The sequence below is a fragment of the Schistocerca gregaria genome, chromosome 6, assembly GCF_023897955.1.
Source record: "Schistocerca gregaria isolate iqSchGreg1 chromosome 6, iqSchGreg1.2, whole genome shotgun sequence".
Taxonomy (NCBI): domain Eukaryota; kingdom Metazoa; phylum Arthropoda; class Insecta; order Orthoptera; family Acrididae; genus Schistocerca; species Schistocerca gregaria.
The window spans coordinates 153,417,850-153,489,938 of NC_064925.1; positions in this window are offsets into that span (position 1 = coordinate 153,417,850).

Consider the following 72,089-nt stretch of genomic DNA (forward strand, 5'->3'; position numbering starts at 1 on the left):
GTTTTGCTTTTGTTAATGTTCATCTTACATTCGCCTATCAAGACGCTGTCCACTCCGTTCAGCTGCTCTTCCAGGTCCTTTGCTGTCTTTGACAGAATTACAACCACATCGGCGAACCTCAAAGTTTTTATTTCTTCCCCATTGATTTTAATACCTACTCCAAATTTTTCTTTTGTTTCCAATTTTCTAATATGGTAGAAAAATATTTCATTTCTTTCACTTCATCCACAATATACTTCGCCACCCTTTCGAAAAGAATTGGTATATAATCTTCGCAATGTTTGGAAAAAAGTATATGATGTTTTCCATTTTCCTCTGTCCACATGAGGTTGTATATACACTCCTGGAAATGGGAAAAAGAACACATTGACACCTGTGTGTCAGACCCACATTACTTGCTACGGACACTGCGAGAGGGCTGTACAAGCAATGATCACACGCACGGCACAGTGGACAGACCAGGAACCGCGGTGTTGCCCGTCAACTGGCGCTAGCTGCGCAGCATTTGTGCACCGCCGCCGTCAGTGTCAGCCAGTTTGCCGTGGCATACGGAGCTCCATCGCAGTCTTTAACAGTGGTAGCATGCCGCGACAGCGTGGACGTGGACCGTATGTGCAGTTGACGGACTTTGAGCGAGGGCGTATAGTGGGCATGCGGGAGGCCGGGTGGACGTACCGCCGAATTGCTCAACACGTGGGGCGTGAGGTCTCCACAGTACATCGATGTTGTCGCCAGTGGTCGGCGGAAGGTGCACGTGCCCGTCGACCTGGGACCGGACCGCAGCGACGCACGGATGCACGCCAAGACCGCAGGATCCTACGCAGTGCCGTAGGGGACCGCACCGCCACTTCCCAGCAAATTAGGGACACTGTTGCTCCTGGGGTATCGGCGAGAACCATTCGCAACCGTCCCCATGAAGCTGGGCTACGGTCCCGCACACCGTTAGGCCGTCTTCCGCTCACGCCCCAACATCGTGCAGCCCGCCTCCAGTGGTGTCGCGACAGGCGTGAATGGAGGGACGAATGGAGACGTGTCGTCTTCAGCGATGAGAGTCGCTTCTGCCTTGGTGCCAATGGTGGTCGTGTGCGTGTTTGGCGCCGTGCAGGTGAGCGCCACAATCAGGACTGCATACGACCGAGGCACACAGGGCCAACACCCGGCATCATGGTGTGGGGAGCGATCTCCTACACTGGCCGTACACCTCTGGTGATCGTCGAGGGGACACTGAATAGTGAACAGTACATCCAAACCGTCATCGAACCCATCGTTCTACCATTCCTAGACCGACAAGGGAACTTGCTGTTCCAACAGGACAATGTACGTCCGCATGTATCCCGTGCCACCCAACGTGCTCTAGAAGGTGTAAGTCAACTACCCTGGCCAGCAAGATCTCCAGATCTGTCCCCCATTGAGCATGTTTGGGACTGGATGCAGTGTCGTCTCACGCGGTCTGCACGTCCAGCACGAACGCTGGTCCAACTGAGACGCCAGGTGGAAATGGCATAGCAAGCCGTTCCACAGGACTACATCCAGGTTCTCTACGATCGTCTCCATGGGAGAATAGCAGCCTGCATTGTTGCGAAATGTGGATATACACTGTATTAGTGCCGACATTGTGCATGCTCTGTTGCCTGTGTCTATGTGCCTGTGGTTCTGTCTGTGTGATCATGTGATGTATCTGACCCCAGGAATGTGTCAATAAAGTTTCCCCTTCCTGGGACAATGAATTCAAGGTGTTCTTATTTCAATTTCCAGGAGTGTATTTATGTAGAAAAGAACAGAATTCTGCTACTAGCTATAGTGCTATCTCGAAATTTCCTTAATGTGTTGCCGGAACCCATAGTTGTGACACTTGAAAGATAGGCCTGCATGTGAAAATTTTTGACCACTGCAACAACTCGCGAATATTTTATTTCTGTTTGAAGCTGAGATGTTAATTTATTATCTGTTCTCCCTGTGATTTGTCTGCTAGCTTGTTAGGCTACCACATGCTACCAATGGGGGCTGAATATCCATGGCCAATTAATCGGTACTGACCGTTTTTCCAGTCATTAAATTCCTCCTTAGCTTTTTCACACTGTCATGTTCCTTTAAACAATAAACATGGAACACAAAATACACTACCATGGCATCCTGGAAATACTAATTGTAGTCTTCATTGTTTCTAGTCATTCCTCTTGATAGTGAAGAACAAACCTTTATTTAATTACCTGTTGAAGTCAGTATATTGCCTGCATGAATTACCGAAATCACAGTCCATATTCTTTGCCTCATTAGCTTGTTTAGCGATATCGTAGCGAACGAATTCATTTATAATCCGGTTCGCAGGATCTTCCGAAACTCAGTACTATCATTCGCTTTATATGCGTCACTTGGGTCCATTGAAATTATCGTTCTCACACCAGTATTACTGTTTCTAAAATCGGAAACGTCCGCTCAGATAAACCACATGCTGCACTGTTTCCAATATTGTTCATCACATTATTACGCGCTGCATTATTACACCCTAATATTTCTAAACTCGAGTTCCAGCTGAAACTAACTGGTCGTGTTTGATTTTTAAATAGGACATAATTTTTTGCACCCTTTCTCACAATTACCTTTTTCTTAATTGCCTTAAGATTTTCGAGTTTCTGGTGTTCGTGAAATTTTTTTGACAAAGATCTATGACGTGGCGCTAAATGGGGTATTACGCAGTCATCATATTTTTCATTAAAGATGAAGATGACGGACAATAACAAGTTGTTATTATGCTATGCAGTTACATGCACCATAATTGCATTGATTGTGCACTTGGGAGAGAAGCGGAGGAAGAAAAGCTGCGAAGCCGTGTTTGACGCCAAGAAAATAAATGGATTCAGCAAGTGTACGCCGCCAAGTCTTACATAAATTACTTACGAATGGATGAGAGTGGGTTTCCGTGCTTGCTCAGTGGCCCCTCATATTACAAAGCAGAATACGAACCTGAGAAAAGCTATATGTGCAGAAGACAGGATCAGCATAACATTGCGATTTCTTGCTAGTGTAAGGAGTTACTCGAGCAATCAATACCGCACTCGAATATCACAGTACACATTAAGCAAATTAATTCTATACATGTGTGAAGCGATTTGAAAAGTACTGAAGGAGAGATATCTGAAGGTAAATAAATATATGGCACACCATAATAGAATTTATAACTATTTTTATTTTCGAATAATTATGTAATTAATAAATATTTGGTACACTATAATGGAATTAAGAACTATTTTTATTTTCGAATAATTATGTAATTAATAGAATTAGCGTTCCAAGAACTAAAAAATTAATAAAAAGTGCGAAACAGATGAGGCAGTTTTTAACTTGTGGCATACAGATCGCAGTTCGTAGTAATATACGGCAAATCATCGAGTAAAACTGAAGTGATATCAGGTGTTCCCCAGGGAAGCGTCCTGGTACCTCTGCTGTTCCTGATCTATATAAATGACCTGGGTGACAATCTGAGCAGTTCTCTTAGATTGTTCGCAGATAATGCTGTAATTTACCGTCTAGTAAGGTCATCCGAAGACCAGTATCAGTTGCAAAGCGATTTAGAAAATATTGCTGTATGATGTGTCAGGTGACAGTTGACGCTAAATAACGAAAAGTGTGAGATGATCCACGTGAGTTCCAAAAGAAATCCGTTGGAATTCGATTACTCGATAAATAGTACAATTCTCAAGGCTGTCAATTCAGCTAAGTACCTGGGTGTTAAAATTACGAACAACTTCAGTTGGAAGGACCACATAGATAATACTGTGGGGAAGGCGAGTCAAAGGTTGCGTTTCGTTGGCAGGACACTTAGAAGATGCAACAAGTCCACTAAAGAGACAGCTTACACTACACTCGTTCGTCCTCTGTTAGAATATTGCTGCGCGGTGTGGGATCCTTACCAGGTGGGATTGACGGAGGACATCGAAAGGGTGCAAAAAAGGGCAGCTCGTTTTGTATTATCACGTAATAGGGGAGAGAGTGTGGGAGATATGATACACGAGTTGGGATGGAAGTCATTACAGCAAAGACGTTTTTCGTCGCGGCGAGACCTTTTTACGAAATTTAAGTCACCAACTTTCTCTTCCGAATGCGAAAATATTTTGTTGAGCCCAAGCTACATAGGTAGGAATGATCATCAAAATAAAATAAGAGAAATCAGAGCTCGAACAGAAAGGTTGAGGTGTTCGTTTTTCCCGCGCGCTGTTCGGAAGTGGAATAGTAGAGAGATAGTATGATTGTGGTTCGATGAACCCTCTGCCAAGCACGTAAATGTGAATTGCAGAGTAGTCATGTAGATGTAGATGTAGACTTTGAAATTGGACAAACTAGAATAGAGAGCTATAAATTATTTTTATTTTAGAGTTTGCTCCCGCTCCTCTATTCTGGCTTGCTGAAAAGCTTCCTGGATGTTTCCAGATGAACACGTGGATGGCGGTAGCTGTGATTGTGGATCTGAAGTCACCTGCAGCAAATTCCAAGCGTCTGCCAACACACGCATAACAGCATGCACTGTGCCCTTTGCTCATCTCCCACCCCAGTCGAAGCAAGGTTGCTAAAAAGAGTCGAAGGAACACACCAACTAAAGTTTTCAGCCATGTTTGCAAACACATTGCAGACGTCAGATAGCTATAGCGATGAGAGGTTTATATTTCACACCTCAATGGGCAGAAGATGAACGACATTTACGATCAAATCTGCGGTGTGGCCATAGATTTGATGACGTTTCCTTGGCGAAATACGATATATGGCGAAATTCCCTCTTACACTGTCAAATTTCTTTGATATAAATATTTGACTTTTGAACTTTGGCAAATAAATATGGTAGTGTAATACTGGCCTGATCCTTCTCCGATTGTTACTTATTTTAATTAATACTAGAAGAGAGACTGCATACTAGAGATTAAACAAATGCACTGTTTATAGTTTCAAATTAATCATCACTGCAAGGCAAGCTGACGGTTGTTCGAATGATTAGCGGTATTTTCTTTGAATTTGTATTGTTGATTTGTTGACATAGGCTACTCCTATGATTGTGTTAGCGGCGTCTCTCATCACAAAGGTTAGTAATTAGCCTTGTGGAAATTATGTTCACATTTCCTTTCAAGAATCTCTTTTTTTTTTTTTAATTTATGGATTTGGCCAGCTATGGACCGTATACAACTTAAGACATCCATTCCTGCCAGTACTTGTTCATTTTCTCGCCAACTGCTCGTCTCTGCTCATCTGTCCACACTCTCTTGGGTCGGGGTTTTGGCTCATCTTCTTCATAGTTTGCGTTTTCTATCAGTAGCCTGAAGTGATTCTTGTCATGTATTATTTCTGCTGTAACTCCTACCTTGTTGGCGTCTTTATTTACTGCTTTTATCCATCCTACAGTTTTTCCCTCAGCTTACTAATTAAAAACTTTCTTCGTAATCCGTGTTTCTTCCATTCTTTTTAAATGTCCATAAAATTTTAGTCGTCTCTTCCTCATTTTATCTGTGATCTTTTCTGTATTTTTGTATTAGTCTTCATTTCTCCTTTTAATCCATCTATTATCCTTGTTTTCTTTTCAGCACCTAGAATTTTTCTTAGTATTTTTCTCTCTCTTTTTTCTAGTTCTCTTAATTCGCCTTTCTTATTCAGTGTTGGGCACACTGAGCCAAACGTTGCTTGTGACTTAATAACTGAATTATAATGTCTAATCTTCGCTTGTATGGATATCGATTCCTTATTGTAGTTGTTTTATGTTAATTTATATGCAAATTCTAACTTTTTTATTCTTTCTTTATTTGTTGGAGTTATCCAGTCCATTGGCTTGGATCCACTCCCCCAGGTATCTAAATCCATCAACTCTTTTAATTTTTCCATACTTTGTTTTCATAAATTTTCCTGTAGTATGTTTGTATTCTATACACTCGGTTTTTTCATAGGATATTATTATCCCAGTCTTTTCAGCAATCTCGTGTAACAGATCAAGCATAACTGTTGCGTCTGTTCGGTTCTCAGTTATCAATGCCATATCATCCGCAAATGCTAAACATTTCACTTCAAATTTGTTCTTTCATTTGCCCATGCTTATACCGTTTGTGCCTCTGTATTTTAATGTGCTTTCCCATGTTTTAAATATTTTATCTAAAACCAAGTTAAAGGGAATTGGGGACAGTCCATCTCCTTGTAGAACGCCTGTTTTGATATTGAATGGCTCAGAAATTTCGTCTTGAAACTTAATTCTAGATGTTGTTTGTGTGAGCGTTTGTTAAATAAGTCTTCTGGTGTTTTCATCTATCCCTGATTCATAAAGTATCTGGAATAGTGTTTGTCTGTCAACTGAGTCGTAGGTCTTCTTGAAGTCTACGAAAGTAACTAATGTGTTTTTATTTTGTATAGCTCTCACTCTCAAAATTGTTTTTTTTTAATTAAGAATCTGTTCTACATATGATCTTCCTTTTCTAAATTCTGCTTGATAATTTCCTAAATTAGGTCCTGCTTGTTCCTCTATTCCATTTAAAAGTGCTGTAGAAAGTATTTTGTATGTCACTGGTAACAAGGTTATCCCCCCTGTAACTGTTGGTGTCTGTTTTATTTCCTTTTTTATGGGCAGAATGGACCAATGCTAGTATTCATTCGCTGGGAATGATTCATTTTGTCCAAATGTTTTTAATTACTTTGTGAATTTTCTGCCATGCGGATAAGCCCCCTAGTTTCCACATTTCTGCTACTATCCCATCCTCTCTTGTTGCCTTGTTATTCTTCAATGCTTTAATAATCTTTTCTATTTCTTATACTGAAGGTGGTTCCGATGGTGGATTTTAATGTTGTGGTTTTTGAAATTGTAATCCGTCGTTACGCTCTTCACAATTCAACAGTTTTGAATGAAACGTTTTCAGAAGACAGTACTCCCTTAAAATCCGCCACCGCAGACACCTCCTCAGTCTGACCACGCCTAAATACTCCTCTGACATCATGTTCTTTCCACATATGTCCCCAGCCCCACCGCGGCGTCGTTCGCATCCGTGACATAACTCACTCCGTTGTCCCTCTCGCGGCTCGTACACGACACACCACCTGAAAATAATCTGTGGAGAAGTCGACTGTGCCGTTCGACGTGGCACACTACGTGTGTCCACGACTCGACAGAGGGCGTGGATTAAACGTCATTGTTACGTATGTGCCTCCTTGCCACAGAGGGCACTAAAATCGCCAGAAGGCGCTAATGCAGCGGTAACTTGTGCGCATCTGTCTCCACGTCATTCGTAGGAATAAAGTCATTGACGTGCACCGGCAAACTCCAGTGAGAACTCAGCGGAAGATATCGTGGCGAGATGGTGACATCATTCAGCCCCACGCACAAAACATGGATCGGTCACTATGCCATGTGAATGTTAAGTGTCATTACAAAAGCAATTGTGGCAAATTACTATTATTGAAGAAGTTCCGGATAACGGAAAACAATTATTGTATTTTCTTCCACTGGTGCAAGTTGATAGGGTCTTCAGCAGAAATCCCTAATCATCCCCGTACGATTGTCGTGCTCAGGTGGATGTAAATTGTGACAGATAGGGCAAAGAGGAACAGACTTCCACTGAGTAGACTAGTGTGGTGAAATGCATCAAATTAGTCTTTGGGTTACACTCCACAGCCACAAGCACTGCAAAAGGAGATCTGCAATAGAAGATTTTCCTGTGTTTCTTATTAAGTTCCGCAGTATGCCAAAGTCGGTATATTACTGACACATGAGGTCCTTAGTTTGTTACCCGAATACTGAGCAGGGTATTCCGTGTTTTACATACTTTCTTATGTATAGCACTGCCAAACAATAAGTTATTTTTGTGTACGTTTGTTCTTCGCGCTTGAAAATAACATTTCTTTCTTTCAGCCTCAAGTGCTAAAACTGAATTCTTTTCATCTGGTTTTGTGTATACCAGACAGAAAGTAATAATATCTCCATATATACAACATAACAGAGTTTTCCTTTTGAAGTAAGCATTATTATTATAGGTTGTTTTGAAGGGACCTTATAATCTGAGTTCTCCAGAAACCTGTGAAGCTGAAGCACTCTCGCACAGTCGGATAACTATTGTTCATCTGAGTAAAGTTGTCGGTTAACCAATTGCAACTTTTCCGTCTCATGTTGGAGAAAAGCTTCCAGTTTGATCTCAGTATATGCGTAACTTTTATTTCTTGATGCCAGTGCAATTTTCCTCTTCGTCCAGTACAAGAGCCATTTGGGCTCCTGCTGTTAAAAGGTTATGTCCTCAGGATTGTCAGCTAACTCTGCATGAGGTGCAGTCGATATTTCTTGTCAGGTGTAGGGAGTACCAAATAGCCTACACATTTGTGGGGACCAGACGATATCGATGTTTCTTCCAGACGTCGGTGTAAGTTTTCTGTAGCTGATTACCGTGCATATGACGTTGTGGAGCATTCCGTGTAGACTCTACACCTGGTAAATCTGTACCGCTGTTGGCGTTAAAACAGTCTTGATCAATGTTACTTCATTCCAGATGAAAGAAATCCCCGCTGTTGGACGATACACTCATCGAGGTAACGTCGATCAGCGCTTTGGGTTACAGTAGTCAGCATAAATGCCAAAGTTATGATGGTAGTTCTGCGTTCTCTACAAAGATCTTGAAGGTTTGTCTGTGTGCCTTGGGACAACGGAGTCATATTCACCTACATGACAACGCATCGTTGTTGAACGACCCGAGAAGCCATAGGTAGGATCCGTTCAGTTATGTTGTCAACACATGAAACATTCCGCAGTCGTAATATTTTCAAGAGCAAGTTGTTTTTTAATTTGAACGTAGAATTGCTTGGCACTGCTGCAGTGGCCCTCCATTTACTGAGAATATAATTTCTTAATCTAAAACGTTTCGTACAACTCAAAAACATGTGTGTTCCCAATAATCTCCTGAGGAGGCCTTATATGTGTTATCTCAGCATTGAGAAGCGATATCTCATTTTTAAATCATGTATATACGTTACTAGTAATATCAAATAACGTGACTCTTACCTACAACCTGATTTTCGTACAAATTCAGTGCAATAATGCGATCATTGTGAGTAAGTATTGTAAAACGATTTCTCTATTTGATAATGCATGGCCATAATAACCTAAGAATTATCATACGCCCCTCGGTGTACAGAAAATACAATTTTTTGTGAAAAGTTCGTTATTCCCTTTTAAATGATTATATGATTTAAATTATTTAACTTTTTCCACACAAAGTGGGCCATTTCATTTGATTCTAGAGGATTTCATACTATGGCTCTATTGAAACGAAAGGTACATCTAATCTAATCTACTCTAATCTCACTATACTGTGCGAAATACATTAGAAGCATCTAACACTCTCCGATCAGCCCTTCTAGGCAATACTGGCAGATCCTTCGAATACGTTTCCCTTTGGTAATAATCTAGGTAGGACCGAGAATTTATTTACCCAAAGCCCCTTTCTTGGCGGGTGCTTCGACATTAATTTCTACTTTTAGTTTCGCTCCGGATGAAGAAAGTAGCGACAAGACAGAAAAAGCCTTTTTACGCCATAAAACAGTGAACATTAATAAGCAATTCTTAAGAAGCTGTGGAATAAGTGACAATCGTGGACAACTGTAATAAAGGATGACAGTAACGTAAGGGTGTCTGATGTGATGGCCTGTTGCTTCCTCTTTGTGGTCCACACAAAATTAGGTATGGTGTAGTTGTGAGATCAAAAATGTCTGCCGTGTAACTCAAATCACTGCCTCCTTCAATTACTTTTAGAAGTACTTGTTGGATCCAAGTAACTGTGAATGAAACATTCAACCAACTGTAAATTAAAGAAAAAATAACTGTAATTGTGAAACTCATTAGAAACTGATATATGCACGAGGAAATTGCAGTTCCCTGTAGTAAAGGAGCAGGGGCTTATAAAAACAGTCCAAAGGGGTATATGGAAGGGAAGAAGGAACGAGGTAGGAAGAGAGTTTAGATCCTGGATGATGAGATGGACCGCAACACATTCATTCAAAAGGAAGCAATGAATAGCCTGAACTGTTGAGTAGAAGTACTGGCTAACTTAGCAAAAAACTAGTGACGATGATATTGATGATGTACTTCTAACTGGATTGATGCAGCCCGCCACGAATATTTGTCCTGTGCTAATCTCTTTATTTCAGAGTAGAGCCTGCGACCAGCGTCCTCAATTACTTGCTGAACATACACTCATATCTGCCTTCTATACATGTTTAGTACGTTGGTAGTTATTCCTTTTTGCCTTAACACATATTAAAACATCCTGCTACATCTCTTTGTCAATGCTTTCCGGCTTTCTGCTTGTTTCTTTTCTGAAGGATTCTGGGAGAACTTCCTCATTTTCTATCACATCAGGAAACTTTATGTTCTTCATCCTTATACAGTACCACATTTCAAACATTTCGATTCTCTTCTTACGGGTTTTACGCTACGCCTGTCATTCAGAAGTCATCAATGCCAATACCAATGAATGTCATGTTTATGTCCGTATGTCATGCCCCTTTTTGTGCAAGTTAGGCATTAGTTTGATTTAAGTGAGATAGAACTAATATTAACATTTTTATTGTTATTATTTTTCTGTTATTTAAGAAAAACTTCCGAAAAACTGATAATAAAAAAATAAACGTCACTACAGTTCATTTTCAATTTCCTTTCTAGCCGCGATACACAGATACGAATTAAAGAAAACTGAGGAATCTAGAAAAGTGTATGTTTTCTTTCGTTCAGTTACACAGACTGTCGTGTCGCTTGCGTTGTCTTATAGTCTCCACCAGAAAATAACAATACACGCAGATTGTGCAGGATTGCTGCTCTTTCTTACTGGGTTATGCAACAGCAAAGAAACTGTAACACCACCTTTAACATTTGTCGATTTTATGGAAGTCTGGTGGACTGATATTTGTCGCCAGATTCAAACTACATGTCGGTCCGAGACTCGAACTAAGCTTCCACGGGAAATGTTTTTACGCACTATGTTATTGAGACACAAGAGCTGTCCTCATAGCCTCTCTTCGTAACTTCCCATCTAAAGGTGGAGTTTCATGTTTTTACATAGGGACGAGGAAAATTTTTTGTTCGTTGTACACCGTACATCATACTGTTCCCCTCACTTATGATTCACCCCCAAATGTATTCATATAACGTAGTGAGGAATTGTAAATCTATAGTTTATAACACAGAGACACAAGAGTCTCTATGTGACAAGTGCTCCCAAGTAAATTAGTCGTTATTTATGGTAGATCTTAGCAATCCCGATCAGTAACATAGAAAGCTGAAAATTTTCCAGTAAAAGCTAATACATGGTAGAATATTTATTATGAAAGTAATTTTCATTAATTTTAACGGTGAGTTTGGTGTTTTCCAATTGCATTATACCTATAGAAAATTAGGTTCCTCAAAATCATTACACATAAAATTTGTTGTGATCTGCTTCCCGTAAAAGATAAAAATTTTAGTCCAAATTATTGTTGAGCATGTACAGGAACTGTGTAACATTTTTGCGAATATTCTGCATCGGGAAACACAAAGCATTATTAACAACAACAGGGGTTCTGTGGGCCATTACTGTTGATCTGTCGCCAGCCATGAGTTGTTTTATTGCGCTGAAATGTGCTTACGTCGGCCATAAACTGGATTAGGACGACTAATATTGCATTCATTGGTGCATGCATTAAAACTGCAGTAATATGTTAGTCATTTCTGTAGAGCCATATTAACTCCACTGTATGACGTTTCCGTACACATGTGTAATATTTTAGTTCAGATGATCGCATTTCATTCAGTTAATCGACAGTGCATATACGATTGTGAAACATTGTAGAACACTAACACATACAAAAGCTTTTTCTTTATTTTAATAGAAGAGCAAATACGACTTCTTCATCACTGATATCACCAGTCTAGTACGTTTGAGATACTGAAGGTCTGGTCTGCCCCTTTAGGTGAGAGGTCAGGGCGTCTGTCTGCCGTGCAGAGTGTGTTGGTTTGTTTCACGGCCGGGTCGTAAATTTTCTCCGCTTGGAAACGGGGTGTTGCATTGTCTTCATCATCATTGACACGCAAGTCGCCTAATGTGACTTCAACTGAAAAGTCTTGCAGCTCGGCGGCCAAACTTTCCCGGGAGGGGACTCCCGACTATCAAGGCTATACGATCATTTCATTTCTTTCAGTGCCTGAGCATTTTTATCTCCGTTACGTTTCTGTTCTAGATGACAAAAAATCTACACACTAGATGATCTGGGAGATCTATCCCTACAAAGATGCTGATATTACGGCCTTCAGTTGGATAACTGGTCTGATGGATATCTCCTAACTAATCTTTCCTGGACAAGCCTCTTTACATCTGTATAAAGGTTGTGACGTATATACTCTTGATACTTCTTACTGTACATAAGAACTGGGTACCTCTATGATAGTTACCCATTACCCTTACCTCCATTACCAAACTGGACCGAATATTTAAGAGGCATAATTCATCATTTGGCTGATTTTATGTTTTTTCCCGTTTCGGAAACTCTTTACATGGACCAGCCTATTAGCTGGCGTTTGTAATATCTCTAGTTGAACGACAAACTCAGGCCAACGATTTTAGTCGTTTTTAAACGGCGTATGGACTTTCGCTATTTGAAAAACATCTTTTGGTAGAGCTGTAAACAGCTATATCAGTTGCTGCTTGTTTTATAACCTGTGATGTACTGACTTTGTTTTATCAGTTTTCATTTCATAATTAGTTCAGACCGACTGAAAAAAAGTGATGTTGATAGCATGTTTAATTATGATAACCAGGATAAATCACACGAAAGAAAATGGTGTGGACCACCTTCATTATATAAAGTAAACAAAGTAATATCAGAAATGCTCAGAGATGAAGATCATGTTAACTACAAACATAAAATTTTTGAGGAATAAAAATATGAATTTTCGTTCCTTTTATTAACGATTTACCAATACATTATTTGCTTCAAAGCCATACTTTTATAACCAAAATAATTCATATAGCATTACCGATTGCTGAAGAGACATGTTTAAAATCCAGAGAAATAGGAAGTAATATTTAGGTTTACTGAGGCAATAGCTCTTGACATCTTTTTTTTTTTTTTTTTTTTTTTTTTTTTCGAGATGTGCAAGAAAGTGCTTGGACAATCTGGAAGACGAAAACTGTTTTGAAGTGTTTTCAATATTTTACAATATCTCTAGAAAGCATGTCCAGGATTTCTATATGCAAGCCTTGATTGGTGTATGTGGGGTTAAACTGAGAAAACTAGTGAGTAGAATGAATCCCGAAGAAGGGAAAAGTGTTATTTTCTCACGTCACATACTTACAGGAAATGAACGAAGAAAGGTGTGCATGAAAGCTTTTCTTTCAGTTATTTCTGTGAATGAGAGACTAGTCAGAAGGATAAGAGATGTTTGGATTTATTTCAGAATATGAAAGAGGTAGGTGTGTTAGTTGATCTCTTCCACCTTAAAGTCTTGAGGCTATCCACGACCACATTAGATCTTTTCCATTGTATGACTCGCTTTATTCAAGGGAACAGATTAACGGCTAGATACCTCAAAAACTCATAAAATCAGTGTAGAAACTGTTCAGAGGTAAATATCCTGAAATCACAACTGCTTCGTACTATACGTACTTGAATGATTTTAACAAGCATTTTCGTTACAAATCTGGTAAGAAGGAATATGTTGTACCAGCTTTTAACTAAACCTCATAAGAAAATACCCACATGTTAATGAGGTCACTAAATGGACAGCTGCAGCTGAACTGTTAATACATAAGTGCAGAAGTAAAAAGTTTTATACTGAACTGAAACATGAATTATGTGCTGAGTGGCTGAGAGAAAGGACTGTTTCGCTCATCGGAGTTCGCTACTCGCAGAACATAATCGTAAGGAAGATTACAGTTCTGGAGCTTTCCTGTTTAAGACAACTTAGTATTACTATGTTCAGTATCAGTACAATTAAAAAGAAGAAAAGTAGTTTATATGTTTACTATGAACATAATGGCAGAAAATCCACAAATGAGGTGTCTTCTATGTGGGTCTGGTCTGCCGTGCCGTCTTAATGGGTCTTAGATTAGAGATACCTGCACCATAATCATTACCATCATACCCTTCTGCAAATATTGCCATTAAAAGACTTGATTAAAATTGAAACCTTCCTACAAAAAAATTACCTCTTGTCTAACTATAGATGAAAATGACACAGAATAAGTAGAATGGAAACATTTAAAAGAGCTGGTAACAGTATAGGTGTCATATTATTTACTAATTAGTGTGATTTCAATAACAAAGTTCTGCTCTCTTTAATATTTTTCACACCTTTGAAAAATCACTATACGAAATTCAGGAAACGAAGCACTTTTCAGTTCAGTCTGACATTAGGTCTTATATAGTGGTCTATTTTTTAAAAGGGCGTGAACCAATGAATTTTACAGTTCAATAAAGCATATTACAGCAACTTGCGTTGACGATCCATTTCATAGATTCTCAAATTCTAATATATCAATCATGTATAACCACCGAAACGCATATACGTTTTTTACTTTAGTATTGACACAGTTTGTAGTGTATCCTGAAAAAGATACTCACCATGAAATACGCCATTTAAAATATCGATTCAGTATATGTGTGAATACACAATCATGTGGATTCAAGGCTGGCAATTTAACTGGCCATTTTAAAGGAGAATAAGTAATGTTATTCAATCTGTATATTGAGCAAGCAGTAAAGGAAACAAAAGAAAAATGTGGAGTAGGTATTAAAATCCACGGAGAAGAAATAAAAACTTTGAGGTTCGTCGATGACATAGTAATTCTGTCAGAGACAACAAAGGACTTGTAAGAGCAGTTGAACGCAATGGACAGTGTCTTGAAAGGAGGATATAAGATGAACTTCAACAAAAGCATAACGAGAATAATGGAATGTAGTCGAATTAAGTAGCGTGATGCTGAGGGAATTAGATTAAGAAATGAGAAACTTAAAGTAGTAAAAGAGTTTTACTATTTGGGGAGCAAGATAACTGATGATGGTCGAAGTAGATAGGATATAAAATGTAGACTGGTAATGGCAAGTAAAGCGTTTCTAATGAAGAGAAATTTGTTAGCATCGCCGGCCGGAGTGGCCGTGTGGTTCTAGGCGCTACAGTCTGGAACCGAGCGACCGCTATAGTCGCAGGTTCGAAACCTGCCTCGGGCAAGGATGTGTGTGATGTCCTTAGGTTAGTTAGGTTTAATTAGTTGTAAGTTCTAGGTGACTGATGACCTCAGAAGTTAAGTCGCATAGTGCTCAAAGCCATTTGAACCATTTTCTTAATATCGAGTGTAGACTTAAGTGTCAGGAACTCGTTTCTGAAAGTATTTGTATGGAGTGTAGCCATGTATGAAAGTGAAACATGGACGATAAATAGTGTGGAAAAGAAGAGAATAGAAGCTTTCGAAATGTGGTGCTACAGAAGAATGCTGAAGATTAGATGGGGTAGATCACATAACTAATAATGAAGTATTGATTAGAATTGGGGAGAAGAGGAGTTTGTGTCACAACTTGACAAAAAGAAGGGACCGGTTAGTAGGACATGTTCTGAGGCATCAAGGGGTCACAAATTTAGCATTGTAGGGCAGCGTGGAGGGCAAAAATCGTAGAGGGAGACCAAGAGATTAATGCTCAAAGCAGATTGAGAAGGATGTAGGCTGCAGTAGGTACTGGGAGATGAAGAAGCTTGCACAGGATAGGGTAGCATGGAGAGCTGAAGACCACGACAACAACAACAAGGAAAATGACATTCAAGTGGTGTCGTAAGTCAGCGAAGCGTTATGCAGGAGGTATATCGTCTAGCTCCAGATTTTATACGTTACGCTACACTACCGTATTTCAAAAATTCCGGTAAAGAAACATCGGCGAAACGCAAAAATCGATTTCATGTGTGCCTTGCTGATAATAAATGTTGCCATATGAAATAATGATCGGTATTGCAACAACATGTAGGCAACATACTACTTCCTCTGGTATGCTGCATGCTGAGAGACGTCTCTCTAGGACGACAATTTCCTGGATCGCTGGGCACTTATTTGTGACCATGTCACAAGTTGCAAGTTTAAGATATTTAATTTAGTGGCCTATCTTAGCATATCGTTTTCACCAACAATATCGCAGTATCGTAGGTCGTTTTTCTTCAGATTTCTTTATGCTTTTGATATATGTCGACCTCTTGGTGTGTTGTATGCAATGACGTAATAAAAAAAAGTCCAGTTCGAAGTGTGCAGCACTCGTCTGATCTCCCGCGACGTCCAGGTAACAAGTAAAAACAAACAAAATAACTTGTAGTTTACATTAAAAACATCATTAAAAAACCTCATCATATTAATTACATACATAACATTCAGTGTAGAAGTAAAAGTTCTTTGTGGTGCTGTGGAAGTTCTATATCACTAAAATTCGTAAAAGTACTTTACCTGCTCTCTGCAAAAACGCTTGCTCCATCCTTTTGTAAAGATAACGGAACAGTTACTGTGTAACCCTCACAGATCTGGGCTTCATGACATGCCTAATGTAGTGCAGGGATATCTAGTGCTTATTCTTCGATTCTTCTATTCTCCGCAACCCCCTAACAATTTTTTCCTCGTTCATAAAGGAAGTCCAGTATCGGTCTCGACCACAAAATCTACGTGTTGCCATACGCCCTATATTTCCTCTATTGTCTACCGTTTCTGGCCGATGGGAGACTTCCGTTAGGAATTTTTCTTTATACGATACTTGACTCTTGTTCTTCCATTTGCAAGACCGTAATTCATTCATTGATCGGCGTATTCTTAATGAGTAAAAGATACCACTGACGTTGCACTTCTGTACGTTCGTTAACACCAGGTGGTGAGGTTAGCATCTGCTTTATTCAGCAGCACAGTGTAGATATAAACTGGACATTTAAGCCGCTACTTGAGACATTGACTGCTGTTTTTACAGACAGTTCAAAACATACATACGACTTAAGGGAGGTAGGACGTCAAATAGGCTGACTTGTGCAGGAGAGGCACCACAGGACATTTTAATTTCTGCTGTCTATACTTTTACAAGTAAATTCATAGTACTTTGTCAGCATGACCAGGAAGGATTCGAGGTTCACACTCATAGCAGTAAAGTTCAAAAACGTAACAGAATAAATTTTTTACGTGTGAAATTTCATCGTTTCTTCGCTTAATATTGGCAGCATTTGTTGCTACAGGTACATTTTTTTAACAAGTAAGAGACATTCTTTGATGAATTTTGCGCAGCATATAAACAATACTTACAGGTGTATGTAATACTAGAATTTTCTAAATCTATTAAAAACTGTGGTAAAAATTGAAACAATTAACTACAAAATTTGATTTTTTTTTCCAAACATAAAGTTTAAAATGTAAGAGCTCATTAATTTTTTCATAAATTAAATCTATACTAGAGTTTCAGACACCTGTAAGTATGGATTCTATGCTGTGCAAAATTCATCGAACAGTCTCTCTTACTTATAAAGAAAACTGTATCTACAGTGATAAATGCAGCCAATAGAAAGTGAAAAAATGATGAAATTTCACACGAAAAAAATTTATTTTGTTACGTTTTTGATATTTCGGTGCTATGAGTGTTAGTCCTCAATTCTCCATGGACATGGTGACAAAGTTTTATGAATTTATTTGTAAAAGTATAGACAGTGGAAATTAAAATGTCTTGTGGTGCCTCTCCTGCTCTAAGTCAGCCCGTTTGACGTCCTACACACCTTAACACTGTTAGTAAGGTGTGATACACAAAAAATCACCCCTGAAGTGTGTCGTGTCACGCATGTGTTGGAGAATATCAAGTCCAGATTAGTTTCCTCAACGTCTCATCAAATGATTAATATTTTTCTTTATTCTCGAAACGGTTCCGGGAAATAAATGATAGGTACATAAGCGCATCTTGTCCTCTGGATAATTGATCTCGTGTATGACTCACTTGCTGATTTAATACTGCGAATATATATAGTTGCTATTCTCTTTTGTAGGGAATGGCCAAATATCTATAATGAAAAAACTTTATTATGATTACTGAAATAGATGGAAAGACCATTTGAGTAAATACATTCATATGTTAATATCAATCACACTTGTTACATTCTTGTTGCTTTACACCTCTTCACGGGGTATTTATGTAGCTCTCATAATGAACTGCAACAGATTAGCCAGGGCGACCACGAAATTCTTAGTTAAAAAAACTATCCCTCATTAGTCCAGGCAAGGACACCACTTGGTAGTACTGCAGAATTTTCTGTGAATTGCTGTTCGCATTCATAAAGAAATATTCGTTGTGCCACAGTATTGTACAACTGTTTATCGACAATGACCAATGTATTTGCCACCTTGCAAATCGCAAAATTTCTTGTGCACTGAAACCAATGAATTTAGATTTCATGAGACTTCATTGTATTTTAACAGCTGATTTAGGTCAGTTTTAAGACCATAAAGTCATCTTTACCAAAGAACATGCAATTACAAGAAGTGTACACGTTTGTACTCTAATACAAGACGGTATCGAAATAATGCTCTGGTTGTACGTAAGCAACAAGTAATTACCGTTATTTACGTGAAATATTTTTAAAAATGTACGAACCAATTAAAGATTTGTACAGAAAGAGAACTGAGGAAGATCACTTACAGCATATAATACTGTCAATTCAAGCAATGTTCTGAGCATTACCTCAAGAACGTGGCGGAGTAACACACGCGCTGTACAATCCCAGGATCTGAATACTATGAAACTGTTGTTTTTTATTCTACTTGCATCTACGATGAAAACAATACATTGATTTAACACCGCTCACAACATATTCATCACCTACTACTGAGGCTGAATACGTCTTCCAAGCAGATAATCAAATGAACATTTGGCGTATAGTTGATATTCAACCACATGAAATTGTCTGCAGGAATTGAAGTTAATTGAAACATCAGTCTAAGTGGGCCAAATATGATTTTATCGCTTTCGTAATAAAACAGATTAGACGATTAAGCAACTTCTACAGAAGCAATACAGATATTCCAAAAACGAAAATAGGTTGTGGAAATAAACGTGTTACCGATGGATACCTAATCTCCAAATGACTGTTGGTTCCATATAAGTTCAATTAATAACAACTGCTGTAAAATTTAGGCCTCATTTATTCTACACACTTCGGTACACTGTTCGTACCTATGCGAGAAGCATTTACGATTTTCATGCAGCTTTCTATCTCTGTCATGTTCTTTTTGTTTTATTTTTCTTGAGTCATCAGTCTTCTGTCTGGTTTGATGCGGCCATCCACGAATTCTCCTATACCAAACTCTTCATCACAGTGTAACACCTGCTACTTACGTCCTCGATAGTTTGTTGGATGTATTCCAAATCTGTCTTCTTCTTCAGTTTTTGACCTTACAGATCCCTCTCGTACCATGGAGGTCATTCCCTAATTTGATAAGAGATGTCATATCATCTCGTTCCTTCGCCTTGTCAGTGTTTCGCAAACATATTCCTATCCTCTCCGATTCTGAGCAAAACCTCCTCATTCCTCACCTTATAAGTCCGCTTAATATCCAACATTCGTCACATCTCAAACGCTTCGGCTGTCTTCTGTTCCGGTTTTCCCACAATCCATGTCTCACTACCATACAACACTGTGTTCCAAACGCACATTCGCAGAAAGTTCTTCCTCAAATTAAGACTTATGTTTTATAATACTAGCCTTCTCTTGGCTAGGAATGCTCTTTTTGCCAGTACTAGTCTGCTTTTGATGTCCTCCTTGCTCTGTCCGTCATTGGTTTCTCTACTGACTAGGTAGCAGAATTCCTTAATGCCATTGTGACCATCAGCCCTGATGTTAAGTTTCTCGCTGTTCTCATACCTGCTATTTCTTATAACTTTCGGCTTTCTTCGCTTTACTCTCAATCCATATTATGTACTCTTTCGCCTGTCCATTCATTTCAACAGAGTCTCTAATACTACTTCACTTTCACTCATCAGCAAATCGTGTCATTGATATCCTTTCACCTTGAATTTTAATTCCACTCCTGAACCTTTTTCTATATTTCCATCATTACTTCTTCGATGTGACATTGAACAGTAGATGCAAAAGAAACGTCTCTGTCTTACAGCCTTTTTACTAGGAGCATTTCGTACTTGGTCATCCATTCTTATTATTCACTCTTGGCTCTTGTACATACTGTATATTACCAATCTCTCTGTACAGCTTACCCCTATCCTTCTCAGACTTTCGAACAACTCTCACCATTTGACATTGTCGTACGCTTTTTCTCTGGTCTACAATTCCTATGAATGTGTTTTGATTTTTCTTTAGTCTTACTTCCATTGTCAACCGCAACGGCACAATAGGATCTCTGATACCTTTACCTTTCCTAAAGCAAAACTTATCGTCATCAAACGCATCCTCAATTTTTTTCCATTCTTGTGTTTTTCTTGTACCCTACTTCGATGCATACGCTGCTGACGTCACTGTCCGAGAATTCTTGCTGTTGTCAGCTACTGCAGTCTTTGGAATAGTTTGGATGATATTTTTCGAAAGTCAGATGCTGAGTAGTCTCTCTGCTGCAATTTCACCCAACAATATTAGCAATTCTGATAGGATTTTACCTATCCCTTCTGCTTTATTTGATTTTAAGTTCTCCAAAAATATCTTAAATTTTGATTCTAATACCGGACCCTACATCTTTTAAATCGAGTCCTGTTTCTTCCTCTATGACATCAAAGAAATTTGCCTCCTCATAGACACCTTCAATGTACTCTTTCCACCTATCCACTCTCTCCTCTGCATTTAACAGTGGAATTCCCGTTGCACTATTTTTATTACCACCCTTGCTTCTAATTGCACCGAAGGTGTTCTAACTGGGCCAGTCTTCCCGAAAGTCAAATACTTTCCGATCTCTTCACTTTACCCATGCAGCACTTCGTCTTAGCTTCCTGCAATTAGTATTTAATTCATTCCTCAGTGACTTGTATTTATGTATCCCTTAATTTCCTGAACATTTTCATACTTCCTTTCTTCATCGAGCCGGCTGCGGTGGTCTCGCGGTTCTAGGCGCGCAGTCCGGAATCGTGCGACTGCTACGGTCGCAGGTTCGAATCCTGCCTCGGGCATGGATGTGTGTGATGTCCTTAGGTTAGTTAGGTTTAAGTAGTTCTAAGTTCTAGGGGACTAATGACCACAGCAGTTGAGTCCCATAGTGCTCAGAGCCATTTGAACCCATTTCTTCATCGATCAACTGACGTATCTTTTCTGTTACTCATGATTTCTTAGCAGTTATCTTCTTTGTACCTCCATAGAGTTGTCCATTCCTCCTCAACTGTACTGCCTACTGAGCTATTCCTTATTGCTGTTTCTATGGGCTTAGAGGACTTCAAGCGTATCTCGTCGTTTCTGAGTATTTCTGTATCCCACTTCTTTGCGTATTGATCCTTCCCTAGTAATCTCTTAAACTTCAGCATATTCTTCATCACTACTGCATTGTAATCTGAGTCTATATCTGCTCCTGGGTACGCCTTACAATCCTGTATCTGATTTTGGAATCTTTGCCTGATCGTGATGTAATGTATCTGAAATCTTCCCGTATCAACCGTCCATTTCGAAGTATACCTTCACCTCTTCTGGTTCCTGGCTGATATTTATTATAGAACTCCTTGTTCCAAGCTCGTATTCTCCTGTAATCTTTCCCGAGCGGTTCTAGGCGCTTCAGTCCGGAACGGCGCGACTGCTATGGTCTCAGGCTCGAATCCTGTCTCGGGCATGGATGTGTGTGATGTCCTTAGGTTAGTTAGGTTTAAGTAGTTCTAAGTTCTAGGGACTGATGACCTAAGATGTTAACCCTAGCATTGCCAACGTATTTTTTGTTACATGTAATACCAACGGGGGGGGGGGGGGGGCTCAAAGGCCCATAAAGAATACCACAATTTATTTTATCATAAATCAAGTTTATTTACTTCTGATACCTCTAATAACAATTCAAAATGCTTAGACATTGTTTTTGTATACTGGATAATAAAAGATGTTATTATAATAGGAATAAAATGAACAAATCACGAGATTCAGTTTATATATTTTTTGGAGTAATGTTTAAAAATAGTGTTTTCTTATAAAAACGACTTTTTTAATTCGATACACTACATGAAGCAAACAAAATTTACTGTCTCATTCTGCAACGCATTTTTCACACAACACTGTCTTCCTGCAGTGTTTCCCACAGACGTGTTTGTGGCACTGAGAGCAGGTAACAGTTGACTTTCCCAGATTGTTGTACTTGATCTTTTTAGATGCAGCTTCTTGCCAGCATAGGTCGCACCGTCCACGTGTTCCTGGTTCTGCTGTTGAGGATGATGGTTCTACAGAGCAGCTGAGCTTCCGTTGTGTGATGGTTTCCATCGCCATTATTACTGGCTTCTGAAGTCCATACAAATTTTGTGCCCATTTATCTACTTGAGATCTTATTAGTTCGAGACCTAAGTTAGTGATAAAAACCCTTCTGCGGTTTAGCAAATTCTTTTTGCAATTCGGAAAGTTGAGGAGGAAGAGTGAATATGCATTTATTGCTGCTATGTCAATGAGTGTGTAGAAGAAGGAGAAAAGCCATCTTCTTGTTCCTCTCTTTGTGCTGTAGTGTCTTGCCATCAGGTCTATGGTGTCCACGCCTCCATTTGTAGAATTAGAAAAAAGATTTATGTTAGTCTTTTTTGAGTCTTCATTCAACACCGTTTCTGAGTGATAAGTTGAAAGCATCAACAGCAGTCGCTTTGGCTTCTCGCGGACTAGCGTTGATGCAAGAGTAACTGGTGGCCTCTGTGTCTGAGGGTCAGTATAAGCAAAAATGGAAGAGTGTAAACTGCGGCCAGTTGTAGTCTTCAGCTCTTCAGGTATGTGTCGTCTGTTAGACTGTAGGGTGCCAAAAAGTGTGAGGTGAAAATCATTCCATAGAGTCTCAGCAAGCTCCACTGAAGCATAGTACCGATCTGTGGTAACATTACGGCCTGATTTTTCAACAGGTTTTATTAGTCTCTTTACAATTTCCATCGGTCCATTTGAATGCTGTGTATTTCCTGACTTGCCTGTATAGATGTCTATGCTGATCACATATCTAGTCTCAGAATCAGACAGCATTCGAATTAGAATGCCGTATTTTCCAGGTTTTTCTTTTAGAAACACCTTGAATGGAAAGCAACCACGGAACAAAGACAACATCTCATACACTGTTGTATGTAGACCAGGAATGAAATGCAATGGGAGTGAAGAATTGAAGCTTTCAAAAATTTCCCTCATTGGAGCAAACTTGTCAGTCTGGCGACGAATTTCTCTTGTGTTCTTATCATAAAACCTCAATATTTTAGTCAATTCGAAAAATCGGGTCCGACTCATTGATCCATAGTACACTTGTCGGTCCTGAAGCAAACACCATAAATCTTGGACAGGTATCTTATTGTCATGATTTGAACCCATGATTAGCAAGAGTCCTATATAACAAAATAACTCATCTTCATCTGTGTGCTGAATACCTAGTCGAGAAGCCTCTTCATTTGAGTGTAGTTTTATTAGATTCATAATTTGAGGTGTAAAAAAGAGCTCTATAACCTCTTTCGGAGACGCAATTCTTCCTTGTTGTCCTAGCCCCATTCTTTCTCGCACTATATTTTGTACAGAACGCCGATATTGTCGAGATGGCTTCGTAATATACTCTCGTCCACTTTTTGCAATGAATTTATCACATTCCGTATCATTATCATCTGGTGGATTGGCTTCAACCTCATCTTCATTCTCAGACGATAAATCAGTTCTAATTTCTTCCACATCATCATCCACTTCACTTTCCTCTAAATCTGATTCGTTCAAAACTTCTTCTAGCACTCTTTCAATGGAACTATCACGTAAACGTTGTCTACTCATGTTGCTGGTTCAAAAGCAGCAGAAACACTGAAAATAACAATGGCCCGCTTCATAATAATATGTCTGAAGGCAACAATGCCAAAATTCATTTCATGGTAAGAATTTGAAACGAAAGACTCAACCTCGTATATCTTTTCTTGCTATTACCAACGGGTGGGCTTCTAAGGCCCACAGAGAATTAAATCAAGTAGATGAATTTTAATTACATTTTTATTCCGAAATTCTGTAATGACTCAATAACGAACAATTACCTTTGCTTTCAAGTTCATATATCAAAGGGATACAACATAGAGAAACTGAGTCAGTGGGCCTACGAGCCCCCCCCCCCCCCCCGGTTGGTAATGCTAGGGTTAAGTCCCATAGTGCTCAGAGCCATTTTGTAACATTTCCTTCCACCCCTTTCCCTCTAAAGTTTCAGAACGCTGTAGAAATAAAACTGGTCAGAAGGGCGTCAAATTGCAACGGAATGTTATAGGAGAAGGGGGAAAACGTATGGCAGAAGGAAAAAAATTGTGTGAAAATTTATCAATAGATGGTGCTGTATGTATCAGAATACTTAAATGAAAACACCTGTCATACGCACGACTCATTGAAGTTGGTATAAACACGCCGAGTACACGGATTTTCCTCCTTTCGCGTTTGCGATGTTCGCCATGACTGTCTCAACGCAGGGTCACGCTCTGCTTGTAAAGCTGTATTACAAGAATGTTGACTGTGCACACGTCGCTCTGCAGAAGTTCCGGACAATGAAAGGTTTGAAAAAAGGCGTTGGTCCGGAAATTCGAAAAGAGGGGTTCTTTTGGTGTGCAACCTGGTAGAGGGAGGAAACGAATTGATTCGTCGTCAGTGCTAGCAGTGGCCACAGCAATGCAAGAGGAGACGAGTGGTGGTGTGCAGACGTGTAGTGCGCGCAGAATTATCGGAGCATAGGACATATGCGTGAGCACGGTGCGTAAAATCCTACGAAACATCTATCCATTTAAAATTACACATTTTGATCTGCCCGCAAGAGACACCTTTCCTTAGAATTTCTTTCTCGCATGGAAGCGGTCAACGAATGGCCGCGGAAGATTTTCTACAGCCGAAGCCCACTTCCATCTGACATTATATGTCAATACGCAGTACTGTCGAATATGGGCAACGGAAAATACACATGCAAATCAACCAGTACCACTTCATCCTGAAAGCTCACTGTGTGGTGCGGTTTTACGGCATTATTTATCATAGGGCCATATTTTTTCGAAGAGAGAGGTGCTTCTGGTCCTGTTACCTGTACCGTCACTGGTAAGCGCTATGAGTGTCTTTTGCGCAACCACGTCATTCCAGCTCTCCAACAGCGTGCATCAGTTAATGGGATAATTTTTATACAAGATGGCGCTACTCCGTACATTGCAAATCCAGTTAAGTAGTTGCTGAAGAGCCACTTCGGAGATGCTAGAATTATCAGCCGCCATTTCCCTACAGCTAGCCGTCCCGATCACCTGATCTTAATCCGAGTGACTTCTGGCTATGGGGCTATCTGAAATATGTTGTGTTCAGTGTTCCGACTGGAAACATAGCTCCATTGAAGGCACGCATTTTGCAGCTCATTCTGAACGTGATCCACGAAACACTTCGATCAGTTGTCGAACATGCTGTTCCTCGATCTCAACTCGTTGCAGAAAACGGTGTACAGCATACTGAAAATATCTTGCGCCAGTCACACTGAAATTAATAATACGATTTGATTTTGATTGATGCTTCTCATGAAGTTTTCGGCCTCAGGACAGTTAAAAACAGATGTGATTGATGCTTTTTATGTGGTTTTTGGCCTCAGGACAGTTAGAAACCGATTTTTCCCATCCGATGTGATATGACCCTGTAGTGGCGGATGGGCTCACGTAGCTACCAGTATCACACCTGTACACCCATGTACACTGAGTAGTACAGTTTATTTAACACCAAACGTACACCTAAGGCATTGTTGTGTGATGCATTTGTCATTTGTAGTCTACCAATATTAAATTATAATGCTTACAGCTCTATCGATTGCTACAGTGTGTAACTATTTCTTTTTCTTCATTCATACGTTTTCCCCCTTCTCCGATAATATTCCGTTGCATTTTGACGTCATTCCGACCAGCACTGTATTGTCCTTTGTGTTTATTCTTCCTTTCGAGTTCATGTGATTATATTTCCATAAAATGCCATCACCTAACATTCACGTCTTAATTTCTAACCGAGAAGTCAACATCAAGTTATCAATTTCCAAAGATTTAATTTTAATAATGTTTTAATGTAACGAAATACTTTCATAAAAATTTTCACCTCTTATAAGCCGAATTTCCATAAATACTGAAACATGTTTTGTTATTTTTCTAGTTGAGAAGCCAAATATAAATGTTCATACACTAGCAGTTTCATAAAGAAATATTTCCGTAAAATCTTGCATCTCCTATTTCTTCCCATTATATGCTGTATTTCTATAAACACTGAAACACGTACTTTTTCATTTCTAACTGAGAAGTGAAATACCAGTTTTCGTAGATGTAGCTTTAAAAATGCTTTAATAGTTAATTATTTATGAGTTACTGAAAAAAACGAAAATTCTCTTACCCACAATTTCTCTCCGATAGGGGTTAAGCTTCGAAAAATACTGAAACACATATTTCTTAACTTCTAACCCTCAAACCAAATAGCAATTTTCATAGTTCTAGATTCAAAATTGCCTCAATAGTGACATTTTTCAAAAAACGTTTCGTCCCACATTTCACACCTTACTGGTTGAATTTTAAAAATTCATTCATTCGATGCTTGCAGTGTAAGATCAACAGCCTCACCAAATTTAAATTTAAAAGTATTTTAACATAAAAAATATTTTCATAAAAAATTTCGACAGTTATTTCAGCCGCTTAGGGGTAGAATTTCCAAAAACACTCAAAGTTTTATTTGTTTAATTTCTACCTGAGACGCCAAATACAAATTTTCAGGAATATGATTTCAGGATATGCTTTCATAATGAAATTTTATCAAAAAAACTTTTATCCTCGGTTTTAACCCGTTATGAGAGTACACCGAGAAACCAAATACAAATTTTCTTAAATTTAGGTCTAAGAATGGTTTCACAATGAAATATTTTCCTAAAAAATTTTGCTCTCTACTTCTCGACCTTGTGGGTTGAATTTCCAAAATCTATGATACACGTATACTTTGTTTTCCGACCGGGAAGCTAAACAACAATTTTCAGAGATGTAGTTTTAGAAATGCTTTAGTAGTTCTTTTTTAAGGATTTATTTGCAACAAAATTTTCAAATACTATATCGCTCCATTAGGAGTTAACTGTCAAAAAATGTTGAAACATGTTTTTCTTTAATTATGGCCGAGAAGCCAAATGCCAGTTTTCGTTGTTCTAACTTCAAAAGCGTCTTTATAGCGACATATTTTCAAAATACTTTACACTCCTTATTTCACTCCCTTACCGGCTGAATCTCGAAAAATATCTTCTTAAACGATGCCTACAAGATAAGGTCAACACTCTCTCCAAATTTCAGTTTGCTATGCTTAGTGGTTGGTGCTGGGCGATTACAGCCAGTCAGGACATTGTCTTTTATACAAATAGGTAATCAGTAATACAGGCCGAAGTATGGAATATATAAGATTCAGACTTGCAATAGCAAGTAATCGTTTCTCCTAAATAGGAATTTATTTGCCTCTAGTAAGTGTTAGGAAGATATTTGTCTGGAGTGTAAAATCGTACAGAAGATAAACTTGGGCGATAGCTAGTTCAGATAAGAATATAATAGAAAATATTGAAACCTCGTGCTGTAGAAGACTTTTGAAGATTAGATGGACTCATCGAAAGCCAAAGAGGAGGCGTCGAAACGAACTGGGTAAAAAGAATTTCATGACGCGACTTGACTAAAAGAATAGATTGTTTGACAGGACACGTCCTAAAGCATCGAGGTCCTGTCAGTTTGGTAAAGGAAGGACGTGCTGGAGGGAGGCCAATACTTGTGTACCATAAGGAGACTTATTTGGATACATGATGTCGCAGTTATGCAGAGATGGCTGCGTTTACACAGAACACAGGATAGAATAGCATGGAGAGCTGCATAAAATCAGTGTTCAGACTGAAGACGATATAACACAACTTAGTGTCTGACATAGGAAATTTTCTTAGTACTGATGTTGTAAGTTTGAGTACGTGAGCAATTTTTATGTAGTATACTTTGCCATTATTCATTAAATATTTTCTTATGAATAAATATGATCATGTAATATAAAGATTTTCTTATGAATGAATATGATTATCTAATTTAATGCAATATCTGAAAAAGTATTATGTAATAACACGTAATAAACACGCTGCTCCTGTCAAAGGGATTGCTATTGTGAACATTCAAGGAGTATGTCTGAAGTAGAAAACACTGTCGCGGGGTGCGCACGGGAACATTGTCGCACTGCGCGGACACGCAGTGCAATTGAATCTTTCACGAGATATTGTGCAGCTGAATCTGACAGAAGCGCTCATAGTGCACTACATTGTAAAGTAACAAATTGGAAGAAATGTATGTTCTGGCCTAGCACAATTGCGGTCTTAACTGGGCACACTGAAACTAGGCACAATGCAACTGGGCACAAGAGGAATTAATATGAAAAGAACAGCACTGTGATCCCAAAATTGTTTATTGGAAAGTGACGCTAAGAAGAGCCTGTTGCCATGCATTTTCAGCAATTATTATCGGCGATTATTACCTTAAACAGCACCAGCACCTACCCACAGAAACAAGAGCAGACGAGCTTTAAGATTTAGAAGCCTATTAAGGTTAGATAGCATAGTACTTTCATTTTGTGATTAATTACCAGCTTAACGTTAAAGCTGTGTTGCAAGTAATAAGCCTGAGCGATTACCAAGTTGGGTCCTCTCCTGTCATTATTAATTAAAATCGAGTGTCATTGTTGATGGCAAAAACACTGAAATTACTGAGCAAATTTAATTTCGATTATTTGTTTAAAAAAGAGAAAGTTATGAAAACTTAAAACATTTTCGAGACTAACTGTTAATGATAATAAACTTGTTGTCAGAGAAATCTTCACTTAAAAAGCCAGTATTAATTCTCAGTCATTATAAAAATGTAAAATCTGTGAGTTATTGAAGATTATTGTAGATCAGAATGTTTAGTTTCTCTGTATTTTCAAATAATTTCTGTTCTAATTGCCAAAATATGTCAGTGTTATGTCAAAGTTAATCAGCAGTTATTTAATGAAAATCACGTGCTAATAAGACATACTTTTGTTTAGCAGAAACTATTTAGTCAAGAAAAACAAATATTAAGTGTAGGCATTGTGGTAGGCTGCAAGGAAGCTTATTGCGCGAATTGAGTGCGAAACAGTTAGCTGTCAAGTGTATATGCCAAGCGCAATTTGCTTTACTGATTTTACAATTAGATTTATTTCATGTTGGTAACTGTGATTTTGAACCTGAGCTCCAGTCAGTGTTATTGTGCCCGTTCCTGCCTGATTGTTTTGCATTAACTATTACGTACATAGTTTTCCACATTGAGAAACAAGTATACAATATTGTTCATTGAAACCGTGAGCTGGCGGCCGTATTCTATAGCCTTTGTAATCTTAAATAAAAAACATTGAACTTCATTACTACTTTGCAGTTTTTAACATTTTTCTAAATTCTTTCGATCGTTATTGCTATTACGATTCGTTTATAACTGATCCTATATATTTTTTAATTTGTTCTTCATAAACGAAGCTTTTCCGAGACAACAGGGACACCAGGAAAACGTGTAAACGATTATTTCAATTATCAAAAAGTGTAAGTCCATTATGGCCATAACAACAACAATATGTCCCTATACCATATGCGTTTCGCATCCTTTTACTAACTAAGCACCCTTATTTGTTTATAATAAATTTTTATTACATTTACAACATAATGACTTTAAATAATATCATACTGCATTTCTCCACAGCTGACTCCTCCATAAAAACGGACAGAGAATCTCTATGTTAAAAACCGTCCCATTTTATCCCGGTCATGCCCCACCACCACACACTACAATTCATGAAATAATATAACAGATGGACATATAATTAAGAGGGCTATTCGGAGAGTAAAATCAAAACCATTTTATCTGCAACGGTTGGCTACACCTTCCAGCTACTTCTCTACACAGTTGTCGCTCATACTTATACACCTGTCGTACCGTTGTACCAACTTTTGAATTCCGTCGTTATAGAAGACAGCCGCCAGCGCTTTTCGACAAATTTCTACTCTGCACTGCAGCTCGTTGTCTGTGTCAAAATATTGTCTTCATCGGCAGTGGTTCACTTGAGCAGAGATGAACCTCAGGGGTAACCAATTACGGGCTGTATTGTTGGTGATCAAACAATTCCCATCGTAAACACTGCAGGAGCGTCTTCACTGCCCTTGCAGACTGCGGCCGAGAACCGTCGTGTAGAACGAACCGCATGACAGTTGACAGTTACGTTATGTGGATTGCATAGCTTCTGGCGAAATCTTTCGGAAGGCCCTCATACTTGGCGGGAGACGCTAATTTCTAGCCATCTTTACGTTGTCACTGTGAGCTTCGAACTGAAAAGAGCGACATGATGCGATGGACGGGTGTACTAGACACAGTGCCCATCGCATCTGTGCAAAGCTTCATCAGATTTTCACTGTATTTTCCATTTCGCGATCGATCGTTCCTTACTTTCCGAATAACACTCCTACATACAAAAACTCCGCAAACTGAAGACGATACAAAACACACAGCAATAGTTGACTACATTAGAAACAGTAAACATAGCTACTAACACCCATTTTAAAAAAATGAAATAAGGTGCTTACCGAAAGTGTGTACATGAAACGCTGAAAATTTTACATCGTACTTTACGCTCGACCACAAGGAACGATTCGCGGGTGACATATATGTGATACGAAGATCCAAAGAAATCGGAAGAGAATAAAAAAAATTAATCTTACGAATCCTGCGCTCCAGAAAGTAGTTTCATGCTCAGCAACGAAAATAATCTGTAATGTACTGGAACGAGTATATCAGGGAACACGTTTATTGTAAGCATAACAAGCTTACAAGAAAAATATGTTACAGGTTTGGTAAATGAGAGGGAGCAAAATGCGTATGGCACAAAACCAAATAGCATTTTGTTCAGTTACACCAAAAGACCAGATCGACAAGAAGTTAATAATAGATGATGAATATTCCAGCAATATAATTGTCAATTGTAATTAATTGAAACCCTCAGCTGCCGACAGGTGACGTTGATATACCTCTATGGGGACAGCTGAAAATGTGTGCCCCGACCGGGACTCGAACCCGGGATCTTCTGTTTACGTGGCAGACACTCTATCCATCAGAGCCACCGAGGACAGAGACGAACAGCGTGACAGCAGTTACTTAGCCCTTGCACGTTTGCCGTGAGACCCACGTTCCCAACTGTCCACAATCTACATGCGTAATGTACCAGATAGGTATTTGCCCATCCATTTATTACTCGCGCACACTAAGGTGTCGATTCCCGTAAGAGTTCGGGCAAATTGTGCGCATTCGCACAGACGAAGGTCAATGACTGGGTAGCCTTTAACTATATTTATATGAAGATAGTAACTGTTCTCGAAGAAATAGATACCATTGATTACTGAGCAGCTTCTCTAGAACAAATGATAATTAATTGAAATCCTCAGCTGCCGACAGGTGTTGGTGATATACCTCGATGAAGACAGCTGAAAATATGTGACCCGACCCGGAGTCGAACCCGTGTTCTCCTGCTTACATTGCAGACGCTCTATCCATCTCAGCTACCGAGGATACATATGGATAGAGCAGCCATGTAAGCAGGAGTTCCAGGGTTCGAGTCCCAGTCGGGGCACACATATACATCTGTCCCCATCGACGTACATCAACAACACCTTGTAAGTAGGCTGTTTCGTTTTTATATTTGTAACGCCACGTATCGCTCTGTATGAAAATCACTGGCTGTGCTGTGTGCAGTCTGTGGCTGGTTTGCACTGTTGTTTGCCATTGTAGTGTTGGGCAGTTGGATGTTAACAGCGCGTAGCGTTGCGCAGTTGGAGGTGAGCCGCCAGCAGTGGTGAATGTGGGAAGTGAGATGACGGAGTTTTGAGAGCGGATGATCTGGACAGAGACAGTAAATTTGTAGGGCTGGATGTCATGAACTGATATATAAAGACTTTTGAACGCTATTAAGGTAAATACATTGTTTGTTCTCTATCAAAATCTTTCATTTGCTAACTATGCCTATCAGTAGTTAGTGCCTTCAGTAATTAGAACCTTTTATTTACCTGGCAGTATTGGTTCTCTCTGTGTTGCAGTAGTTCGAGTAACAAAGATTTTTGTGAGGTAAGAATTCATGTAAGGTGTAGGTTATTATTAGTCAGGGCCATTCTTTTGTAGGGATTGCTGAAAGTCAGATTGAGTTGCGCTAAAAATATTGTATCACTTTAGTGAATGTCTGAGTACGTTCAGTTTTTCTCAGCTGTTTGAAAATCAAACATCATAAGATGTTTATCAGCACAGTAATTCATTAATTTTTCTAAGGGGACGTTTCAACCTGTCGGCAGCTGAAGGTTTCAATTAATTATCATTTATTTTAGAGACGCTGCACGGTCGTCAGTGATATCTGTTCTTTCGGGAACAGTTACTGTCTTTCAACTTCAGTCATGTAAATCTTTGGTGCTCAGTACAATGTATATCTCGAGTATAATTTGTGTACATTGTAGTGTTGTGTTAGTAACCTTCTTGTCCACAAAAATCGCATAATTATTCTTGATCAATCAAAGAGCCGGCCGGAGTGGCCGTGCGGTTCTAGGCGCTGCTGTCTGGAGCCGAGCGACCGCTACGGTCGCAGGTTCGGATGCTGCCTCGGGCATGGATGTGTCTGATGTCCTTAGGTTAGTTAGGTTTAATTAGTTTTAAGTTCTAGGCGACTGTTGACCTCAGAGATTAAGTCGCATAGTGCTCAGAGCCATTTGGTCAGTCAAAGAAGATATGCTTAAACGTACTTCTGACGCTACACGAATCAAAGAGCTTTCCACCTCTCAGAGGGAGATATAACGCAGATTCGGTGTTTCGCCACATCTCCTTGGGGAAGCCATCTTTCAGTCTACCTGGTGCAGCGTGCAGGATGGGTTGTTGTGAATGCGCCGTGCTCACTGGGCGTGGGCCAATAACCGGAAGCCTGCTCCCGACCACCCCTAGCACAGAGTTCCGGACCGGGCTGGGCCCGCTTTTTTAATATCGAGCCATCGACCGCGGCGCGGGCCATCTCGCATGACGCACGCCCCAGTTATTAATAAAAGTCCGCCAGCGCGTTAATACTCGCTTCCAATAGCCGTTCCAGCGGCGCCGCGGCAGCATGAACTTCCTGCGGCCGCCAGCTGATGGCCGAGTGAGTGAAGACTTCGGAACGGCGCGGAAATATGTGCCACATGACGAACTGCCACGAGAGCCGACGCCAAATTTAAACTGAATTGACTGTGAGTCGCGAAGTAGGCCAGTACTTAAAGCTCTCAGGAGAAAAATGTGGCTTACGATAGTTCGAACAGTGCTCTTCCGTCTCACTTATTTCGCTTTTGCGATCGTAGCATGAACTAATTAGTCATCGCTGCTCCTGACAGTAACTCATCCGTCTGTTTCCTATTTACGGCATTCCTGAGAGAAGAAAGGTGCGGCATTAACACACACTTTTGAAAAGAGACTGGCCCTAATTTTTAACTCAAAAATTTATTACAAGAAGCAGTAACAAGCCGTCACATTAAAAGGGGTGGCTCGTTTTATTTTACAGGTTATTATTCCTTGCTGTAGGGGCTGTGACTTTTGAGAATTTTTGTCTGAACCAGCAAGGTAAAACAGAGGCCTCTACATCCACCACATCAAGGCGATTTAGTGCTCACGTCCTCACACTGAGCCGTGAACACTTCCCAGCTTATCAATGGCGAATAATTGAACATGATTACTACTGTTATCGGTGCCATGCGTGCGATGGTCGTGCCAGGCGCGCGATATTAATCATTATACTATCGTTAATGGTTCGAGACCTGGACGACCTTATAGCAACCGTTATAGTTCTGCATTATTTTGTTACACTAGGAGTTAGTTCACGTAATGAAAGAGAGAGAATGTAAGATTAACGGACTAATTAAACAGCTGAGAATCGAACAATAATACAACCAAATGGGGGTGGGGGGAAGAAAGATTCGATTTCAGCAACCTGCCCCAACGTACGTTCATAACAAGCCACGATTACAGGAGGAAAGGAATTTTAGTAATCGCCGTATTATCAAATGGGGTCAAATTTCCTAAAGGAAGGGGTTGCAGGCATGCAACGACCACCACCAGGAATTAGCCAAGACTAAGAAGATGCTGCTGTGCGTGAATCGCTAGGTAGCTTCCCGTACTAATACAATGAAACCCGCAAGACGCGAAACTATTCACAATGACCTATTAGGTTCCCTCTGGGCCGCATGACGCGAATCTACAGTGCATGTCTGCGCTCATGCTTAACGAACTTCATCTCCTTGAAACGGCACCTCAGGTCTCCGGCACGGCCACGCTAGAACTGAACTACAGCCCCTTGTCCACTACCCATCCGCGGAGGGCGGTTGGCGCCCGCCCGCGAAAAACGGGCGCGCACCTGAACTGGCCAATCGTAGGGCCGGAATTTGCGACCTCAAGACGTTAAAATCGAGCAGAAATAGCGGTTACAAGGTTAGTAAGGCAGGTTGGGGAACTGAGAACAGAAGATACATTGGCCACCACGTGCTTCCCTGGCGATCGGGAAAGGGATGGAAAACGGGAAGCCATCATGGCTGCTAGGAAGACTGTTGCCCTCGCCCATAAATAAAGAACATTTATAGGGCCAAGCTCCTCTCACATATCAGTGTGTGAGAAGCTGTAAAATTCGTCAAATAAATCAGGAAACCCATATAAATTATTAATATTACTTGAATTATTAATTTACCGAGTACCAGAATGCTGGTATTAGAAATATGAAATACGTGCACTGAATGGTGAATGAACTACTCGATTGTCGTAATATTGACTGGGGTTGATGACGTTCATAAAATCATCTATCAGGAAATCTTCAACAAATCATCTGTGAGATGCGTTTGATTGATTCAGGACATCAGGTATAATGGTAAAACCTGACGTGGCTTTGCTTGCTTTTCAGAAAATGGTGTTTCCGGGGCATTCTCTGTCCTCAAGGGGTATTAGGGTTGATCCAAATCGAACACCTCGATAAATCAGAAAGAAATAGCAATGTGTAGTGGTACGATCAACGTCTTTTAGAAAATTTATTACCTATATTGTATCACATCAACAAACTAAAATGATAAATGGGTTGTGGTGCGGGGGGTGGAGTTTGCGCATGGGAGGAGATTTGCGAACGTGAGTATTCTAAACAAAACGATTTGAAAGGCTTAAGGAAGCTCTATCGTTTGTCCCAGTATTGGATACCTGGGTTTTTGGTAAGTAGTTCATTGAGCAGACCGATGCTTCCGTGACCGTCGTTGCAGCTGCCCCGCTGCAGGCGAGCTGTGCTAGCTTACTCTACCTCTCGTGAGTTGTCACCGCTTGAAATAAGTTTTCCGTATTCGTTCTGGAGGCAGTATCCATGTCATTGGCTTTTGACAGGTTCCGATTTCACCTGGAGCATAGGCAAATTTCTGAGTTGGATTTCTGCCCGGCCCAGGCTTCTGCTATGATAACAAGATGAGCTACTCTGACTGTAGCATCACAGTTACAAATCAAGCACATAAGGAGAATTGCAGGTAGTTTAGGTAGGATGTTTGGGGATGATTTTCCGGGGAATGAAAGCCAGAGGCTGGGGAAGCAGAGCCCGAATGCGGGTGTTGTTATTCTCATTCTAAGGGAGTTTCTGCCCTTGTTCAAAAGTATCGGGACGATGATGAAGACATATATCAGACAAGTTGGTCAGAGGATAAGGGGCTAAGTTGTATTCCTCGAAAAAGGAAGACTGTACGAATTTAAATGATTATCGCCCTCTGTAGTTCTTCCCAACCTAGGTTCAATATGCACTGTCACCAGTCAATAAGACCACTTGGAGGCATAATATAGAAAAAGTACTCTTTCTTTACGACCAAAACAATAACAAGATTATTAGTAAACATGGTTTCTAGACATGCAAATCCTCAGGCAATTAGAAAGTCAAGGCATTGGTACCAATTTTCTTGCAATGTAAGGGCCTGAATTTTTGCCGCTAGACTAAGAAGACCTTCCATTCTGCGAAAGAAAGGTACTATTATGAAACTACTTGCCTGTCCTTCTATGGGAGGTACCATTCCAACAACGGCTGGAGATGTGATTAATGCATGATGGAGCACAAGTCCATGTGTAAGGTGTCAGGCAAATCCAACACCTTCCATGAAAACCCTTACATGATAAGCAAATCCAGTAGTATGTCACATAGCTCTGAATAAATCGTGACATTAAATTAACCAAAGTAATACGAGTAACGAGTGAGCAAATGGAATACCACAGACAAACACAAGAGTGCGTAAATGCATCTTGTACCTTCCCACCGTGAGACCGACGCAGTTCCAAGGGGAGAAACGAGAACAGAAGCCGAGAGCAGAACCTTGTTAAGGTAGAAGGCCCTACGATAAGGGACGGACTGGACACCCACGTCGCCAGCTATTCACTAGAGCCACACAAACCACACGTTTTAGCGTGAGAGTTTTTTCGCGTCTCTGTTATGTCGAGGACCACCCCCCAGCCCATGTTAAGAGCTAGAGCCCTCCAGAAGAACAGTATAGATCTTACAATAACGATAAAAGGACCACACCAGCTGCAGGTTTTAGCGTGAGATTTTTTAGCGTCTCTGTTACGTTGCAAACTTTAAAAACATTGCCCCACCACGAAAAGTATAACGTTTCTCATTTGATAGACATAATTTTTGTAGGCGGAGCTTAAGGTTAACATTGAGACCCTGATTGGACACATGATAACACAGCCAGATAGTTTTTCTTTTAACCAACTTCGGTAAATGTAGTACGGAGAAGTTAGAAGAGAGTTAGTTCCGAGATACCAAGGTGAGCGAAGCTGTGCTGCCCGCCGCTGCCCTGACGCTGCCTACTAAACACCGACAAGGTAATGAACGCACGCGATGCCGCATTTTTGAGCGCATAAGGCTTCACTCAGAACTGCAGAAGTCTCATCTGTTACACCCCTTTTTGCGTAATACTAGTGCCGATCGTTAATTAAAACTCATGGTGTTCACATTTGCCACTTGAAGAACAGATTTGAAACGCGATGATTTTTCTTTTATATAGTTATTGAGAAGCACATCAGCCACTGTAATTTACGATAAGTTACATAAGTAATTAAAGGTAATTGAGGGTCACTATAGACCATTTTGATAGTTTTCTCTCTTGTGAAACTTAATGTAAACCTAGATTATAGATGTGATATGGCATAGGTCATCCTTCGATCCATTGTAGAACTTGGAAACCCACTCAGGGAATATTCGTTCGTATTTTTGTAGAACGCAGTTGGTTTTTACCATCCTGTATTAAAACGTTTCCTTTTATCAATAGTGCAATTTATAAACGATGTTTTGAGAGTAGAATAAAATCTCCAATGGTAAACTTAACTGCTTTTTCGACGTTATTTTACCAGCTAACTAAAAATAGGAAAGCCTTGAACCCTTTCTACTAAATTTAGTTACTATTAAGATTCTTTTACAGGTAGTGCAGTGGAGCTGACGCTGAGATAATTTAATATTTGGTTATATCATCGCTAGTCTCACTGAACTCTTCTGAATTCTACATGTCATGTATGGTCTGGCGTGTGCTTACCAGCAACAGGTCCCAGGTTCAACTAGTCAATTCCCTAAAAAACACGCTCAGAGCGTCGTTGCGCGAAAGTGGTGGGGAGACACGATATAGAAGAAACAGACACCACCATGACTGTTTAGACATGTTATCCGAAAGTTCCAACACACCTCACACAGACATAAAATGGACAACGGATACGTGGGAGACGTCCTTTACGCTGGCCAATTCGTTCCCTTTGATTTGAAGTTTTTGAGGTAACTTGAAACCTTTGATGTATGCAATCCTCATTAACGATGTACAAGCTCTTTAGTAAAGCGTCATCAATGCGTTCCAGCTGATCCGCGGACGACGTGAAGTTTTGCACAGAGAGACTCCTTAAGATTTCGTACAGAAATATGTGTTACTGTGAGGGGACTCTATACTGTGCACCTTCAGCAAAGGCTCACAAATGCCGGTTATATGTGTAACATGCGGGTTACTGTAGAAGCTCTGTTGCTTCACAGAAACAGAATAATGTGTTTTCTTTTGTTACCTCATTTATTTACTGCATTTGTAACTTGTTCGTAATAGCTAAGCGCTTGACGTAGATGGATTTCAGAGCAATGAAGATGTAGAAGTGCTCGTTGCTCTGAAGCTACGAATTTTGGAGCCTGTGTTTAGTGAGCTTTTTTCTGTTATGGTCAAAACTACCACCTCTCAAAATATGGACTAATTAACGCCCTGTATAAAACTCGTGCCAAAATTCACGTGGGAATTTATTTGTAATAGTAGTGATTCCGACATAAGGACTACTGTATAGGCCTGTAAACCTTCTTCAGGACAAGCAGGTAATTTTGAGTTCGTAGGAAGCAGAAACAAAAGTACAGAAAACTATATTTGTATTATGTGAGGCCGTTTCCGCGCTCTCGATCATGAAATAATTTCGCGTTTGTTGCTATTTTCCGCCCTTGCTGCTACGGTGCAAATGGTCTGTGATAGTCTAAATGCATGTGTGGTTCTTTGGATCAATGTGAGAGTTTGGAATTTGATAACACTACAACAATTACCTAGAGAGAGCTTTAAAGCAATTCGACAAGGGATGAAGTACTGAGCCCTCACTCCAGAACATCCGAAAACGTGCTTTGCTCAGATATTCAATCGGAACCTTCGCGCCACACAAATCGCGTACCACCATCAACATTAGACTTGGTAGGGTGAGACACTGGACTGGCTGACGTATCCTCTGCAGCCCCGCCAAACATGAGGCACACACGGATGCTCCAGCGGCACTTACGTTTCATTCTCGGCTAATTTCACCCATGTCTAATTTTGCTATCAATTGAGGACTTATTATCTAATAAGATATCTACCGGGGTGATTCAGGGAAAGTTTTACTAGAATGGTAAAAATTTTAAAACAGTCTTCTGACAAGAAGCTGATTGTTATAACAAGGAACTGCACCCTAACAAATTCAAAGTAGGGACCGTGATTACCTGATAAATATCAAAAGGTAATGGGGATGGTCTTACCAGGGTTTTTGGGGCCTTGTCAGATCTTTAACACCAGTGATGGTTATTCTATCTTGCAACTACAAGAGAGAGATGAGTTTGCGTTTCACAGCTCAAGCCACAAATGGCCTGGTTGATGTTTTGAATGTGTATCTAAAGGCTGATAATCCTGAAAAGGATCACTTTTTTTTTAACTGCACGCGATTTGTAAGCTTTCAATGTAGCTTAGCATCAGACGTGCAAAATGTGTACATGAACTACAAAACTGAGGTCTTTTGATGTTGCAGTAAAGGGATGGTCCAACCCTCATAAAAAGGAGCTGTAAGGAAACAAGTCTGGGCGTGAGAGGGTGTGTCGTAATAATCGGGGCATCAGAGGGGCGATAAAATTTGCGTGCAATCCTCTCTCTGCGTGCAAGGGGGCGCCCGTGAATTGGAGTGGGCTGCAACGAGCCCCAACAGTCTTCGGCTGGGGGGGGGGGGGGGGGGGGGCAGCAACAGGAGACCAGCCAATACAGTGCGTGGCGCTTAGCTGTTAGCAGTGCGTCGTGCGGGCTACCGACGAGCGGCGGGGCAGACCGTCGAGTTCAGAGAAAAACAGTGAAAGCGGCGGCCCTGACTGTACGCAGGAGGTCCGGCTGAAGTCTTGTGGTCGGTGAGAAAGATTTGCACAGTTAAAGATGGCGGTAGTATGGCTTACACAAGGTATAAAAGGCAGTGCAGTGTCGGGGCTGTCATTTGTACTCACGTGATTCACGTCAAAATGTTTACGAAGTGATTGTGGCCCCACGGCGGGAATTAAGATACTTTGAAGGTGGAACGGTAGTAGGAGCTAGACACCTTAAGTGATCCACAGTGTCAAGAGTGTGGCGAGAAGACCTAATTTCAGGCAGTGGCCGACAGCTTTCACTCAACGACCGAGACCAGAAGCATCTGCGCAGAGTTGCCACTGCTAGCAGACAATAGAGACAACAACCGGGAAAATTAACGTGGCACGTACGACGAACGTAGTCGTTAGGCCAGTGTGGCGAAATTTGGCTTTAGTTGGCTATGGCAGCAGACGACCGGCGCGAGTGCCTTGCTAATAGCACTACGTCGCCTACAGCGCCTGTCGTGACCATATTAGTTGGTCCCTTGGCGACTGGAAAACCGTTGCCTGATGAGACCAGTCCAGATTTCTGTTGGTAAGAGCTGACAGCAGGGTTCGTGTGTGGCGCAGACTCCCCGAAGCCATAGAACCAAGCTGTCCACAAGGTACAGTTGAAGCTGGTAATGCTTATATAATGGTGTGGCCTCTGTTTACATGGAATAGAATGGGTCTTCTGGACCAACTGAACCGATAACTGATTGGAAGTGGTTATCTTGTGCTACTTGGAGACCATTTGCAGCCATTCATGGACTTTCTGTTTCCAGTCAGCGGCCGCGGTGGCCGATAGGTTCTAGGCGCTTCAGTCCGGAACAGCGCGACTGCTACGGTCGCAGGTTCGAATCCTCCCTCTGGCATGGATGTGTGTGATGTCCTTAGGTTAGTCAGGTTTAAGTAGTTGTAAGTTCTAGGGGACTGATGACCTCCGATGTTAAGTCCCATAGTGCTCAGAGCCATTTGAACATTTTGAACCTTTTTGCAGTCAACGGTGTTACGCCACTTCACCACAATTGTTCGTGGTTGGTTTGAAGAACATTCTGGACAATCCGAGTAAATTATTTGGCCACCCAGATAGCACGACATGAATCCTACTGAACATTTATAGGACATGATCGAGAAATCAGTTCTGCACAACATCCTGAACCTTCAACAGTTTCGCAATTAATGACGGCTATAGAGCCAGTATGGGTAAATATTTCTCCAGGCGACTTCCAGCAACTTTTTGAATCCACGGCATGTCGAGTTGGTGCTGGGAAAAAGGAGGTCCGACACGATATTAGGAGGAATCCGATGACTATTTTCACCACAGTGTATTTCCAATCCTTGCAAGATTCTTGGCGTAGTGTGCTGCTCAGACAGTGCCCCCCCCCCCCCCCATGCTGTGGTGATCTGTCTCTCATATTCTGCAGATGAATCTGTAGTGTTGGCAGAAGAGCCAACACCGTGTTACTAGAGGAGGCCGAAATGCACGCGTTTTAGCTCACGCAGGCTGGCATGAGGAGGGAAGTACTATACTGACTTGAGGTCTGGAATATGACAAGGAATGAGAATTCAGAAAGCGCACGTAATGAGTTTCATACATAAATTTAACCCATTAATGATGAACGTCGCTCTTGACGGTACATCAGTCACAATATTATCTGTTCAGAAGACATAGTAACTAAATATGGCGCCTTGCTAGGTCGTAGCAAATGACGTAGCTGAAGGCGATGCTAAACTGTCGTCTCTGCCAATGAGAGCGTCTGTAGTCAGCAAACCATCGCTAGCAAAGTCGGCTGTACAACTGGGGCGAGTGCTAGGGAGTCTCTCTAGACCTGCCGCTTGGCGGCACTTGGTCTGCAGTCACTGATAGTGGCGACACGTGGGTCCGACGTATACTAACAGACCGCGGCCGATTTAGAGGCTACCACCTTGCAAGTGTGGTGTCTGGCGGTGACACCACAGAATCTTCTCTTCCCGTGGGTGTCTCTACTTATTCGACAACTTTTTCACAACATTGTAGATAATTAACTGAATGTGCCATCTGGCTGTCATTTTGTGTTATATGTTTAAATATATTACACTGTATTTCATTTGGTGGTGCTTTTGGATGATATTCCCTGCTAAAATTAGTGCAATGGTAAACTGTTTCTTTTTGAAGTCTTTTAATTATTTCATCAAGACATACTCAGACTTTAAATTGGATGTGTTCTGAACAAATTTAACTATTAATCTCATTCTAACATTTGAAATATAGTTTAGTTGCCTGGATTTTTACCTTTGACCATGTTGGTTAATGGTTTTATAATTTCTGTATTTGTTAAGAAGAAATTCTTGCGCATAAGAGTTGCGGAACTAATTCCATTTTGCGTATTTCTAATAGTAATGCTGCTAATTAAATGATAGCATTACGTCTCCACAATTCCCTGTCCTTCGAGCCCCAGCGCCACTGCAACACTGTCACAATACTTACATAACACGTCAATATGATTTTGTACTTAGGCAGTTTCAGACAATGTCAGGATGGAGAACTAAAGTAAAATGCACAAGATAAAACCAGCGTAGATGTTTGAGGTTTTCGTATAGAGACAGAATTAAAACGGATGGTCATGCTTCGACCGCTTATGTGGTAAGAGCATTTTATCTGAGAAAGGCAGGCTACCAGTTTTAACTCCAGACCTGATACATAGTCTACGTGGATGTGGCTACAATCCAAAACCACGGATATATGATTTCTTATGGGTCCGTGCCTCAGCCATCAAAAATGCTTCTTTGTCTATCTGTCTGTCTGTCTGTTTCCCTGTCCAACACTTAAGAACCACTTTTCTCAGGAACAGGCAGGCATATCAGTTTCAAATTTATGTCACATACTAAGATCTATGCCCCATTGGCGGCCTAAAAGTTATAAGTTTCTAAGCCAAGATATGGCCATTTATGTCACATATTTTGATACTCGAAAACTCACTAATTTAAACCTACAGACTGCCCGTTGGCCTGGAATCATGAAATTCGAGAAAACCAATATTTCATACTACAGGTGAAAAATCTGAAATCTATTAGATTTTAGTTATATCACATCAAAAATATCTTTTGCCATCTGAACGACATCGCATCCACCATGTGTCAGAAACATAATAGACCAAACTTACTTCACGCAAACATAAAGCGCAAGTTGTAGTCATATTTTAGTAAGTAAATAAGAAATGGTTTACTATATCTTCTCTCCAAACATACATGAATTGAAGTCTGCCACTTCCTTCTTTTTGTATGCCTGGGCTATTATGAGGAAATCCTATAGACATTTTGATCCCCGGGACCAATATCTTACAAGTATCGATTTCAAAAACAGGCAAAAATCGATGAGATTTTTCACTTCCAGGATAGATTATCTATCTATCTACATAATTAAGTTTGTATGGAAGCCTTGGTGCGCTAGTTCTACTTGTACTTGGGAAATCTTTGTTTTTTTACCTAAATTTCTGAAGTCTCATTAGGAAATAAAATAACATTTTAACAAAGGATAACATGTTGTCACGAGAGATGCCGCAAAACTAGTTATCGTTACAGTCTCAGTCGACCTAGTTTCGGCCCTATTTCATATTAATCTTGAGGTCTCGTTAATCAAGAACTGTGAAAAGTGAAAATGCTTTAAAAATAACATTTTCATAGGCTGAAAAGTAAAAGACAACGCAGTATAGTACTCTTGCGACAACATATAGTGGTATCTAGAATAGCTCCGTTTTGATTGTAGTAAAATTTTAGATTATGTTCTTTTCAAAGAATGTTGAGTTACCACAAGTCGTGGTTAACCAGACTGGAAGATGATCATTAAATGTAGTAGAAACTACGTATTAAGTTGAATGATTGCGACTGAGACTGTTGCAACAAATAATTAAAAAGTGAGTAGCCGTTTTGACTAACGGCAATGCGATATCGAATTTAATGCGAAAACCATCGAAAATCCGATGGTTACTCTGGAAGCAACATCGAAGTGGGAGATGTTACAACCACGAATAGGGAAGGACGTAAAAATACAATTACAAATTGGAGGAATTGGCTGAGGAAGCTGGAGAGTTTCAGATATTTTGGAAGCGTAAACAAGGTAATTGAAGTAACGGCAGAGAAATAATTGAGCAGGGACATTCTCGAAGTCACTGTGCTGAGTGTGTTCAGAATGTGGCGAAACCAAGGCGAAACAACCACCAGACGTCGTGGGGTTGTGTGGCCGGCCCCCCATTACAGATGTCGGGCGTCTTAGGCTGGGGAGACTGGTGAAGGAGGAATGCGACAAAAAGTGACGGAACTAACATTAGACTTTAATGCTGGACAGAGTACAAGTGTGTCTGAACACACAGTGCACTCAACACTGCTAACGATGAGGGCACCGTAACCGACAGCACACGCACGTTCCAATGTTGACACCAGGACATCGGCAGCTACGACTGAATTGGGCACGTGATTATTGGCAGTGTACGTTGGCGCAATGGCAGAGCGTTGCATGGTCTGATGAACCCTTATACCTTCCTCATCGTGCTGATAGGAGGGCGTGAATCCTTCGTCTTCCAGGGGAACAGCTCCGTGACACCTGTACTCAAGGACGGAGACAAGCTGGCGGCGGCTCCATTGCGCTCTGGAGAACATTCACGTAGGCACCCACTGGTCCACTGGAGGCCGTGCAATGCACCACGACGGCAAAGAAGCCCGTGCAAGGCACCACGACGGCCAAGCAGTATTAACACTGGTTGCAGACCGTGTACACCCCATGATCATGTTTATGTTTCCCTACGGCAGTGCAGTTTTTCAACGAGATAATGCGCCACGTCACAAGGCCAGGAGTGTGATAGACGATTCGAGGAACACTAACGAGTTCCAGTTGATGCGCAGGCCCTCCATATCATCAGATCTGGAATGTGATTGAACGTGGCGTCAGAGCTCATGCTCCCCCCCCCCCCCCCTTTCCCCCGAATTTACGGGAATTAGGTGGCTTGTGTGTGCAGATGTGGTGCCACCTCCCTCCAGCTGTCTTCCAAGGCCTGATTGCTTGCATGCCACGATGCATTGTCTCCGTTATCCGTGAAAAACGTAGACGTACTGGTTATTAAAAAATAGTTCAAATGGCTCTGAGCACTATGGGACTTAAAATCTGTGGTCATCAGTCCCCTAGACCTTAGAACAACTTAAACCTAACTAACCTACGGACATCACACACATCCATGCCCGAGGCAGGATTCGAACCTGCGACCGTAGCGGTCACGCGCTTCCAGACTGAAGCGCCTAGAACCGCACAGCTACATCGTCCGGCACTGGCTATTAGGTAGGTGGTAATAATGTTCTAGCTGATCAGTGTCTATCGGAGAATCGGTTGCTATATTATTTCTCCATTGAAACATATATATGGTTTCTGAAAGACAGCCATGTTCAGAACTACAGTACAGCTATAAGTTAGTTGGCTCCCATTGTCGGTGTCATTTTGGGTAAAATAATTTTGAGTTTTGGGGCATGACTCTGTAACTTCCAAAACAGCTGGACTGCTGACTTTTCGACTTACTTGCTCCGGCCCTCTTACGGGTGCGCCCCGAAAAAGGCCGTAGTCAGTCAGTCGGAACGTGTGCAGTTTTGCAGTTTTATTAGTGTCAATGACTCTGCCCAACAAGTAAAATTATTTTATCCAAAATATACATGCTTGCCAAATCCAATAATGTTGGCTTTAACAATAATAGTATACATGTCATGTGGACGTATTACCTTTCCAGAATTCGGAGCTATGCGTATAGTGCACTTCTGCGTTGACACTACTGCGATCGTTGGATCAGGGCACTGAATTTTTTCTGCACTGAAGTGATTCCGAAGTATGGTTAGGGCACATTCAAAATCTTAATTTTATGGAAACAGAAATTCTAATCTTTGAAACCCAAGTACGAATTCAGTGTGTTATAATTTCAGTATTCAGTACAATAGTCCAGTAATGTCAGGGGCATTCAGTACTAATAATGGAACCAGAGTAATTGTAGAATATTATGGTAGTGAAATGTTCAGTGAGCATCGTTGATACATAATTGTGCATTTTAAACAAACAGTTCTAGGAACCCAGCACTCTCTGGCGGACGAACTGTGGACATGAGAAGTCAGGCAAAAGGGGGGTGGGGGGGGGGGGTGTGAGGCGGTGACGAAGAGGAGAGAACTTGTTTTGGCTTAGAGTGGCTAGTAGCAGGCCCCGTGTATTATCGCTGATGAAACAGAGCTCTGCACGTGCCAGCCATTACTAGTATATTCACGGAGCACTGTTCGATAAGTACTTTGACCGGACATTTGCCCGGCTTTCCTGCCATGATTTGTCGACGACAGAGAGTGGAATTTGTTGCTCCCTCTTTTAATGGTGTGCGTTATTTGACATTACTGTGACGCTCTTTCCGGGCGTTGGCTCTTGTTTGCGCTGCACCGCTTTAGTGGCATTTAATTTATTGGTGCTCAATTCTCCACCGTCCGTTTTCAGTCCTGTTCGGTAATATCTGCTTCCGTAATTCGTCACGTGTGCGCAACCCTCTCGCTGGTGTGCAGACTACTGGATCTGTTAAGGGTAATTCCTCTTAAACTAAAAAGGCAAATAACGCAGGGAGACCAGTCTAAGATATGTCCTTTTAGTGTTATTGGTTGGTTGATTGTTTCGGGGAAGGAGACCAGACAGCGAGGTCATCGGTCTCATCGGATTAGGGAAGGACGGGGAAGGAAGTCGGCCGTGCCCTTTGAAAGGAACCATCCCGGCATTTGCCTGGAGCGATTTAGGGAAATCACGGGAAACCTAAATCAGGGTGGCCGGACGCGGGATTGAACCGTCGTCCTACCGAATGCGAGTCCAGTGTCTAACCACTGCGCCACCTCACTCGGTGGTGTTATTGGTGTTTAATTTCTTTGAAAGCGTTTTGCGACTTGGATGTGTTATTTTGTATTTTAAGTGCGCAGATTTTGTCCATCAACTGATGTGCAGGAATATTAGTAATTTGTAACTCTTGTGAAGTTTTAATTAATAGCAGCGATAGTGATCAGACGTATTGAAGAGCTTATTATTATTATTATTATTTGGGCGTGGTTAAGTTAAATTTTTTACCAGAACATTTATTCACAGTTGAGGCAATAGGTAGACTGTCGTTTGCACTCTGAAAAAATACTTTGTACTATTTGTCAGACATGGCTAACTTTAATATGAAACTTTGTTTTTAACAATAATTTTTGTGTTTTGCGGCTGATAAGTTTCTCCTCCACGGTTGTGTTCTATCCTTGAGTAACTGTCTCTGACCTGGGCAAATATACCCTTGTTTTACTACTGCTTTGTGCCAGAGAGTCTTTATGCACGTTGTAGATGAGCCAGTGACAACTTCACACCTTGTCACCATGGACCTAGAGACCGCGGTCTGTCTCAGAATGTAATGTGCCGTCTGTAGGCTTGCACCCTGATCTCAAACTGGGTTAGACCCTTGTAATTTATAGATTACGGTCTACGGAACATCTTTGAGTAAATTGTTTTGTCTGGATTTTTTTTCATAAGAGAAGATTAAAAGACTGAAGGTAGTACACTGCTTTCCTAGTCCTTTTGCAAAATAATGTAAAATTGAGAGTTTCAATGCAGGTGAACTTTCCCTAAGGTTGCACTGTTTTAATAGAAAAAAATTAATTCTTGCAGCTAGTAATCGGCCTATTGTCAAATGATAGGAACTTATGAATATATGTAATATATTGTTTATCTGCTTTGTGGAGATAAATTTTGTCAAGATATTATTTAAAAGAAACAAACAATGTTAAAGAACTAACCCAGTTCTTTCACTATGACCCATTCCTTGTGTCCTCGAATTAATAAATGTACTTGTTAGGCTATGTCAAAATGGTAGGAGTTTGTGGTTTCAGTCTACCCTATTTTGATTTATTGAACATTGTTTCCTGTTTGGTGAATTACTTCACTTACTTACTTTTCTCGGTGTGACATTCTTTTGTATTGGGTAACTGCAGCTGGTTTTTGTTCAGGTACTCCTGTACTATGGAAGCAGTTGTATTACAGGAGTGAGGGCGTGAAGAAAGGAACTGAGAGGTCATGGCCAAAGTGAGAACTGTGGCGTCTGCGAGTTACAAATCTCCGTGCAGCATCGACGCTTTCCGTGCATGTCATGGTGCATGCCATGTCATTACTGAGACTTTTTTGCTTCTACTCTCGTGAACTTTCAACTATATGCGTTTACACCATTAATTATGATGCACCATGTCTTAGCTGATTTCCGGTACTTCCTTTGCTTCCGATAAAATCTTGTGCGTTCACTACGAAAACCTAGATCTAGAAATTTCACATAAAATCTGAAAATACTTTTCGTGTTGATTGTGTTCTGGCGAAACCACAAGCGCGGGAGCGAAGACGGAGGACGGAAAACCAGACAAGGCGGTGAGGAAACGTCAGCCCTTAAACCGCTGACATGCACTGAACCGCGCCTGGAGCGCCCCCTGAATAATAGCACCGCTCCTGCCAGTTTGCTCAGACCTGCATCGTATCGCGGACGTTAGTTATCATTGACGTGTGTCAACTTCCAGGAACATTACACGTAGCCAAGGACTCTAAATCATAATGCATGTAGCCGCTCGTTTCCGACTACTACTTGTAAATCTCAAAGTTAAGTAATGTCATTTTGCTCTATAGAAACAAATCTACTAATGTTATTTGTTTGAATTGTTGTATAGCATTCCGAGAACGCAGCATCCCTTAGGCACCCTGTAAGTGACGAGTGGGCAAGATCCAACAGATTGGATCCAAAGTAGTAGGTGGATTGTCTGATATTGTGGACTTTGGTAATCTGAGTTCGTGATAAACATTTTTCACGTATATCGTCAATTGTAATCACCAATTGTGTTTTAAACACCTAGGAGGTATCTTCGTTCAAAGAATTCGTTCACACCGAATTTCAGTGTGTATCTGTAAGAATAAACATATATTTTTGAGAATTAGTAAATTTAAGAGCGTTCGGCAAAAGATATTTCGTAGTAAATCGATGTCTGACTTAACTTACTGTAGCAAATGTTACAATTGGCATACAGTGTTGAATTTGGTTTCCTCTTTTAACAAATGTGTATTTCATTTGCATTTATCGAAAATTAATCTTTTTTTAATTTTTCAGCCTGCATTCTCTCGGAAAAGTTTCAGCAAATTCCTAGCTTTTATCCTAGGTCTTTCTGTTACCTTAATACAAATCTCGTTTAACAGTTTAATTACTTCAGTTCATAAAGGCAGTTAGTAAACCTTACAGGTTAACAGATTCAGAAGGTGGAAGAGAATCAACAAGTTTATTTAAAAATTGTATATTTGTCTGTCAAATACTGCCTCAGCCAAAAAGCAGCACCGTCGTTGATACCAATCTCGAACGCAGGATGAGTTATTTCACGTTCATGAGCAGCTAGAATTGCCACTGACTACTATCAAGTGATTGAAAGCTGCTGCAAATGGGTGTGATGGGAGTGGCCTCGAAAGTCGAATACCAGAGGTATCTAAGGTAAAAAACAATTCAAAAGCCAAGATCGCATAAAAAAATTTCTTTATTTAAGACGACCTAGTTCAACAGTCTTCGCTGCAATCTTCAGGCCTTAAACATCTTTTTGCTTCAAAACGTTCTCATTTTACCCTGAATCTGACGCACAACATACCGTTTAATTGCATATTTTCTAATCATTACTCGATTGCCTTTCTCAAAATTAAATGCCAAACATAACGTAAGAGTGACGTCTCAGTTTTCTTTATCATCGCACAAAAAATTTTGGATGTACATTGCCCTAGTGGGCTGGCGACCGATAAATACTTCCTTTTCGTTCATTAGTGTAACTTTTAGATTCATGATCAGTGGTACCCCTTTCTGTCTACTGTTGTTCGAGACTCAAATCAGCAAATAACTTTCATTTTCCAAATTCTAACCCTGTTCGGTTTAATTTCTCTTATTCTTAGTAGACTTTACATCAGAAGGGTCAGTTGTACTCTTTCCTCCTACTTATCGGTATCACTTCTTCGGGAAAGAGAACCCTATACAATTGGAAAAAATCCATAAGGCATACACGCGATCCACGGTCATATTTTATATCGCAAGCAGGATAGGCCGATTAGTAAGAGGGAGGTTACACAGAAGCGATGCCCGAGCCATTTCCACAAAGTTGAGTAATCGTCAATAAATGTAAGTGTTCCTGTCAGCAATCATTATCAGGGTTTCAGTATTCTTCTCGTTCTCCTCTGACAGTGTGTCCCTCAGCGCACTGTAAATAATTGAGTGCGGCTATGAGTAAAATCTCCTTCTGCGGTTGTATCAAACGTGCGATACAACCGTTGTATCGATATCTATCAGGAGCGACAGTAGAACATGATGAGTAAAAAGTCCTCCAGCAGCCACTGCCCCGCGCATACCGACGCTTGTTACTCAAAAATCGTTCAAATGGCTCTGAGCACATGAGACTTAACTGCTGACGTCATCAGTCCCCTAGAACTTAGAACTACTTAAACCTAACTAACGTAAGGTCATCACACACATTCATACCCGAGGCAGGATTCGAACCTGCAACCGTAGCGGTCGCGCCTAGAACCGCTCGGCCACAAAGCCCAGCCCGCTTGTTACTACCACCATGCAGTATGACTGCTCATCCGCTGCTGGAGTAGTGGTTATTCATCGCATTTTACTGTCCCTGTTAATGTTGTTGTTGTGGTCTTCAGTCCTGAGACTGGTTTGATGCAGCTCTCCATGGTACTCTATCCTGTGCAAGCTTCTTCATCTCCCAGTATCTACTGCAACCTACATCCTTCTGAATCTGCTTAGTGTATTCATCTCTTGGTCCCCCTCTACGATTTTTACCCTCCACATTGCCCTCCAATACTAAATTGGTGATCCCTTGGTACCTCATAACGTGTCCTACCAACCGATCCCTTCTTCTGGTCAAGTTGTGCCACAAACTTCTCTTCTAGCCAATCCTATTCATTACTTCCTCATTAGTTATGTGATCTACCCATCTAATCTTCAGCATTCTTCTGTAGCACCACATTTCGAAAGCTTCTATTCTCTTCTTGTCCAAACTATTTATCGTCCATGTTTCTCTTCCATAAATGGCTACACTCCATACAAATACTTTAAGAAATGACTTCCTGACAAATCTATACTCGATGTTAACAAATTTCTCTTCTTCAGAAACGCTTTCCTTCCCATTGCCAGTCTACATTTTATATCCTCTCTACTTCGACCATCATCACTTATTTTGCTCCCCAAATAGCAAAACTCCATTACTACTTTAAGTGTCTAATTTCCTAATCTAATTCCCTCAGCGGCACCCGACTTAATTCGACTATATTCCATGATCCTCGTTTTGCTTTTGTTGATGTTCATCTTATATCCGCCTTTCAAGACACTATCCATTCCATTCAACTGCTCTTCCAAGTCCTTTGCTGTCTCTGGCAGAATTACAATGTCATCGACGAACCTCAAAGTTTTCATTTCTTCTCCATGGATTTTAATACCTACCCCGAATTTTTGTTTTATTTCCTTTACTGCTTGCTCAATATACAGACTGAATAACATCGGCGAGAGACTACAACCCTGTCTTACTGCCTTTCCAACAACTGCTTCCCTTTCATGTCCCTCGACTCTTATAACTGCCATCTGGTTTCTGTACAAATTGTAAATAGCCTTTCGCTCCCTGTATTTTACCCCTGCCACCTTTAGAATTTGAAAGAGAGTATTCCAGTCAACATTGTCAAAAGCATTCTCTAAGCCTAAGAATGCTAGAATCGTAGGTTTGCCTTTCCTTAATCTTTCTTCTAAGATAAGTCGTAAGGTCAGTATTGCCTCACGTGTTCCAACATTTCTATGGAATCCAAAATGATCTTCCCGAGGTCGGCTTCTACTAGTTTTTCCATTCGTCTGTAAAGAATTCGTGTTAGTATTTTGCAGCTGTGGCTTATTAAACTGATTGTTCGGTAATTTTCACATCTGTCAACACCTGCTTTCTTTGGGATTGGAATTATTATATTCTTTTTGAAGTCTGCGGGTATTTCACCTGTTTCGTACATCTTTTTCACCAGATGGTAGAGTTTTGACAGGACTGGTTCTCCCAAGGCCGTCAGTCGTTCCAATGGAATGTTGTCCACTCCGGGGGTCTTGTTTCGACTCAGGTCTTTCAGTGCTCTGTCAAACTCTTCACGCAGTATCGTATCTCCCATTTCATCTTCATCCACATCCTCTTCTATTTCCATAATATTGTCCTCAAGTACATCGCCCTTGTATAGACCCCTTATACACTCCTTCCACCGTTCTCCTTTCCCTTCTTTGCTTAGAACTGGGTTACCATCGGAGCTCTTGATGTTCATACAAGTAGTTCTCTTATCTCCGAAGGTCTCTTTAATTTTCCTGTAGGCAGTATCTATCTTACCCCTAGTGAAATAAGCCTCTACATCCTTACATTTGTCCTCTAGCCATCCCTGCTTACCCATTTTGCACTTCCTGTCGATCTCATTTTTGAGACGTTTGTATTCCTTTTTGCCTGCTTCATTTACTGCATTTTTATATTTTCTCCTTTCATCAATTAAATTCAATATTTCTTCTGTTACCCAAGGATTTCTAATAGCCCTCGTCTTTTTACCTACTTGATTATCTGCTGCCTTCACTACTTCATCCCTCAGAGCTACCCAGTCTTCTTCTACTGTATTTGTTTCCCCCATTCCTGTCAATTGTTCCCTTATGCTCTTCCTGAAACTCTGTACAGCCTCAGCTTCTTTCAGTTTATCCAGGTCCCATCTCCTTAAGTTCCCTCCTTTTTGCAGTTTCTTCAGTTTTAATCTACAGGTCATAACCAATAGATTGTGGTCAGAGTCCACATCTGCCGCTGGAAATGTCTTACAATTTAAAACCTGGTTCCTAAATCTGTCTTACCATTATATAATCTATCTGATACCTTTTGGTATCTCCAGGGTTCTTCCATGTATACAACCTTCTTTCATGATTCATAAACCAAGTAGTTGCTATGATTAAGTTGTGCTCTGTGCAAAATTCTACCAGGCGGCTTCCTCTTTCATTTCTTAGCCCCAATCCATATTCACCTACTACGTTTCCTTCTCTCCCTCTTCCTACTGCCGAATTCCAGTCCCCCATGACTATTAAATTTTCATCACCCTTCACTATCTGAATAATTTCTTTTATTTCATCATACATTTCTTCAATTTCTTTGTCATCTGCAGAGCTAGTTGGCACATAAACTGGTACTACTGTAGTAGGTGTGGGCTTCGTATCTATCTTGGCCACAATAATGCATTCACTATGCTGTATGTAGCAGCTTACCCGCATTCCTATTTTCCTATTCATTATTAAACCTACTCCTGCATTACCCCTATTTGATTTTGTGTTTATAACCCTTCTTAAATTTTCTAACCTACCTGCCCGATTAAGGGATCTGACATTCCACGCTCCGATCCGTAGAATGCCAGTTTTCTTTCTGCTGATAACGACATCCTCTTGAGTAGTCCCCGCCCGGAGATTCGAATGGGGGACTATTTTACCTCAAGAATATTTTACCCAAGAGGACGCCATCATCATTTAATCATACAGTAAAGCTGCATGTCCTCTAGAAAAAATTCCGGCCGTAGTTTCCCCTTGTTTTCAGCCGTTCGCAGTACTAGCACAGCAAGGCCGTTTTGGTTATTGTTACAAGGCCAGATCAGTCAATCATCCAGACTGTTGCCCCTGCAACTACTGAAAAGGCTGCAGCCCTCTTCAGGAACCATACGTTTGTCTGGCCTCTCAACAGATACTCCTCCGTTGTGGTTGCACCTATGGTACGGCTATCTGTATCGCTCAGGCACGCAAGCCTCCCCACCAACGGCAAGGTCCATGGTTCACGGGGGGAGGAGTCCCTGTTAACAGATGTCGATAAAATAAAAGTCATACTAGGATCATTTAGGATCGCTCTGTTGAATAGTCACGAAAAATTCCGCTTCAAAAATAATTTTGTATGTAACGGGAAACAAATCAAAGCTTTCTGTCGACACTGCGCTTCGCATAAAAGACATGATCAGTGGTGTTTGTTTGGGATGATTGCAGATACACGCAGTAAACACGAAATTTCAGATATGCAGGGTGATGCATTTATATTGACAGGTGCGAAATATCTCACGAAAAAAGCATCAAATGAAAAAACTGCAATGAACGATACTGGCCTATCCTGAAGGGGGAAACCAGATGGCCCTATGGTTGGCACGCTATGTGACGCTGCCATGGGTCAATGGATATCAACTACGTTTTTTTTTAATAGGAACCCCCGTTTTTATTACTTATTCGTGTAGTACGTAACGAAATATGAATTTTTTCGTTGGACCAGTTTTTTCGCTCTGTGATCGATGTCGCTGTAATAGTCACAAATGTATGGCTCACAATTTTACATGAACAGTAGGTAACAGGTAGGTTTTTTAAATTCAAATACAGATCGTAGGTACATTTGAACATTTTATTTCGGTTGTTCCAATGTGATACATGTACCATTGTGAAATTATCAGTTCTGAGAACGCATGCTGTTACAGCGTGATTATCTGTAAACAACACATTAATGCAATAAATGCTCACAATGATTTCCGTCTCCCTCGTCGCATTTGGCAATACATGAAACGACATTCCACTCAACAGCGAGTAGTTCACCTTCCGTAATGTTCGCACATGCATTGACAACGAGCTGACGCATGGTGTCAGGTGTTTTCGGTCGATCACGATAGCAAATATCCTCCCACTTTCCCCAAACAAAGAAATGCCGGGACGTCAGGTCCGGTGAACGTGCAGGCCATGGTATGGTGCTTCGATGACCAATCCAACTGTCATGAGATATGCTATTCAATACCGCTTCACCGCACGCGAGCTATGTGCCGGACATCCATCATGTTGGAAGTACATCGCCATTCTGTCATGCAGTGAAACATATTGAAACAACATCGGTAGAACATTACGTAGGAAATCAGTATACATTGCACCATTTAGATTGCCATGGGTAAAATGGGGTCGAATTATCCTTCCTCCCATAACGCTGCGCCATAAATTAACCAGCCAAGGTCGCTGATGTTGCACTTGTCGCAGCCATCGTGGATTTTCCGTTGCCCAAAAGTGACGGTGTTCGTTACCGCTGTTGGTGAATGACGTTACGTCGCTAATAGAACGCGTGCAAAAAATCTCTCATCGTTCCGTAATTTCTCTTCTGCCTAGTGGCAGAACTGTACACGACGTTCATAGTCGTCGCCACGCAATTCCTGGTGCATAGAAATATGGTACGGGGCAATCGGTCTTGATGTAGCATCCTCAACACCGACGTTTTTGAGATTCCCGATTCTCGCGAAATATATCTGCTACTGATATGCGGATTAGGCGCGACAGCAGCTAAGACACCTTGTTGGGCATCATCATTTGTTGCAGGTTGTGGTTGACGTTTCACATGTGGCTGAACACTTCCTATTTCCTTAAATAACGCAACTATCCGGCGAATGGTCCTGACACCTGGCTGATGTCGTCCAGGATAGCGAGCAGCATACATAGCACACGCCCGTTGCACATTTTGATCACAATAGCCATACATCAACACGACATCGACCTTTTCCGCAATTGGTAAAAAAAATGGCTCCAAGCACTATGGGACTCAACTGCTGTGGTCATCAGTCCCCTAGAACTTAGAACTACTTAAACCTAACTAACTTAAGGACATCACACATCCAGGCCCGAGGCAGGATTCGACCCTGCGACCGTAGCAGTCGCATGGTACCGGACTGCACGCCTAGAACGGCGAGACCACCGCGGCCGTCCGAAATTTGTAAATGTATCACGAAGCAAGTACCGTGCTCACTGGCGGCATGTTACGTGATACCACGTACTTATACGTTTGTGACTATAACATCACCATCTATCAGAAAGCGAAAAAAGTTCTCCACTAAAACATTCACATTTCTTTACGTAATACACGAATATGTAATAAAAATGGGGGTTCCTATTTTTTTTAAGAAGCTGTTGATATCAGTTTGACCTATGGCAGCGCCATCTAGCCGGCCAACGAAGGCGCCATCTGGTTGCCCCCTTCAAGCTAGACAAGTTTCGTTCTTTGTAGGTATTTTCGTTTGATGCTTATTTTGTGAGATATTTGGCCCGGTCACGATCAATGGCCCACCGTGTGTGCCGAAACACTAGATAAAATGGGCCTGAAGACTCTTAGGAGAGACACCCCGTATGCAGGAAGTTAGAGGTATGAGCGCAGATATTTGATAATTGGTACGTTAATCAGTGCCTACTTCAACGTGTTAGTGGTTTTCTTATCTACATGTATCTACATGTATCAGTCTTCCAACAAACACAGCGTATAATTTACTACCTGATATTTTCCGTACAGTCGTAACTGCACCATCAATTGGACCGCACCTGTCAGTGTAGGCCAACCATTTTGTGTCCATGTGTTCACACTTCAGCACCTGGCCTAGTGACCAGAGTAAATGAAGCATTATGACTTCATCTTCCCTCATATATTTGGAGGTACTAAAACCATATTGCTCTAATAGCTATAATTACTATTCCACAAACAAAGTAAACACTGATGTTATGTTATTCGGTACACTGTCGCCAGTTACGAATAAAAATATCTGTTCTTCTACGTCTGACACCCTTCATATATAGAGGGTAAAGCGAAATTGGGCCACTCGGGCTTCGCAGTGCGACTCCTCAAATGCCAGCGATAAAAAAATGTCTTTCACGAAGTTTCGTCTTGCGGGTACATCCGGCAGAAAAGGACGTTAAAGAGTGGCAGTCTGGCAACACTGTAACCACATGTAAGGTAACTACCTCTGCCCGCGTATTTTGGTACTGATGTACAGTTGGTGCAATGCATGGACAGTCATCGATTAGCATGCAGGGGGTCGATGGTTCCATCCTGAGTTAAGGCATATGTTGGTAAAAGTAGTCCAGGTGCCGTGGTATCTGGTATCTTAATCGTCAACAGCGATTGCAGCGGGTCCTCTAGGAAACATTGAAAGAAGCCTTTTCCGCGTCGTTGCAACCACTTCATCTACCAGATGCGAAACCTGTTTTCTTTCTACCGTCCTCAATTGTCTCATAGATTAGTAAAAACTATTATTATTCTTGCCTCGTTCAGGTCAGTTACGTTTCGTTAGGGGCTTACGTTACCAGAAGAACTAGCAACGTGCTTTGCGAATAATGTCCGGCGGCCGGAGTGGCCGTGCGGTTCTAGACGCTACAGTCTGGAACTGCAAGACCGCTGGGGTCGCAGGTTCGAATCGTGCCACGGACATGGATGTGTGTGATGTCCTTAGGTTAGTTAGGTTTAAGTGGTTCTGAGTTCTAGGGGACTGATGACCTCAGAAGTTAAGTCCCGTAGTGCTCAGAGCAATTTTGAATAATGTCCAAACACGGTTACTGTTTGTATGTGTTATCACTACGGTGCTCTAATTATGCGTTTCAACACCGACTAAGGTAACCACATGCTGTTTGGTACGTATATCAATGCATTATTATTATTGTTATTATCATTATGCTATCGATGGGATTATGAAAGTGTCACGTCCGTTACCATTAGGGTAACAGCGTAATTCGAAAGCGAACATTTCACAGTTAGCGGTGTCGCGATGAATCATGCAGAACAGTATCTGCCAGAGGTGTAATGCGCATTAGGTGTAACAGCACGCTGGAATGACGGCGTGTTTATACTGTATGCGCTGTCCACCAGATAGGGAGTAGGTGCGGGCGGAGTAACGCGCCCGTGAAAGACTCCAATGGGTCCAACAACAACAGGAAGCCAACGATGACTTCATGAACACCGTTATATGGTTGGATGAACCAACATTCACTGTCGAGGGTGTCTTCAATGGTGTGACGTTAACTCTTGGGTCACCCGCTACCGTGTATATCTAGTTCGCTTTGCTATCAACTTATGGGCCGGAATATTAGGCTACTGGTGTTAGGGCCCCTACCAGTTATCTGATCGGTTGACTGCACGAAGATATCATGCATTCCTCTCAAACTATGTGCCTGATGCGCTGGAAGATATTCCACTACATGTTCGGTAGAGGATGCGGTTCCAACATGATCGGGCACCTCCACACTCTGGAATTAATGTGCGACAGTATTTTGACAGAACATTACCAGGGAAATGGCTTGGACATGGAGGTCCAGTTATATGGTTACCGCGTTCACCTGACCTAAATCCCCAGGACCTCTTCCTGTGGGGACACCTGAATGAGCACATTTACTCTACTCCGCCGACGAATGGGGAAGAATTTGTAGCGCGTGTTCGGGCTGCTCTTGTTACTTTCCAGCTTTGCTGCGAAAGATCCAGAGCTGTATGATCCGGCGGATTGCGTAATGTTTGGACGTGCAGGGAGGAAGCTTTGAGCATCTGTTGTTCTGAGAACAATGTGTTCTGTTGTGAAGGTCATGCTGTTATTAATACGGACATCTGAGCGCTCTTATTACATGTGGTATAAATGACAAGCAGATGGTGTGTTATTGTACTGCGCATCTAGAAACTGATATTTTTTTCGTAGTTATTCTGTCCTATGACGGGTCATTTGTCTAACCATGTACTTCATGTCCCTGTCTGCGGGAGACTGACTGACAGTCAGTAGCGAGCCAGCGGATGTGTTGGACCTTCCATCGAGCTACAAACCCGCTTGAAGATGTCTCCCGCAAACGGGGACGAAACGTTGGGGATTGAGACAAAATTCATCAACCGACAATGGCGTAACAGCCCGGATAATCATAATGCACATGACATTTCTGGCTGTGAAAGTCTACTTTTTAGTTACCATGTATTTATTACAGTCAGCGTTATAAAATGTTGTAAATTGAGGAAACATGTGACCGAAGAAACAGTGTTTATTACAGTACGAAATGTCAGAATTAAATTACCAAAGTAAAAGAATACGCCATAATCTAGGATCGAACCTTCGACCTCCTGCATGCTAACCCAGAACTTAATCCACTGCACCAGCCACACATCACAATAAGTCTGTACTCACAGAGACAGTTATCAAACATGGAGGTACAGTGTTGCCAGATTTTCACTCTTTAACGTCCTTTTTGTACCATGTGTAGTCGCCGCACTAAATTTTGTGACAGACATTTTTTTATCCCTGGTATGTGAGGAGTCGCACTGCGAAGACAGAGTGCTCGATTACAAGGAGATTCAGCTGCCACTATTGGTGTCGTTTCATCGTTTCATGCAACCCACAATGTTATATCTGGCCATCGAAAATCTGGTGAGAAATTTTCATAGCCTGTCGTTCACTACGCACAAACTATTTGTCCCACAGAACAAATGAACAGGATCATTTTTGTAGGAAATGCAACGTAGCTAAATTTTTTACTGTGATGCTTTTGCGCTAGTGGTCACGGTTTTCGAGTAATTTAAGAAATAAGGACAAATGTGACTTTCAAATGCAGCGGCACACCCACAGTCATCCCTCACCAGTCAGGATTTTTTGTTTGTTGTACGTAGCATTACCTCCTACCAAAGTACAAATATTTACGACTACACGAACTTTGGCTATTAGACCTTCTTGGGTTTTTTATTGGCTGGGCTATTACGCCACCAGCATAGTCGGCCGTTTCGTTGCCATTATTAATTTAAAAGTGTCCGTGAAAGTAACAAATCAAAAACGATTTTTGCTAACTTTACGCTAAAATTAATCATGTTGACAATTCAGTCCAAATTTAACGCTTATGGGGATAGTAGTTTCGCAGTCAGAAGGCCTGAAAAATACAACGATGTAATGGTTTATTCCGTGCTGTTGAAATTCACAAAACCGTCGGGGAAAAACGTCTATTTCTTAATTAATTAGTATTCCACTACGCTGATGGCGTAATAAGGTCAGTGAATGAAGACCGAAAATGATCGACTGTGAGAAACAGCTCGTGCAGTCACAAATTTTTGTAGAAATAATTCAAAAGCCAACATCGCTTAAATACTGTTTACTGGATAACCGGTTTCAACATACTAATGGTGTCTGAATGTAGCTTAACATGCCGACCGTTGTTAGTCGAGCAGCGGTGATGTACCAAATAGTTTTATCTTGTGACTTCGGTTTTATATATATGACGGAATAGAATGACCATGAGAGCTGTTGTTTTATATTTTTGTGACAATGATTTTATATCAGCTGGTCTACCTCAGGTATCGTTATATCAAAATGGTTTCTAAATGTTAAGCTACATTCAGATCCGATGATGGCACCTTTAGTGTGTTGAAACCGGTTAGCGAGCAAACAGCATTTAAGCGATCTTCGGTTTTGAATTATTTCTACATCAGAGTGATCGCCCCACAAGACACTATGTGTTCACTACAAATCTTTGTACAGCTGTAGGAGGGAGTACCATGAACAATATACCAGAAATTCTTACCTGTGGGGGCTGAGTGTGGGAGTGGATGCGCATCTGTAGGTCACTTTTGTATTACTTGAATAATTTGAAAACTACGTCCTCTAGCGAAAACGTATCCCTCTATAAAATAAAACAACCTTAAATTTCCTACAGAAAGGTATGTTATATTGTTGTTGTAAGACTGACAGTTGGGCATATCGAGAGAGGGAATATGAAAATCTCTTGCGTGCTTTTGAAGGCCACAAATATTATTGTGCTTTGAGTAGAATGACAGCTATAGGTGCAGTTGAATCACCGTTTATATAAGATGCTGAGAAACACTTTGCAAAGCTGGTAAGGGTGTTGCAGGGTAGGCTGTGCTGAGAAAACAATTCGATACATTGAACTGTTTCCGAGTTAATCAGCATTGAAGTTAGCCAGTCAGGACGTAGCGCACACATATTGAAGCAGTGCGTCAGCGACGGTATCTTCGTTTCGTTTCCTAAAACTGAACAAGACAGCCATACAAAAATTGAACATGAAATGGCAGTAAGGAACGAACCCCTAAACAAAGGCTGAACATGTACGTAACCTTCTATGCTATGAGAATAACTGACACTAATTTTATTTCACGGGCTGCTTGAATTTGCGCCCGGAGCGGACTGATTGGCTAACTTCAGTGCTAATGAACTCGGAAACGACGCAACGTACCTAATTTTTCTCTTAACGGTTATTTCTCAGCACAAACTACTTACCAACACCGTTACATGCTTCCGACACTGTTTCTGACCAATCTGTAAGCATTTATCCGCGAAAGTCTGACTTTCGCTTAGAGTCCAAGTTCGGTATTCATTTTTCTCTTTTTTGTGCAAAATGTATGCTACGATGAATAGGAAGCGCTGGCATCGGCTACTGCGTTGTACATAACGCCAAGTACATCCTCATACTTCTGTGTTACAACGCCAGCATTAACATGTGTTATATCAGAGTACTGGTCCCTTCAAAAATCTTCGAATGCCGTTGCAACTTACAGTAGTTACGATTGACTAACAGGACGACAAATCTGTAGTTTCAGGCGTCTGTTATTAAATTTCAAATAAAACTGAATAATAATGAAGGTTAGTGAGTCTCAGAAATAACCAAATCAAATGATTAAATAATGAAAGTAAATGGTTGTAGCTCCATTATAAGTTACATTGAGAAGTATCTATTTATTTCTTGATGGTCACTAGTTTGGGACACCTGCGTCCATTTTCAAACCATCTGTGTTGTAAGTGTACCAGCCGCGGTGGCCGAGCAGTTCTAGGTGCTACAGTCTGGAACCGCGCGAACGCTACGGTCGCAGGTTCGAATCATACCTCGGGCATGGGTGTGTGAGGTCCTTAGGTTAGTTAGGTTTAAGTAGTTCTGATGACCCCAGAAGTTAAGTCCCATAGTGCTCAGAGGCATTGGAACCATTTTGTTGTAAGTGTGGTAAATACAGGGGTTAGCCCAAACACAGAAACGGGCACTGCAGTAATCAAAGCGGTAAGTGGTAGCTATACACGCCTTTGATTACTCTAGGGACAGTTCCCGAAAATGACCGATCGCCTGTATTTGGTCACACTTACAGCACAGATGGTTTGAAAATGGACTCAGGTGTTCGAAACCAGTCACCATCAAGAAATAAAATAAATAGATACTTCTCAACGTAACTTACCACGGAGCTACAACCATCCTATTTCTCACCTGCAGCTTGCTGAAAGTTCCTACATTAAGTGACGAATTTAGCCTACTGCCGCAACTGCTACTACTTCCTCCGGTCTTCTTGCTGCCGTATATTCTCGTGAGCACCGCTCCTAGCAATCATGTGCTATGGCTACATTCCTGCAAAGTATTTCTGCAGTATCACAGAAGCAACATCCAGCTACTCGTAGCCCTAGTACACGACTTCATTCAAGCGCAGTGAAGTGTTGATAATGGCGTCCTTGTCGCCTTAAACGCATTCTGGAGTAATACCTACTCACCATGTACAATCTCACCCGTCACAGCCTGTATTTAAAGAAAACCTGATTTGTCTCCTCATAGAATAGGAACACATCAATCCACAACTCCGGATTATGTATCGTATTGTCAGTCCTCCATTGATATAAGAATCTGTAAGAGAATGTACAAACACGAATAAAAGGTTTTCCCAGTCCAAAGACAGTCGTACAAAGTAAAAACGTGTGGAAAACCACCTTAAGAGGGGTAGGACATCAGACGGGCCGACTTGGAGCAGGAGAGGCACCACACGATATTTTAATTTCCACTGTCTATACTTTTACAAGTAAGTTAATAAAACATCGTCAGCATGACCAAGAAGGATTCAGGATTCACACTTGTAGCAGCGGAAGTTCAATAACATAGCAAAATAATTTTGTTTTTCATGTGAAATTTCCTTTTTTTATTTTTTTTTCTTCTTACTATTGGCTGCATTTGTGGCTTTAGGTACACTTTTCTTCATACGTAAGAGAGACTGTTCGATAAATTTTGCACAGCATACAAACCATACTTACAGGTGTCTGAAACTCTATTTAATTTATGAAAAAATGAATGGCGGTGTTACAACTTTATGTTTAGAAAAAAATCATTTTTTTGTAGTTAATTATCTCAATTTTTACCACAGTTTTTAATAGATTTGGAAAATTCTAGAGTTTCATACACCTGTAAGTATGGTTTGTTTGCTGTGCAAAACTCATCAAAGAATCTCTCTTACTTGTGAAGATAAATGTACCTATAGTAACGACTGCAGCCAACAGTAAGACAAAAAAATGATGAAGCTTCGTATCTTAAAAAAGTGTATTTTGTTATGTTCATAGCACTTCCACTGCTATGAGTGTGAATTCTGACTCCTCCCTAGTCATGCTGAAAAAGATTTGAGAATTTATTTGTAAAAGTGTAGACAGTAGAAAATAAAATGTCCTGTGGTGCCTCTCCTGCTCCTAGTCGGCCCGTTTGACGTCCTACCACCCTTAAGAGAAGGATGAGACGTTGTTATTAATCATGACAGAACAGAGTTTCCAATGCAGAGAGCAACATGTGTCGCAGATTTTATCCACGTGTATTCCTATTTCCCTATTTTCCAGTTTTACAGTTTTTTATCGCGTCTGCAGATATCATGTAGCATTAAGTGGGCAAAGCGGTACTGTAAACAGTCGGGAGTAAGATTTCAGTTCCCACGTTGGCTGAAGGAGCCGGTGGACCACACGGCGTTGCCAGTGGACGGTGGTGTGAGCCGCCGTGGCTAGGCGCAAATTGTCGCGTGTGTGGTGCGGTACAGGACAGAGCTCATTTTTGTAACTTAACTGATTCAAGTGCTACCGTGCAGACGGGGACGCGACGCGGTGGTGTCTTGCATATGGACAGGAGTACTGTTGGCCCTCAGTAAAATATTTCCATCATCACTAAATAGTGTTTTTTGCACATTTAAGTTCTTGACCTTTTAACATTAATACATTGACAAGAACAATGCACAATTTAATAACTGGTGAACCATTAGCCACTCGAACTGTATCTTCTGCCTCCACAGTGTCTTCAGATCGGAAGAATGGCAGACGATTCATCTTTACGCTAGTAAAATAGGAAGTAATTGCATATAATCATGTGATCAAGCATCAGGGCAGCAAATTTTAAATATTATACAGAAAAAAAGGTTGTCTTCGTGCTGTCTATTACGCTGGGGTACCTGCACTATTTGTTACGAAAATTCAAAAAGTAGGAATATCCACAGAAGCATCCCCTTTGCTCTTTAACTAAAAAGCGTCCAAATTCTGAAGTATATACACTACTGGTCATTACAATTGCTACGACCCCCGAAGATGACGTGGTACTGACGCGAAATTTAACCGACAGGAACAGTACACTCCTGGAAATGGAAAAAAGAACACATTGACACCGGTGTGTCAGACCTACCATACTTGCTCCGGACACTGCGAGAGGGCTGTATAAGCAATGATCAAACGCACGGCACAGCGGACACACCAGGAACCGCGGTGTTGGCCGTCGAATGGCGCTAGCTGCGCAGCATTTGTGCAGCGCCGCCGTCAGTGTCAGCCAGTTTGCCGTTCCATACGGAGCTCCATCGCAATCTTGAACACTGGTAGCACGCCGCGACAGCGTGGACGTGAACCGTATGTGCAGTTGACGGACTTTGAGCGAGGGCGTATAGTGGGCATGCGGGAGGCCGGGAGGACGTACCGCCGAATTGCTCAACACGTCGGGCGTGAGGTTTCCACAGTACATCGATGTTGTCGCCAGTGGTCGGCGGAAGGTGCACGTGCCCGTCGACCAGGGACCGGACCGCAGCGACGCACGGATGCACGCCAAGACCGTAGGATCCTACGCAGTGCCGTAGGGGACCGCACCGCCACTTCCCAGCAAATTAGGGACACTGTTGCTCCTGGGGTATCGGCGAGGACCATTCGCAACCGTCTCCATGAAGCTGGGCTACGGTCCCGCACACCGTTATGCCGTCTTCTGCTCACGCCCCAACATCGTGCAGCCCGCCTCCAGTGGTGTCACGACAGGCGTGAATGGAGGGACGAATAGAGACGTGTCGTCTTCAGCGATGAGAGTCGCTTCTGTCTTGGTGCCAATGATGGTCATATGCGTGTTTGGCGCCGTGCAGGTGAGCGCCACAATCAGGACTGCATACGACCGAGGCACGCAAGGCCAACACCCGGCATCATGGTGTGGGGAGCGATCTCCTACACTGGCCGTACACCTCTGGTGATCGTCGAGGGGACACTGAATAGTGCACGGTACATCCAAACCGTCATCGAACCCATCGTTCTACCATTCCTAGACCGCCAAGGGAACTTGCTGTTCCAACAGGACAATGCACGTCCTCATGTATCCCATGCCACCCAACGTGCTCTAGAAGGTGTAAGTCAACTACCCTGGCCAGCAAGATCTCCGGATCTGTCCCACATTGAGCATGTTTGGGACTGGTTGAAGCGTCGTCTCACGCGGTCTGCACGTCCAGCACGAACGCTGGTCCAACTGAGGCGCCAGGTGGAAATGGCATGGCAAGCCGTTCCACAGGACTACATCCAGCATCTCTACGATCGTCTCCATGGGAGAATAGCAGCCTGCATTGCTGCGAAAGGTGGATATACACTGTACTAGTGCCGACATTGTGCATGCTCTGTTGCCTGTGTCTATGTGCCTGTGGTTCTGTCAGTGTAATCATGTGATGTATCTGCTCCAGGAACGTGTCAAAAAGTTTCCCCTTCCTGGGTCAATGAATACACGGTGTTCTTATTTCAATTTCCAGGAGTGTATGCTGTGATATGCAAATGGTTAGCTTTTCAGAGCATTCACACAAGGTTGGCGCCGGTGGCGACACGTACAACGTGCTCACATGAGGAAAGTTTCCAACCGATTTCTCATACACAAATAGCAGTTGACCAGCGATGCCTGGTGAAGCGTTGTTGTGATGCCTCGTGTAAGGAGTAGAAATGCGTACCATCACGTTTCCGACTTCGATAAAGGTCGGATTCTAGCCTGTAGCGATTCAGGTTTATCGTATCGCGACATTGCTGCTCGCGGTGGTCGAGATCCAATTATTGTTACCAGAATATGGAATCGGTGGATTCAGGAGGATAATACGGAACGCCGTGCTGGATCAAAACGGCATCTTATCCGCATGGCTGTAACGGATCGTGCAGCCACGTCTCGATCCCTGAGTCAACGGATGGGACGTTTGCAAGACAAGAACCATTGGCACGAACAGTTCGACGACTATTAGTTCGGAGACCATGCCTATGTTACCCTTGACGCTGCATCACAGAGAGGAGCGCCTGTGATGGTGTACTCAACGTCGAACCTGGGTGCACGACTGGCATACCGTCATTTTCTCGGATGAACCCAGGTTCTGTTTACAGCATCATGATGGTCGCATCCGTGTTTGGCGACATCGCGGTGAATGCACATTGAAAGCGTGTATTCGTCATCGCCATAGTGGCTTATCACCCGGCGTTGGTTACACATCTCGGTCACCTCTTGTTCGCATTCACGGCACTTTGAACAGTGGACGTTAAGTTTCAGATATGTTACGACCCGTGACTACCCTTCATTCGATCCCAGCGAAATCCAACATTTCAGCAGGATAATGCACGACCACATGTTGCAGGTCCTGTACGGGCCTTTCTGAATACAGAAAATGTTCGACTGCTCCCCTGTCCAGCACATTCTCCAGATCTCTCACCAACTGAAAACGTGTGGTCAATGGTGGCCGAGCAACTGGCTCGTCACAATACGCCAGTCACCACTCTTGATGAGCTGTGGTATCGCGTTGAAGCTGCATGGGCAGCTTTACCTGTACCCGTCATCCAAGCTCTGTTTGACACAATGCCCAGGCGTATCAAGGCCGTTATTATGGGCTGCGGTTATTCTGGGAACTGATTTCTCAGGATCTATGCGCCCAGATTGGGTGAAAATGTAATCACATGTCAGTTCTAGTATAATATATTTGTCGAATGAATACCAGTTTATCATCTGCATTTCTTTTTGGTGTAGCAATTTTAATGGCCATTAGTGCAAATATCACTGTGATTTCTTGGATATGACTGTAGTAAGAGACATTACACTACATTAATATGGACATGACATCGTGACAGTAAGCTGGAAATAGCCGAAAAAGCCCCATTAATGATAGTGTTTTAAGTAGCGCTTAGTGACAGGAAAAGGTAGTTCAGTGATTGTAGACACGGTATCAGCAACAATAAACTAAGGTCACAGGAGGCGACACAAGTGAACAATGTGGAAGGTGTAATCCAAGAGTATGAGTGTTATGAAAGAGTGTGCTGATCTAATATTTAATTTGCTGAACCATAATCGTGCCTTTTTCAACAATGCCTTTCACAACAATGCCTTTCACCCCTTACTAGGCACGACTGGGTAGCTTCCTCATTCCTGTCCCGCACATTATTCTTAGCTGCTGAAAGTAAGTACACTCGACATCTTCTTGTACGGTGTTCCATTCGTTTACTTTTCTCAATAACAACCCTTTTATTCGTGAATCGCACATTGTCAGTTTGACAAGCCCTAGGTGAATAACTATAATCTAGCATGTACGCGTCACTCTGCCCGAACGGCACGCTTGTTATTATTTTCTTGTTGTTCTGATGAAGGACAGGAAGAATATCCTTCGGTAATTTCCCATTCCACTCGCTCGCTATTAAAAATATGATTGGTTACGAGGAATTGCAACAGAATTGGCGATTTATTTTTCTGTGAACCGTTAACCTTTTCACATTCGAAGAAGCGACATTATTTACAACTAACGGCTACATTTCTCTTGTTGACAGGTTTAATTGTGCTTGTTTTGCCAAAACACAGCAGAGTTCACACAAACTCACCTTTCACTATCCATTGCTACAGAATTCTGAAACAGTGTCTCATAAAACAGACAATTCCATTCGGCAACGTAAATAGCTAACGGAGAACCGCATTGTGTCGCTTTCCAGTAACATAACACAAAAAAATCATGTTTATTTTCAAACTAGTGGTCAATGACTCTAAAAATACTAGAGTACTGGATTCAAGAAATAAAATAAAAACTAATGCTATATCACCGTAGATAAGGAAGGTCCCTGTGGTAACGATTTGGAAGAATACTTTTTGCTATATAGCCGTAGATAAGGAAGGTCTGTGTGGTAACGATTTGGAAGAATACTTTCTTCTCTTGTGCTATCATTAGACAAAAACTCGTTTCGAAATCACGGCCTGGTTTTGAGGTATTGAGGTATGTAACTAATATTTCATTCCCCCTCGCGTGTGATCGGTGGTGAACATGCTACGTACGATATAAAATATCAATTTCTCAAGATCGGAGACAGGCAGTGACCTCCTCCCACGTCTAAAGGACAATCCATTTCGTTAGCTAAATTTTATACGCAGCAACATTCCCTATTTTTCATTGGCCACTTTTCAAATTTTGCGCAATGTGTTACTTAACTGTGATTATCATAATAAGTGTGACCATTAGCGAGATGATACGCACTTCACCCTCAAGCTGATATATAAAGCTACGAGTAACGTAAAATCAAATATTTTCACCAAATAGTTCCCGTAAAATCGTTTGAGAAAGATTACAGGGTGCACGCTTAGATTTTGTCAGCGCAGCGCGTTACCAAACGACGCGGTGAAAAGTCAATATGCGCACGACCTGGTGGCATGTGCGGAACGCACGCCACGCTGTAATGTTGTTACATCAGCAGCGAGGTAGGCAGGGAAAGCAGTTACTTTGGCGCGAAGCAAGTAATTGGACTTACTATATATTTGCTAATAAATTCGTTTTTTCCAGTTCAGATATTTGGAGAGGCCTAAAGGTCGTAAATACTTTCTTAGAACAAAATTAAAAAGCCGGATATCGATAATCTCAATAAAAAAATGAAAAGACTTTAAGTTAACGAAAATGTACGAACGGCTACGAAATATCACGAGTGTAAGGCCGAGGTACAGGCTGCGCGCTGTAGTAGCCAGAAGGCAATAGAAGATCTGTCGTAATATCATGCTCGCAGGAAATCATTAGTTTTAGTTAAATCATTATTAATTGTCGCGATATTATCAGTTTATGGCATCCAGTAGATAAATATATCATAACTGAATTGTTGTTTAACGTTGTTCCGTTTAATCACTCAGAATCACAAGAAACCGAATTGCACTTTTCAGAGAAACCGACGGCGCTGATGTTTCTGCGAAGGATATGAACTTCGAAGCTTCTCGGAAAAACAGATAGGAAGAATTCTACAAAATTCACTACGACAGCCGGCCACTGTGGAGATCGGATCTGGGCCCTTCAGTCCGGAACCGCGGTGCTGATACGGTCGCAGGTTCGAATCCTGCCTCGGATATGGATGCGTGTGATGTCCTTAGGATAGTTTGGTCCAAGCAGTTTTAAGTCTATGGGACTGATGGTCTGAGATGTTAAGTCCCGCAGTGCTCAGGGCTATTTGAACCATTTTCACTACGACAGCCCAAGGACATATTTTTTTAATCTCAGCAAAACTATGATGGGAATGCACAGTCATCTATGTTGTACGCCGCTTATACTATCCTCTGTGGACTCACTGTCTGAACTGAGATATTTCTGATGGTTTAGTACAAGCGGGCGTGTTGTGCAGGCGAGCTGAAGAACAGGCTGCATATGAGTACAGTTCTGGCGATTGCGATAATGACATGCAATCGGTTCTGTTGCTGTGTACAAAGCACAGAGTAAGTATTCTTTGCTATGCACAGAAGAATCGTACAGGAGGTGAGTGGACTGCAACCATGGAGTAGATTAGGTAATCTATTAAACAGCCGGTGGGAATGGCAGTTTCCATCCCTCACATCCCCTATTTTATATTTTACTCTTATCAGAAAGTGAAAACAGTGCTCTTTGAAAATGACAGCAACTTTCATGCACTGGTTAATGGTTCAAATGGCTCTAAGCACTATGGGACTTAACATCTGAGGGCATCAGTCCCCTAGACTTAGAACTACTGAAACCTAACTAACCCAGGGCATCACACACATCCATGCTCGAGGCAGTATTCGATCCTGCGACCGTGGCAGCAGCGCGGTTCCTGACGGAAGCGCCTAGAACGGCTCGGCCACTCCGGCCGGCATTTACTGGTGAGTCACCAGAAATACTAAATAGAAGGAAGTAGTTGTACCTGTGGTAGAATTCACATAGGCAGCAACAACAGAGCTACATCAAACATTAATGAATAGGAAAACATGGAAATAGGTCCCCTTGTGTCCCTGGTAGTGGCACAGTATCTGTGTGCCACTCGGCTCCTACGCCCATTCCCCGCTACCGGAGTTGCGTCCCCCAAGAGTTGCCTAAATACTGCTGTGAGTCGGCTTCTCGGCCATCTTATGGTCTGTGTGACGAGTATATCTCACCAGTGTAAGTTTACACACAAAAAGGACTATATAATAGAAAGTTGTAAAGGAGCATTATAAAGAAGCAGCCACAGCTTCCCAAGTTATGAGATGATATTGGAAATATCTGTAGCACGAGTAAAATCTGTGCAATCTTTTCGTTATGAATTTGTTTTAACAAAAACTTTTGGAAATGAACGTGTAAGGCGTCAGGCAAATCCAACACCTTCCATGAAAACCCTGACATGATAAGCAAATCCAGTAGTATGTCATATAGCTCCGAATAAATCGTGACATTAAATTAACCAAAGTAATACGAGTAACGAGTGAGCGAATGGAATACCACAGACTAACACAAGAATACCTAAATGCATGTCGTACCTTCCCACCGAGAGACCGACGCAGTTCCGAGGGGAGAAACGAGGACAGAAGCCGAGAGCAGAACCGTGTTAAGCTAGAAGGCCCTACGATAAGGGACGTCGCCAGCTAACCACTAGGGCTCACCACCCGCACGTTTTAGCGTGAGACTTTTTCGCGTCTCAGGTACGTCAAGGACCACCCCCCCAGCCCATGTTAAAAGATAGAGCCCTCCAGAAGAACAGTATAGATCTTACGATAACGCTAAAAGGATCACACCAGCTGCAGGTTTTAGCGTGAGACTTTTTAGCGTCTCTGTTACGTTGAAAACTTTAAAAACATTGCCCCACCACGAAAAGTATAACGTTTCTCATTGGATAGACAGAATCTTTGTAGGCGGAGATTAAGGTTAACATTGAGACCCTGATTGGTCAGATGAAAACACAGCCAGATACCTTTTTTAAATCTACTTCGGTAAATTGTAGTAAGGAAAAGTTAGGAGAGTTAGTTCCGAGACGGCGAGCTGGATGGCTGCTGCGCCGGCCGCTGTCGCCCTGACGCTGCCTAAACACCGAGAAGGTAATGAACGCACGCGATGCCGCATTTTTAAGCGCATAAGGCTTCACTCAGAACTGCAGAAGACTCATCTGTTACACCCCTTTTTTGCGTAATACTAGTGTCGATCGTTAATTTAAACTCATGGTGTTCACATTTGCCACTTGAAGAACTGATCTGAAACGCGATGATTTTTCTTTTATATAGTTATTGAGAAGCCACATCAGCCACTGTAATTTACGACAAGTTAGATAAGTAATTAAAGGTAACTGAGGGTCACTGTAGACTATTCTGATAGTTTTCTCTTTTGTGAAACTTAAATTAAACCTAGTTTATAGATGTGATATGGCATAGGTCATCCTTCGATCCATTGTAGAACTTGGAAACCCATTCAGGGAATATTCGTTCAATTTTTGTTGGACGCTGTTGGTTTTTACCATCCTGTATTAAAACACTTCCTTTTATCAATAGTGCAATTTATAAACAATGTTTTGTGAGTAGAATAAAATTTCCAGTGGTAAACGTAACTGCTTTTTCGACGTTATTTTACCAGCTAACTAAAAATAGGAAAGCCTTGAACCCTTTCCACTAAATTTAGTTTGTATTAAGATTCTTTTACAGGGAGTGCAGTGGAGCTGACGCTGAGATCATTTAGTATTTGGTTATATCATCGCTAGTCTCACTGAACTCTTCTGAATTCTACATGTCATGTGTGGTCTGGCGTCTCCTTACCAGCAACAGGTCCCAGGTTCAAACTAGTTAATTCCCTAAAAAAAACACGCTCAGATCGTCGTTGCGCGATAGTGGTAGGGAGACACGATATAGAACAAACAGACACCACCATTAATGTTTAGACACGGAAGGCGGAAGGTGATATTGTTTAATTTTCGTGTGACTTAGATTAGTTACATCTGTTTTAAAACTACTATACCTCTGCTCAATATTCTGACATAAACATAAGCATTAGAACGAAGACGAAGAACGCAAGACCAGAAGTAGAAAGCTGACAAGGACCGCTCCACGAT